We start from the raw sequence: 71,907 nt of genomic DNA on the forward strand, positions 1-71,907 counted from the left end.
CATCACTCATTGATTCTTGCCCGATCGGCTCATCTTGAACTTCTTCAAGATGCAATGTCTTTCCACTCTTTTCTCCTTTGAGAAACTTTTTCTCTAGGAAAACCCCATTCCGAGCGACAAACACTTTGCCCTCTGACCGGTTGTAGAAATAATATCCCAAAGTTTCCTTTGGATATCCCACGAAAATGCACTTATCCGACTTGGGTGTGATCTTGTCTGACTGAAGTCACTTGACAAATACTTCACATCCCCAAATCTTTAGAAAAGACAAACTGGGAACCTTTCCAGTCCACATCTCATATGGTGTCTTAACTACGGATTTAGATGGTACCCGATTAAGTGTGAAAGCTGCTGTTTCTAGAGCATATCCCCAAAATGACAGCGGTAGGTTTGACTGGCTCATCATTGATCAAACCATGTCTAACAAAGTTCGATTACGTCGCTCGGATACACCATTTCTTTGAGGTGTTCCAGGCGATGTAAGTTGTGGAACAATTCCGCAACTCTTTAGATGATTGCTAAACTCGTGGCTCAAATATTCGCCTCCACGATCAGATTGTAAGGTCTTAATTTTCTTGCCACACTGATTTTCAACTTCATTCTGAAATTCCTTAAACTTTTCAAAGGTTTCAGACTTGTGCCTCATCAAGTAGACATAGCCATATCTACTAAAATCATCAGTGAAAGTTATGAAGTATTGGAATCCTCTCTAGCCGTCGTGCTCATTGGTCCGCATACATCACTATGTACGAGTTCCAACAAGTCTACTGCTCTCTCAGAAATCCTATGAAAGGCGTCTTGGTCATCTTGCCTAGCAAGCAAGCCTCACATGTCTCGTATGATTCAAAATCAAATGAAGTTAGAATTCCATCAGAATGGAGCTTCTTCATGTGCTTTTCACTTATATGACCCAAACGACAATGCCACAAATAGGTAGGACTCAAATTATTAGGCCGAGACCTTTTAGCACTTACGTTACAGACAGGTGAACCATCAAGATTTAAAACAAATAATCCATTCACAATGGGTGCAAAAGCCATAAACATATCATTCTTAGAGATCACACAACCATTGTTTTCACTCGCAAATGAATAACCATCCTTCATCAAGCATGAAGGAGACAAAATGTTTCGACTTAAACTAGGAACGAAATAACAATTATTCAACTCAATAATAAATCCTGACGGGAGGTGGAGTTGCATCGTCCCGACGGTCAACGCAGCAACTCTTGCATTATTGCCCACGCGGAAATCAACTTCTGCTCTTTCCACGCTTCTACTTCTTATCATTCCCTCCATCAAAATGCAAATATGAGCAACCGATCCGGTATCAAATACCCAAGAATTAATAATTGTATCAGCGAGAAAAATGTTGTCTATAACATTAATAACAAGCGTACCTGAAGTAGAAGTACTCTTACTTCCGCCATTATTCAACGAAGCTAGGTACTGCTTGCAGTTTCTCTTCCAGTGACCAGGTTCGTGACAATAAAAGCACTCTTTATCTGGAGCTGGTCCAGCTTTAGCCTTGGGCGCTGGGTTTGGCTTGGACACTCCAGCCTTACCCTTCTTCTTCCAAGAATTGCCCTTCTTCTTGAAGGTAGGCTTGTTTTGTACAGCCATCACATGGCTTGTACTAACGCTTTTCTTAATGTCTACCTCTGCTGTCTTGAGCATACCACACAGTTCATTCAGACCCTTCTCCGTCCCATGCATATGGTAGTTCGAGATGAAGTTCCCATAGCTAGGCGGAAGAGATGAAAGAATGAAGTCAGTGCCCAACTCTTTGCCCATTGGGAAGCCCAGCTTCTCCAATCGCTGAGTGTAACCAACCATCTTGATTGCATGTGGTTCTACTGCTGCGCCTTCAGCTAGCTTGCACTCCAGAAAGGCTTTGGACACATTGAACCTTTCAGTCCTAGCCTGTGTCTTGAACATGTCCTTGAGCGCCACGATCATATCGTTTGCCTCATGATTTGTTTCGAACTGCATCTGCAGCTCGGATTCCATGCAAGTAAGCATAAGGCAGCTTACCTCAAGATTAGCATCAAATGCCTTCTTATAAGTAGCCTTAACGGCAGCAGATGCATCATCAGCAGATACTGGTGGTAGTGGGGTGTCTAGAACATCTTCCTTTTTATCGGCCCTGAGAATAATTCTCAGGTTACGGATCTAATTCGAGTAGTTTGTTCCATTCAACTTGTCCTTCTCAAGGACGGAACGCAAAGCAAACGGTGTGGTGTTGCTAGGTGCCATTTAACCTACAATAAAAGTAATGCAAAATACACTAAGACAAACGTATCCATGATAGAGCAAATCACATTAAACTATTTTAACAGAATCTACTCCCACTAAAATCAATATCCCTCTATTGATACTTAGTGATTCAGGATCCACAACTAACAAGTCTACTAGTGAGCTTTAGCATCACCGCTAGCAAACAAGGTAGATCGGTAGGCAACTTTTGCTAATCATATCATATATGACTCCTGTTGTTGGGTGACATCTCCATGTCTCGGCGCCGAACCTTTATGCCCCAAGGTCCTTAACCGTTAAGATAACCTTGTTAAGCAAACCAACCCTTATGCGTGTAAGTGTCCGACACAAACCCGTCTAATCAAGGAAAACTAGTGGCACCCTAATTTCATAGACCCACCACTAATTGTACAAGACATGGGACGAGCAAGTTTAGTTGGGAGGGCATACTAACTTAAACTTTGTGAGGGATCGTTCTACTTCTAACATCACAGCATGTAGAAAGTAAAACATAAACAGAATAGCATTCACACAGTTGCGACACAGTATGACCCATTTTCATATGGTGATCTCCATCTTCATAGAACCTGTTCACCATGGTGATCTCCATCTCCATGTTCCATGTGCGCCATCCTCCTGGTGATGAGTCCTCCAAGAACTAGAACATGCTATTACGCCTAATAGCTAGTAAAGAAGCTAGTAATGAAGATTACATAGTTGCTTGGATCATCACAGATTGGTACGCAGACCATTAAATACATTAAGGTGACAACACATAGGCTCCTGCCGTGTTGCCGTACGCGTGACACGCAGGTCATGAATGAGTTACACACATGTATCACATACACAAAGGGGCCATACTGATCACAAGATACATACATCCTGCAAAACAGAGTTAAGCGTCCTAACGTTCCAAACTTCGGAGGCCCGAAACTCCATCTTCCAAGCCGAATTTGGGAAATCTAATTTCGCCGAAAACGGCAAATCCGTTGAATTTCATGTGTAACTTTTTCTGTAGATCAATTTTCATATAAAATTCGCCCCGATCCGAGATCGTGCCGAAAAGTTACGGCTGATTTACCGAAGCATACGCACACGGTAAAATCCCGACCCCGGTAGTAGATCACATCTACTATTGCACATCTCATGCGCCTGACGTATGAACCTGGATTTCGATTCGACCAATCACATTGATCTTCGCTCACTGCAACTGGAATTACGTGTATCACTTAACTCCGATGGCGGAAACCGATCGGTAGGAGTATGTCGTTACACTACCATTGCAGCAAGAACACGAAACCAGGACATAGATCAAATTGAAAACTCGCATATCTCCATATGCACACATCCCGAATCCAAAACTAAATAGCTACGGCTCTGATACCACTGTTGGGATACGAGGTAGGCTACACTAGCGTAAAAAAAAAATTCTACCACGTAAACCAGGAAAACTGCCGTATAAGGATCATGGGATTACCACTCGACGCACTACTGGTGCGGAAGATGTAGATTCGCGTCGATGCAGCGAAGTGGATCAGCGTAGTCTTACGTAGTCGATCACGTCGACATCCACTAGCTCCTCAGCAGCTCGTCCACGTGCAGCAAGATCTCCCTCGTGCCGCGGCTCGTCGGCGGCTCGTCGTGGCTCGTCGGCGGCTCGTCGTGGCTCGTCGGCGGCTCGTCCAAGTGCTGCAGGCGCAACACCTCCAAGGTATCCACACGTGCAGGGAGGAAGCGTCGCAAGCCGGACTGCTAGATCCGCGAGTTGCAACAGGCGTGGGCGTGGGAGGCGCGGCAGATGTGTTTCGCCAAAAAGGTGTAAACCCTAGGGTGCCCCACCCCTCTATTTATAGAGGTTCCTAACAGGCCTCTGGGTCCGAGGCCCATTAGTACTTCTAAACCTAATCCAACTCGGATCACATCCGAATTGGGCTTCCAGCCCCTTAAGTGTGTGACCCTATGGGTTCGAATACGTATAGACATGGCCCGAGTACTCCTACTCGGCCCAATAGTCGGTAGTGGCCTCTAGCAAGACGTGCCAACTCCTATACGCAGACAAAGATCATATCAGACGAACCATCACAACATAATATTCATGTTATTCCCTTTGTCTCATGATATTTGGTCTAGCTTCAAGCCGACCACTCTTTCTCGATCCTGTGATTCGAAACCCCTTTGTAGGTTAACTCTTAACCGTACGTAGCATGGCCATGCATTTTTGGATCCGATCACTCGAGGGGCCCAGAGATATCACTCTCAATCAGAGAGGGGCAAATCCCATCTTGATTGACCATGTCTCATAGCATGCTTCTTGACAAACCCAAAAGCTACCTTTATAACTACCCTGTTACGGCGTAGCGTTTGATAGCCCCTAAGTAGGTCGATCCACATCTTGAATACATGCGACAATCTCAGGTCTAAGGACAAAGCGTATATGTTGTTTAAAGAGAGAACTACTTCTCGTGTTGGGTCAGTCCTAGCACATGTCTCCACATGTGCCCACATTATTAGTTCAACATCTCCATGTCCATGACTTGTGAAACATAGTCATCAACTAATACATGTGCTAGTCTAATATTCATGTGTGTCCTCACATGAACTCCGACTAGGGACAACTTGAGAATAACCATACAAGTAAAGAGTTTCACACACAATTCACATAATTGCAAATCAATTCAAGTAGCCTTTAATGGATATTCAAGGAACACAATATAAATCATGGATACAAATGGAATATCATCATCTCTATGATTGCTTGTAGGGCATACCTCCAACATCGGGACCCCCCTCGAATCAACCCGTCAGTAGCTCAATAAGCACCACGGTTCATCCGGTGAGGATAGCGTGGCACAGCTCACCCCCTCCGTCTCAGCGAACGGACGCTTCAGGGGTAATGTACAAAAGTCGACCTAGCCTCCCGACCGGTCCCCTGCAACGCGCGGGGGCTCGGGGGCTAGCCTCGCAACAAATGACCACGCGGATGGTCACGACTTGAGGCTCTCAGACAGAAGGGAACAACAAGAAATCCTCCCGCGTCGAGTCACCCACAGGACGCTTCACCTGATCAACCTCCTCGGCCAAGCCGCACAAACAACACTTCTCGTCCCTAATTAACTGCAGCTTGCACGATGAATAAGGATCTCCGACGAACGGCGATAGCAGCCTCTGGAGGAGCGTCCCCGCTCCACCATAGGCTCAGGGGCTACTGTTGGGGGGAAATATTAACGACCTCCTAAAGCCCATGAAAATAACAATCATAGAGGCTCAGGCCCACCTAAGGTAATAAAGACTGCCGTCGGCCCAACACAGGAGGCGAGAGCCCCGCTCCGCCTCGCCCGACCCGGTGCCCCGGGGTCGGATGCCCCCGACCCCTTGATGACCAGACTCCACCTCGCCCGACCCACGGGCCTAGGGTCGGGAGCGCCCGACCCCCGCCACAAGACTCCACCTCGCCCGACCCCCCGCCGCAAGACTCCGCCTCGCCCGACCCAGGGCGCAGGGGGTCGGACTCATCCGGGCCCACAAGACAAATGCCCGCCGCGGGTGCAGACTGGAAGATCAGGGTGCGGATCTCGTGGGTTCCCTGTTGACCTCGCCATAAATGCGCCGTGGCTCTGGCGCGCAGAAAGGCGCTCGCACCCCCGACGCGACCCGTCGCAAGTACCCATGCACGACCGCACAGCACGGGCTACAGTGGTCGCGGCTCTCCCCAATTCGCTGCAGGGCACTCATGGCCTGCGCCGCCCAGCATAGGAGGAAGCCCCACCCATTCTCGCGCCCCGCGCATCCGGCGAAAGAGACGTGACGTCCGCGTCCCACGGGCCATCAGCAAGACAACAGGACCAGCCGCCACGGGCACAGATGCCACGACCAAACATCATCATCATGCCTGGCGGCAACGGCGACCAGGGAGATCGTCGACAGGATCCGAAGGTAGCCGCCCTTTTCCAGCGGACGCGCTGACAGGAGCCGAAGGCCAGAGAGGGGGGCGGCGGCCCTGGAACTTGGTGCTTCCCCTTGTATTATTTTGTTCTTGAATTAGCTTATCTCTTTTACTTCTCCTCACACCCGGTCTCACCTGTAACCCCGGTGGCCTCCTTGCGCTATAAAAGGAGAACCGGGGGCCCTAAGACGGGGGACTCTCTCAAGCCAACAGAACACACTCACACTCTCCTTTAGAGCATCAGTGCACACCCAAGAGACTTGGGACCAGCTCCCTCTCTCGCCCTCCTGTAACCCCTATTACAGACCCCGCATGGGCAACACGAGCAGCTCCCGATACTGGATGTAGGGCTCTTCCTTGCCCGAACCAGTCTAAACCCCGTGTCTCCCACGCCACCATCCGAAGCCTTACGCGCATAAAAGAAATTTACTAGTCTTAGTCTTGATCCGCTAATCTCGACAACGATAGGTAGCACCGCCAAAGGCCTTGGTATAGGCTATCCGATCATATGGGTAAAGTGTACAAACTCTGCAGAGGTATGAATCTATTCGAATAATCAAGGTTGTCGGTCATGAATCCACGTGGTTAAAGCTCTCTCTGATTAGTTTCACTTTTTCTAAAGGAATAGAATGTAGGAAAATGGATGCCTTAAAGAGGACCCTGACGGTCGCTGCAAGTAAAACTTGGGAACTGGTAGGGGCGGTCCGCACAGTAGAGTCTTGAGGTCCGGATTCCTCCTTCAGGGCTAAAACAACAAATATACCTAAAAACTTATTTTCTTTCAAAAACATTCCACACATTGTAACACTTTGCATAAAACCCGCAAATAAACCCTAGCACTCCCCTTGAACTCCCTTGCATATCATTAAGTTGCAACGTTAAGATAATTGCTGAGTACTTCCAGCAAAAATACTCAACCTTACTTGTTTTGGCAGATCTACTAGGGGCTCAGTGTACCATCTGTGATTGCAGCTTGTTTATTTCTTAAAAAGGTGAGTTAGCACCACTTTAATACCCTCAATTTCTATTCCCTTCTTACTAATTATTCCAATTAATGCTAGTGCTAGTTACGGATCCAGGGAATGGCACTAAGATATGTTAAGTGTGGACGAATGAGGGATCGTCCCACAGAATGGAGTCTTTCCGAGTTTAGAAAAGTTAGAGTATGTTAATTGAGCTCTTTCGTTAAAAAGATAATAGCGTTACTACATGTAACTAGCTCATAAGGTCCGTTTATCATAAACATCAATTCTAGTTAACAATGCTATTAATCTACGATTACTAATCATGCATATTAAGTGCACAATTTTCTTTAAAATGACGAGTAATTTTAAAAAAGAATAAAATATCATTGGATTTATCTTCTCTGTTAATTCTTAACTCATATTTCAAGACGGCCTCCTATTTCTTTAAAATGACAAGCAATTAATTTAAATATAGTCCAAATAAAAAAATGTGATCACAACAAACTGGCATGACGTTTTAGTTTTATTTGAATATTTAATTTAAATAATAGTTCTAAATCACACGAAATGGCTTCCTAGGGCCCTTCTAACTCAAATGAATTCATAATATTGCTAAATTTTGTCAAAAAATATAAGGAAGGGTGAAGAACAAATCGGGATAGGGAAAAAAAAAACCAGGGAGACAACAGCATGGGTACTTTGCTGGCTCCCTCTGTTCTCCCCTTCCTCGAGGCGCCAGATCTGACATCCCACCCAAGCTCGCCTTCGCTGCCGCGCTTCCTAGATCCCGATCTCCCCATGACTCCTCCCATCCGCTGACGCCACCACCGCAACCGCCACCGCCGCCGCCGCGATGGCGTCGCGCCCGCCCCTCCGCACCACCTCCGTCGCCTCCGTCTCCTCCTCCACCGACTCCCCCACCTTCGCCGGGCCTCCCGGCGGCGTCCCGCAGTCCATCACCGCGCTCCTCAACAACCCGCTTCCCTCCGCCGCCGCCTCATCCTACTCCTGGCTACCCTGGCCGCCCCCAACCATCGCTCTCCCCGAGGCGGCTCCCACGCCACCGTCGCACCCCTGCGAGGTCACCCGCGCCGACTTCGCGCCCTACCTCGCCGCCGTCTCCGACCCCTATGCTCGCTTCGCTGACATTCGCCTCCACGCCACCGCCGAGCTCGCCGCCTCCTCGGACGCTGAGGGTGCCCCTGCTGCCTCCTCCGGCCTTGCCGCCTGCCTCCGCGAGGTGCCCGCGCTCTTCTTCAAGGAGGACTTCGCGCTCGAGGACGGACCCACGTTCCAGGCCGCCTGCCCGCTCGACGACGACGGGCTGCAGGAGCGCCTCGGCCAGCACCTCGATGTCGTCGAGGCGCACCTCGTGCGGGAGATCGCGCTCCGGTCCGAGTCCTTCTACGAGGCGCAGGGCCGGTTGCGGGGGCTCGACGGGGAGATTGTTACTGCAGTAGGGAGGATCCGCGAGCTCAGGGAAGTGGTGCGGGTGCTCACGGGGGACCTCGTCGGGTCAGCAAGGCAGGTGCAGGAGCTCAATGCCACGCGGGGCAACCTTGTGGCACTGCAGCAGAAGCTTACTGTCATCCTCTACGTCAGCCAGGCACTTGCTGCACTCAAGTTGGTAAGTTTATTTACCAGGAAATGTTTTCTTGCCTTGCATCTCGCTCATTGATCAGTAATGTAGCTGTCTGGAATGGTTGGGGTCATCTTATATTCCTATGTCAATTGCAAATGTGAAACGACAAATGTAGCTTGACATGCAAATACAATACGGTAACCCGTTTGAGTGTTATATGAGAAAAATGTGGAGATGAAATAAACTGTTATTGATGGAGATGGACCATTGTGACACTTCCCAACTGATAAAGAAATGGAAAGAATAATTCCATTCCATCAGTTGTTGTTGCTTATTGAAAGGTTATGATGGTTCTGTTTTGTGGGAGTTGATCTTGCGCATATGCTAAGTTATAAGCCCAAGATTTGGGGTTTGTTGAATTATTAATACAAAGGGGCCTAAACGAGTAAACGTCAAGGCTGTTTGCATGGCCACCATGAAACACTGTAAGTAGCGGCCGACACGTGGGATTCCTGACACTGCTGCAAAAAAGGCGTTATATCTTGCTAGTGAACTGAACATCATCATTTTCATCCATGATTCTATGTCAGCCAGATCACCTGTATGTGAATGAGATATTATATATATTTTCTGTTGGCAGTCCCATCATTCATGGCCATAATTGTTTAGACTTGGGGTGACTGCAAGGGAAGTTGTACTAAATCTTGCAACTGCTGCGACAAACCTATTTCAAATTTTTCATTGGGTAGTGCATTTTTCTCTGCTTGCATTCATTAATCTTGTTGCACATTTGCAGCTTGTTGCAGCAGCAGATTGTGCTGGTGCCCTTGATGTCATCGATGACTTGCAAAATTTACTAGTAAGTTACTGAACTTTTTAGCTTGATCTGATTCGATGCACTATTGATACATCAACTGGATTTTCAATGAGACAATGAATCAAATTACCAGATTATTTTGATTTCCATATGCCTAAAAAATCAGTTCTTTTACTGCAGCTACCTTTAGAAATATGCTAAGTATGCCACTTATATACTATGACATTCCATAAACATTTCTTCTTATCAATCAGGATACTGATGAACTTGCTGGGCTTTACTGCTTTCGCCATATTCGGGATCAGCTGGGAACATCACTAGATTCAGTGAACAGGTGTGCTCTGATGAAGTATCATATATTCAAATACTCAACAGGATGCACACTTTTAACATAGAGACTAGATCTTTAGATTGCATGAATGTTGGCAAGCTACTGCTAACATGGTTTGCTTTGAGCCTTCAACATACATTGTGAATTCTGATTTAGAAGTTAAGAATAATGTCTAAGCTATGTAGATAAACTGACTTGTTTTAGAAAGAGCAAATAAGTATTACTTTTTTTTGCATTTTATTCCAATGTGAAAAAAATGTACCCCATCCTTTCCTACTGTCGTGATTTATTTGGGTGATTTTTTTATGTTGGACCATTAAATAGACTTAGCATTGTTAATATTATCAGTTCACTGCTGTTTAACTTGGTAATATTCATCCTTGTAGCATTCTTTCAGCAGAATTCGTGCACGCTGCTGTTCCTGATGGAAAAGCTGTAGATGCTATGATTTCATCAAATGTAAAAAGAAAGGCTTCCAGCCCATTGAATGGGACAGAACATGAGGTGTGTGCATTTTGAATCTTGCATTTTTATATAGCTCTTAATTGGCCTAAGGCTGCCTGTTTTTAGTGGAATGCAGATGTACTGATATCTTGTATTTGCCACAATAATTTGTACCAATATGCATTCTGTACCTTCGACACCTCTTTTCAAAACAAAGGATTCATGCTGTATCATGTTTTGACTGTCCCATGACGTTTGTAAAAAAAAGGAAACTGGATTAACCAAAAATGAATCAAGGGGAGTAATGATGCTGCCAAATTAGAAATTGGGCTAACAAAAATCTTTCTTGCAAGTAGTTTTAATCTTTTCCAAATTTTGCAATGATCTCTCAATAATTGTTTTTATTAAAAATAATGGTCTGGATTGTTTCATCAATTGACTAATTATCCTCTAGATTATTACTTCGTGTTTAATCTACTGCGCTATTTAAGTAACATATTTTCAGCACCCTTTGTTCTCTTCTTTCAATGTTCACCATCTTATTGCAGGGTAACATAGATGAGGAGGAAAGTTTTATTCTCAGAGATCGACTCCTCCCCCTCATTATTTGCCTGCTGAGAACGGTTAGTTTTGCCAATCTCTTGCATTAATAACCTTCTGTTACCAGCTGGGCTTGGTTGCACTTGCAGATGAATTCTTGTCAAATATTTTACTCAACTTCAATGTTCCTTTCCTTCTTGTTTGGCATGTTGCTACTTCTTTTGAATTTATTTACTCTGGTTTGCATAATTTCTTTTCCTTGTTATATGGCGAACTTATCTTTTTCCAAGAGCTAATAACATATTGTTTTAGGAAAGAACATCTTTCCTATGATCGAGAAAGTTATGCCAACATTTTTGTAAGATACATTATAAAAGGAGTTGCAATCAAGTTTTAACTGCTCATTCCAGTAGAAGATAAAGCTGTAGAAAAAGTACAAATCTTGTGGAAAATATTTAGGAAGCAAAGTATTCAAATGTAACAAACGGCAGTCGGTAATACTTGCTTTTCATTACAATACTCTGTTGATTTTGAGAAACTTCTGTATCGATTTAGAGATTCAGATGGAGGCTTGTTGTGAACAAAGTGGGTGTTAATACACCTCCATTTGGTCCAACACTTCAAAACCTAAATATGTGGGTTGTAGAGTCAGCACAATATACAAATTTCAATCTTTGCCAATCAATGTTTGGACTTGTTTGGATCACTATCATAATTTGCCATAATGTTATCTAGTTGTAGGAACCACAGTTTTTGTGGACAACACCAACAACAACTGTTGCAAAGTTTTGCATGAAAACGATTCAATCACAGCTAGGGCCCATGAAGAGCCTGCCAGAAGTGTGGCATCAAACCAAACACTTACTATAACTGTTGAGTTTTTTCTTGCCTTATGTTTGCCAAACTGCAGGTGACAAATGAGCATGCCTGATTTTATTATTTTTAACTTGTGAGAGACTAAGTCCTGCCATGTAAATAGGAATTGTCCCAGTAATAAACCCTCAAAGAATTATTTGGGTAGAAAATGAACCTCACTCTCTTGAAAAGTTTATGTTTTACATTGTAATTAGCAGAAAGTAGTTAGTGCATGGCTACCCCTCCTTGTAGTGTTGTTGTAGTATACATTGCTGAATGTGCTTTATCAGTTACAAAAATTATATAATAAGCTCAGTATAAATTATAGAAAATCACACAACTGAACAATCCAGTTGCTAATATACCATATATAGTTTAATATTAGGACTATTGGTAGAGTTCAGCCATTACTATTTACTAGTCTGCTCTTCAAAGAAAGGAAGGAATCTACATGGAAGCCACATGAAAGAAGCTTTTTTCTTTTTGGTTTGGCCATATAGGACTTGGAGCATTGCAAGGTGTACTAAATGCTAAATTGGCTTGCTAAACCTTGAATTGAACTGCTGTGAATGTATCTCAAGGTAGACCTACTGCACCTGTAAGGCCATGAAGATTGCTATAGTGTGCGGTGATAGCCTAAACGGCCGTTTAAACAGCATCTAAACGGTAAACGGAGGTCAACTGTGTTGTTTAGGAACGGTTGGCCGTTTAAATGTTCAAAAAAGGGGAATACATGGCCTAAACAGCATGGAATTAAATGTTACTTCGCAGGCTAAATTGCGTTTGACACAGTGCTTAGGCGAAACGTCACTTCCACTTGAATTCTTACATCCATAAGTTTGTATACTTAATTTTTTTCCTTGGGTAATATGTATACTTGATTTGTCACATGCACAAATATGTATATTTGACTTTTTACATGCATAAATATGTAGACTTGCAAGAATATTTGATTTTTAACAGGCATAATTATGTATATTTTGGTGATATAGTACAAACCCGTTATAAACCATTAACTCCATTTAAATGCTGTTCAAACGGTCTAAACTCTAAACAAAGACTGACTGTTTTACAGTGTAGCGTTTAGGATAAAACTGTAGTCTGTTTTGAAAATAAACTGCTACACTCACTCCATTCCAAATTATAAGTCATTCTAGCTTTGTCCTAAGTCAAACTTCTCTATCTTTGACCAATTTATAGAAAAATGCACAAATATCTATAACATGAAACTACTTTCATTAGATAAACCATGTAATATATATTGCTTGTGCATTTGTTTGATATTGTCTTGTAGATTTTAATATATTTTTCTATAACTTTCGTCAAAGCTAGATAAGTTTGACTTAGGACAAAGCTAAAACGACTCGTAATTTGGAATGGATGGAGTAGTCAATATTTATGTGGAAACAAAATGATATTCTTTTCTTGTATTTTCAGGACAAACTTCCTGCAGTTCTCAGAATCTACCGAGATACACTTATTACTGTGATGAAAGCTTCAATCAAAGCCACAGTTGCAGAGTTGCTTCCAGTTTTAACTGCCAGACCAATAGATTCTGATTCAGTAACTGGAGACAGGGCTGCTGATGCTGACGGTATTATTTCCATCCATTCATTATCTCTTAACAGAGTTATCTATTTCTTAAGTCAACTTTTCCACGATCTTTTGACATTAACATTTAACTGCAGCTGGAGGCCAGTCCTTAGCAAATAAGTTGCGAAGTCTATCATCTGAAGGGTTTGTTCAACTTTTGTCTGCCATTTTCAGGATAGTACAGGTAAATAACCCTTAATAAGAATTTCATTTTCCTATTTTCAGGATGAAGATCCTGGGTAAAATTTAGTTTTAATGACTTTACCCACTTATTGTGGTCTGTAAGTCTATAGTAGCCATACACTGTCGTAGCATTTATTCATGCCTACTTGGTTCCTGAAAACAATCTCTATGTTGGCCTCTATATCTTATGTACTGCTGTTTAATTTGCTTCTATGACATGACAGTTATATACTTATATTAAATGAGGAGGGGGGGGGGGGGGAGTATCCGATGCAAACTCCCTGCTAGATAGCATCATATGTTTGTAAAAAGAAAACAAATAATCATGGGATTAACATCTTTACAATTTCAGGTACATTTACAGCAAGCAGCTGAGGTGAAAAGAATTGTTGAGTGGATCATGGGAAACCTTGATGGAACCTTAAGTATTGATGCTAGCAATCCTACAGTACAACATGGTGGTTCAGTTGTTTCTGATATTTCCCAAGAGAATGACTACAGTGTTTCTTCACGGGTCTCTAATACTCTCACACGGAGTACTTCCAAAATCCCATTTGTCCAAGCAAAAGCAAATGATTTGTCCATCATAAATTCAATAAAGAATGTCCGGTAAGTTTTACTTAAGTTGCAATGCGCCCTCTATTGTCTATTCCATACAAAGATGCAAACTAAGTTTATTTCTGGTGTCATGGTACGTCCGTGGTCAGTGACTCAGTTCTCCTGACATAACAGCACATAGTCACTCTCAAGCTTTTGTTCATTGTATATGTGAACTACTTATATCGTACCATACAAAGTAAAAGTGTGTAACCATTTACATTGTCACAGGGCTGATGTATTAAGAGAAAACACTGAAGCAGTTTTCGCTGCATGTGATGCTGCCCATGGGCGATGGGCTAAGCTCCTAGGTGTCCGTGCTGCTCTACATCCCAGGTTAAGGCTTCAGGAATTCTTGATCATCTACAATATAACAGAAGAATTTATAGCTGCTACTGAAAAGGTTATTTCTTTTCCTGTTTGAAAGACACAAAACTGTTCATATTAAATGCATAAAAGCTTTTTTTTAATTTTATCTTAGCCTCTTATTCTTGTAGGTTGGAGGCAGGTTGGGTTACAACATTCGTGGAATCCTACAGCAACAGTCGAAGCAGTTTGTTGATTATCAGCATAGCGTTCGGGTGAGTACTATAATGTTGCAATTTGACAATTGAAATTTAAACCCTATTCTTCAAATTTCATCTATTTCATTAGATAATTATAATGATCATTAGGTCTGAAACTCGAATCAACTCTATTGGAAGGATCATGAACACACTTTCTCTCTCACTTATTGCTTGATTGGTTGTCCATCAAATTAAAAACAGCACATACACTTAGTTCCTCTTTAATGCTTTTTGTAACAAATAGTTGGTTTTGCTGTCAAATACTTTTGAAAGTGGAATGCTGGTGGAATAAAAGATACTAAGACTTAATGAAGTTCATTATCTCTAGCCATTCAAATAATGTGGGTTTTGAATTATCTAAAAAGTTTGATGGTTAAAGCTAGTGAAACTAAATTGTATTTCATCTGCTTTTGTAAACTAATCACTTCCATTGTTTTTTTGAAGATGACAAAAATCAAGGCAGTTCTTGACCAAGAGACGTGGGTTGCTGTTGATGTTCCTGAAGAGTTCCAAGCAATTGTTCTATCACTTTCATCCACTTATTCTTCTGTTAATGGCATGGATATGCCTGGTGCAGAAGATAACTCAAAGTTCAGTGATCCTACGAGTCAAGAACCAACATATTCAGGTGAAAATAATGCTGATAATGGCAAATTAACATCTGCGATAGGTGAAAGCAAGGTTGAGTCCACTTCTCCTCAGACTGAAAATAATGCCACTGGGAATCAGAGGTCAACCTTGCAAACTATTGTACATGGAGGTGTTGGCTATCATATGGTAAACTGGTTAGTCATCTGTATCTGCCTTTTAATTTGTTCAATCCATATTCTGTCTCTACTTTTGAACTTTGGACTGCTCAAATGAAACAAAAGCCATAATTTCTCCTTTTGCTGTTCAAAAAAAAATATATAATGTGGGCAATAGCCATCAATTGTTAAAATTAGTTTAGACGGTATTTCATACAGTTGCTCATCTTGTATTTTTTGTTGTGGTTATTTTCATTCTTGTGAGATATATCTTTGTAGCATATTTTCTCTTCTAAATCCCCGCAGCTCGATAACAATACTTTATTGTTTGTGCAGTGGCTTGATATTGCTGAAGATGTTATCAGAATATGTTGACATCAGTAAATGTTTGCCATCATTATCTTTTGAGGTGGTCCAACGTGTTGTGGAAATATTAAAGCTTTTCAACAACAGGACTTGCCAACTTGTCCTCGGTGCAGGCGCCATGCAGGTACTATAGTATGGACATTCCAGTTATATAACAATGCCTCTCATCATTGACAGCAGTATGCCAATATGTACTGTGATTTTCACTTGGTGTGAGTAATGTCTTTATTTTCAAACAATATGTGGTGTGTATACTGAATGAACCACATGCTTCACTGCATGGGGCAAAACCACTTGTAAAATACTCCCACCAGTCACAGAAAAGTAGTTCCTATAGACACTATTTTACTCAATTTTTTATTTGTTTTGTTATAACAGTCAATACTAGCAGCTCAACTTTCTTCGTTGCAATAATTCTAATGCGTTGACTTATTTGTCTATTTTTCTTTTCAGGTGTCTGGCCTTAAATCAATTACGTCTAAGCATTTAGCTTTGGCAAGTCAAATAATTAGTTTTATACATTCTCTAATTCCAGGTAAAAGTTTCTCAAATCTTCTACAGATTATCATTTCTAATTTCTTGAAGTGCCTTAAGATGTTACTGGGCTTTTGAAGACTAAGTGTATATTCATAATAGTCTACAGCCAAACCAATTAAAATTTAGCACATGTCTAAGTTGATACCATAAATGTTGGATACAACAAAAATTACCCCATGAGCATTTCATGGTTTTGCTACACCCAAATGGTCATGCTTGGGAACCAATTGTGCACAATATTGGCATGCTCTTTTAGGATCGCGCTTCCGTTCTGTTTCACAATGTCCATCATTGGCCCTACACAGACCATGGAATACTTAGTCTACCAAAAAATTTAATGAAAAATGGCAACACATGCCCATGTTAAATCACATGCTATAATTGCTTAACTTAGTGGAAACATTGTAATAACTAACAACTACAATCTTATTCTGTACTGCTGACACCCCAACTCTTGAGTGATGGGTTATACATTGTGAAACTTAGGGAGCATGTGGTATTCTGGCTTTCCGATGTTTCAATTTGTTCCTTGAAACTGCAGATATCAGGCGAGTACTTTTCCTGAAAATACCTGAGGCACGCAAACAGCTGTTAATGTCCGAATTGGATAGAGTCACTCAGGTGTGATTCTAATTTGTGTATTGAATTTTCATGTGTTAAGGTGACTCATGAGTCCTAAGTGGAACTATCTTTTACTTGTGCTTTTATGAATGCCCTTTCTTACAAGTGCATAAAAAATGACAGGACTACAAGGTTCATCGGGATGAAATTCACAGCAAGCTTGTCCAGATAATGAGGGAGAGATTGCTTGCAAATCTTAGAAAACTACCCCAAATTGTTGAAGGCTGGAATGGCCCAGAGGATAATGATTTGCAGCCTAGTCAATTTGCTAAAGCTGTTACAAAGGTATTACAATTTAGCTGATTATCATTGGAAATATCTCTTGTTATAATTTTGTTGCAAGTTTCTATCTATGTGTCTATATGAAGTTATAAAAACTAGTCTGTTGTTTTAACATGAGTATTTCTTAAGTACAAAAAGTTGCAGTGGTCATTTCTCTCAGAACTCGAGCAATGGATATGTTTTCACTGGTTCAGGTGTTTATTTTCTTGAGTTAATTTGCTAAGATTTTGTACGCAATATATTTTGCAGGAAGTAAACTATTTGCATCGCATCCTTTCTCAAACATTGCTTGAAGTCGATGTGCAAACAATATTCAGGTAAAAGTTTCATTTCTGACCGTTCCTTCCCATTTGTATGTCAGACCTATGCGTACTGCCTTGTAATTACTTGGCTGGAAATTGTTATCCACAACATGTTTTCCTTGATACCTTTCCAAGTTTCCATATACTTGTGTAAAATGGTTTATTATTAGTTGTTTCCAGGCTGCTGATTCATTTTTATATTTGTGCAATCCAGGCAAGTAGTTCAAATATTCCATTCTCACATTACAGAAGCGTTTAGAAAATTGGAGGTCAGCACTCCTCAGGCGAAGAACAGGTATAGTGCTAATCTTGTGTCATTCCTTTCTACAACAACATAGCCTTTCAGTCCCAAGCAAGTTAAGGTAGGCTAGAGTTGAAACCCAACAAGAGCCACAAATCAGGGTTCGAGCACATGAATATTTGTTTTCCAAGCACTCCTATCCAGGGCTAAATCTTTGGGTATATTCCATCCCTTCAAATCTCCTTTTATTGCCTCTTCCCATGTTAATTTTGGTCTTCCTCAGCCTCTCTTCACATTACTGTCACGTCTTAGGGTTCCACTACGCACCGGTGCCTCCGGAGGCCTTCGTTGGACATGTCCAAACCATCTCAACCGGTGTTGGATAAGCTTTTCTTCAATTGGTGCTACTCCTAACCTATCACGTATATCCGCATTCCAGACTTGATCCCTTCTCGTATAACCACAAATCCAACGCAATATGCATTTCCGCAACACTTATCTGCTGGACATGTCGTCTTTTTGTAGGTCAACATTCTGCACCATACAACATTGTAGGTCTAACCGCCGTCTTGTAAAACTTACCTTTTAGCTTCAATGGTACCCTCTTATCATATAAAATTCCTGATGCTTGGCGCCACTTCATCCACCCCGCTTTGATTCTATGGCTAACATCCTCATCAATATCCCCATCTCGTTGTAGCATTGATCCCAAATATCGAAATGTATCCTTCCTGGGTTTTTCAAACTGACATCTCCCTCCTCATGTGTAGTAATGCTAAAGTCATATCTCATATATTCAGTTTTAGTTCTGCTAAGTGTAAAACCAAGACTTTAAGGTAGTTTCCTATTTACTTCTACCCGACTTTCATCAACTAGCACTACATCATCCGCGAAGAGCATACACCAAGGGATGTCCCCTTGAATGTCCCTTATTACCTCATCCATCACCAAGGCAAATAGATAAGAGCTCAAAGCAGACCCTTGATGCAGTCCTATTACAATCAGAAAGTCATTTGTGTCGCTATCACTTGTTCGGACTCTAGTTACCACATTGTTGTAGATGTCCTTAATAAGTTCAACGTACTTCGTTGGGACTTTCTGTTTGTCCAAAGCCCACCACATAATGTTCCTTGGTATTTTGTCATACGCCTTCTCCAAGTCAATGAAAACCATGTGTAGGTCCTTCTTCTTCTCCCTATACCGCTACATAACTTGTCTTATTAAGAAAATAGCTTCCATAGTTGAACTTCCAGGCGCGAAACCAAATTGGTTCATAGAGACCTATGTTATCCTTCTCAAACGATACTCGATAACTCTCTCCCATAGCTTCATAGTATGGCTCATCAACTTAATTCCTCGGTAATTAGTACAACTTTGAATATCTCCCTTATTCTTGTATATTGGTACCAATATACTTCTCCACTCTTCCGGCATCTTGTTCGACAAAAAAATATGGTTGAACAACTTGGTTAGCCATACTATGGCTATACCCCCGAGGCATCTCCACACCTTAATTGGGATACCATCTGGGTCCTTCGCCTTACCACTTTTCATCCTTTTTAATGCCTCTCTGACCTCAGATTCTTGGATTCTCCGCACAAAGTGCCTGCTGGTGTCATCAAAAGAGTCATCCAATTCCAAGGTTGTGTTCTCATTCTCACCATTGAACAATTTGTCATAATACTCTTGCCATCTATGTTTGATCTCATCCTCCTTTACCAAGATGTTCTCCATTTCATCCTTAATGCACTTAACTTGGTTGGAGTCCCTCGTCTTTCTCTCACAAACCTTAGCCATCCTATAGATGTCCTGCTCTCCTTCCTTGGTACCTTATCGTTGGTAAAGATCCTCATACATCCTACCCTTTGCCACACTTACAGCTCGCTTTGCGATCTTCTTTGCCTCCTTGTACTTCTCTATATTGTCCACACTCCTGTCATGGAATAAGCGTCTATAGCATTCTTTCTTCTTTCTTCTCCTTAATAGTTCTTTGGACTTCCTCATTCCAGCACCAAGTATCTTTATCTACACCTCTACCCCCCTTAGTCACTCCAAGCACCTCTAAGGCCACCTTCCGAATGCAGTTTGCCATCTTCTCCCACATGTTGTTTGCGTCCTCTCCTTCCTTCTAAGGGTCCTCTTTGATTACCCTTTCCTTGAAGACCTGACGTCTCCTCTTTCAGTTTCCACCATTTTGTTCTTGCAATCTTGGCTTGTTTATCCCTGCGTGCACGCATCTGAAAACGAAAGTCCACCACCACAAGCTTATGTTGAGAAACAACACATTCCCCTGGTATCACCTTGAATTCCAAGCATGCCCGTTTATCCTCTCTTCTTGTGAGGATAAAGTCAATCTGGCATTAGTGTTGGCCACTACTAAAAGTCACTAAATGGGACCATCTCTTCCTAAAGAAAGTGTTCGCTATCATCAAGTCAAAAGCTACTGCAAAGTCCAAGACTTCCTCTCCCTCCTGATTCCTACTACCATACCCAAAACCTCATGAACCGCCTCGAAGCCTGCACTTGTTGTACCTACATGCCCATTAAGATTTCTTCCTATGAAAAGCTTCTCGCTAGAAGGTACAGTTCTAACTAGGCTATCTAAATCTTATCAGTAAAGCCTCTTAGCACTCTCATCGTGGCCTACTTGGGGGGCGTACGCACTAATTACATTCAGGACCATATCACCATCCTTGAGACTCTTGTCAATCAAAACTCCCTACTTCATTTCTATTTGCAGCTGTCCCTGTGTATCAAAGCTTGAAATCGGTATTGTCCACCTCCTTCGCCTTCTGGCTCTTCCATTTAGTCTCTTGAACGCATAAGATATTTACACGCCTCCTAGTCGCTACATCAACTAACTCAACTTACCTGCAAGAGACCCTACATTCCAACTACCTACATGAATCCGTGTTGGTTTGACTAGCTTCGTTGCCCTTCGCACCCGTCAAGAGAGATGTGAAGACCCTTGCTCATTTTTCACTACACCCGAGTGCTGATGTAGCGCGCCACTAAGGAAATGACGACTCAATCCTTGCTCACTTGACACTATGCCCAGATCGCGACACGGCGCGTCACCAAGGGGGAGACGACCCGGCCCTTGCCCATTTAACACCATACCCGGGTTTCGATGTGGCGCGTCGCTAAGAGGGTTATGCCCCAACAGATTTCTCTTGGGTTTCATCTCCATTAGAATGGCTAGGTTTACGTTGGCTCGCCAAGCCTATCACAACCCTCCTCCTTTACTAGGGCTTGGGACCTGCTATGTTGAGACAACATAGGCGGAGTTAAACATAGGCGGAGTTACAACATACGCGGAGTTAAAATAGAAGGGATCCAAATATGTTCCATTTTTAGCATCTATTGTTCACTACACATCTCTCTCTCTCCCTCTCTAAACTATGTATTTTTATTGCAACCTAGATTATGCCGAGATGTTCAGCATATTCTTACATGTATCCGGAAGTTACCAGCTGAGAACTTCAGTGCAGAAACTACTCCAAATTATGGTCTTCTTGATGAATTCTTGGCTGAGAACTTTGGGACAAAAGTTGGTGAGTGATTGACTGTACATTAGGAACTGACTTATGTCTTCACAAATGTTCAATGTTGGAAAATATGTTAAATGGGAAGTGCTCCAAGACATTGCCATGTTTGGCCTAAATTCCGTGCAGGTACTGTTTTTGGCTTATTCCTTATGATTGTTGCCTTCTGTCTTTGTAGGCAATTTTAAATTTGCTTTTGTCACTGATGTCAATATTTCCAATTATTTTTTGTGCATCCTGATTTTTCATAGTTGGGCCTTGATAGGGTGATTTCAGAAATTGTGAGTCTGACTTTTCGTCTCCATATTTGGCAGCAATAGCCAACTAATCCCTAGCGCTAATTGGTTTAAAAGTGGCAAAGAGTGTGTATTCTGTTGTTATATCAAAGTGGCAGCAATTTATTGCACCCTGCTCAGTATAGCAGTGTGGGTTTGATGAGTCAGTCCAACTGCATGTTCAACTGAGTGATGCTATGGAAATGGATTGACATATTAGTTATGGTTTTTGGTTGAGTTGATGACCATATAGGTAGAGAAGTGGGGGTTTACGTTCTAATGCATTGTCCGAAGGACATGGAAAACTAGTAGTGGTTGAGTAGCTAAACAATTGGTGGTCCAGGCAGCTGTTCTTAAGACAGCTAGTAAGTAGAAGGAAAAAGTCCATTTTACTCCCCTCACCTATCCACTTTGTCCACTTAACCCCCTGAACAAAATTTAGGCTCACCCTGATCCCCTGAACTATTTCATTTGGTCCAATCATCCCTAATTAGATTTCTCTTTTTTGTTTCTCCGTGTATGACTTGAATTTTCAGTTCAAATTTTGTGAGCAGATACAAAACATGATGTCTTATGTTAAAAAATTATACTACAATTTTTTCATGGTTATTTTCATAGGTTAGGAATATTTAATACGAAATTGATCTTAGATATACAAAACTGTACAAAAAGTAATAACGAAAAATTGCCAATGTATTTTTCCAACGCAGAGCATCATGTTATAAGTCAACTGAAAAAATTTGAAATTAAAACTCAACTTGTACGTGAGGAAACAAAAAAGTGAAATCTAATTAGGGGGTAGATTGGACCAAATGAAATAGTTCGGGGGAGTAAAGTGAGCCTAAATTTTGCTTAGGGGGTAAGTGGACAAAGTAAATAGGTGAGGGGAGTAAAATGAACTTTTTCCTAAGTAGAATGGTGATAACTTAAGTTTTGCTTCCTGCAATTTTAACTGTTAATTGCATCAGTCAGACAAAGAGCCCTAATTCATAGTCAAAACATCTTTGAATTCGAAATCATGGGAATGTGACAATGGTCGGTGTTTCCACTAAAAAAGCATGTTTTTATAGAACATCTGTCTATAGGCATCTTGTACAAGATTGCCTACTCTTTAGAGTATCTTGGTGGCTTGATGTTATGTAGATAAGTGTCTTTTCCAGAAGTGTCTCGCTAAGAATTACCTATGTTGTTTTTTTTGGAAAACATATAACTACTAATATAGGGCAATGAGCTATTGATTATCATGGAATGTAGCAAATTGATGCTGAACGTGTTATTTACTTGAGAAATTCTGCCATCTGGGTGTAGTATCTAACATACAGGCATCAACAACCATGCAGGTATTGCTGTGCAGGATAGTGAAGGAAGAGCTCCCAGATGACATAATTGCTGATTTTCTCGACCTTCCCAAAGATTAAATTTTTGGGTCCATAGCTTTACCATGTCAGGCCATATTTGTTTTTTTTTTCCAATAGTATTTTGATTCCCGTTTGGGAAGCTGATATCTGTTAGATGCTGGTATAGAGGAAACCTGAGAGTTTTGGCACCACGGCCTAGCTTCATGCAGTTAGGTCCATTGTATTGAATAGGCCTCGAGATGGCAGCCCATGTATTTTATCCCTGCAAGGTTTGTAATTATTATTCTTGGTGCAAAAAATAATCAGTTGCTATAAGTTAGTCTAGGCAATGCGTCAAGTTTCATTGCTATATGCAGGAAATCTGCGCTTTATAGGCTTCTTTCAGCTCTATCTGCTTGAACGGGGAAGAAGAAAATCAGAGGTTACTGTGTTTATCAGATCGGGCGACTGATAATCGTATCCTAACTCCCGTTTAACTCCAATTTGAGTCTGCACTTTGTTGTGGGGGTCTATATTCAACTATATCAATATTTGTCTGAATGCTCACGGTTCTACATGGGCACCCTGAAAGACAACGTAAATTTGGAATACATATGTGCAACTGTTTTGTACATGAGTGATCTGATTGTTTTCATTCATAAGAGAGCATCCACCCAAGTGATCTGAGTTTTGGTTTACTGGTTGAAGATCTAAGAGAAACAGGGTAGTGAGCAACCATGACTGAATGACTGGTTAGGTCTGTAACCATGACTGAATGACCGGTTAATTTCACCTGCTATTAATTTCAAAATTTCAAAAACTAAGGACGACAGGTTACTCATCTATATTGCTACAAAATATTTCCTGAACTACTGAGATTTTCAAGATTGATGAAGCATGCGGACATATCGTCTACCACTAAAAAAATTAATTAGATTAAAATGCCAACATCAATACTTAGAGACTCAGACCACAATAGTACCACAAGGAACATAAAAAATAATTAAGCTATGCACATGCAATTTTCTACTTGCATCAATTGGGAAAAATTTAGAATGTTGCCAACTAATTACCTATTTAAAGTGCTCGCATTCAATTTTTTAAAGTTGAAACTATTCAAAAGATTTCTATGTGACTAATTACTATTAATATTGTTACATTAATACTAATTTACGCTAACTTTAATATGACTAATGATATATAATTTAAAATTTGAATAGCCCACATTCAAGTTCTAAAGGATATGTATGACTAATGACTATTTTTTAGAAACTGTTCTAAAGTTCTCTATGAACAATGATAACTATTTAACTTTTTAAATTATTTATTTTAAATTGTATAAACACGTCCTGTCTGTTTATGACTAATGATGTATTTATAATTAATATGATCAACGCTGTATAGTTTTCTATATATAATAATTTTGATCTCTACATGTATTATTTGATTTTCAAAAGGATGTATTCTTGTAGACGAGCATATCACCCAAATATCCGAATGCAGATTCAAATTTGAATCACCCCATTCTTATTTACGCTCAAAATTATTAGTATTTGCATCCGAATTAAAATGTTGTTACTCTATTGGTGTGTGGATGCTTCCATCCCGTGCGGTGATGAGAATCATGAAGGTAACGACATGATTTAAATTATTTTTAAAACCAAGTTTGAGGCAAAAATATTTTTAGTAATTTTTTAGTAATAAAAGGAAAAAAAAGATCTGCTAGTCTCTACCTCTTTGGCTTCAAAAGAAAATGCAAAAGCAAAACAAAGCGAGAAAAAAGCATGGCTCTTCTCCTCCCACCCGTTCGCCTTCTTCCACTGACCCCCTCGAGAGCAACAGCGCCAACCTCGTCGCCATTATCCATTCGCCGCACACAGCCAAGAGCCCTTCCGCTCCCTCCCGTCCGCTGCTGCGCCAGTCGGACCTCGCACCCCGCCGCCTCTGCTAGGGAGGCTGCCGCTTCCTGGGCCAGCGAGTTCGCCGGCGTTGTGCCATGGAAGGCCGCAGTCTCCGGCGCGCTCGCCCTTGCCGTCTGCTTCACTTGCTGTAAGCTCGCTTAGTCTTTCTTTTAGTCTCAAGTTTGCCATGCTTGGTGGAACATTCCTAAGTGAAGGATGGTGGGAGGGTATTGGTTCCGAATCGCTGTATTCGTCGCCTAAATATTTTATTGTTGTACCTGCCTACTCGACAAATATGAACTGGGGAAAGCTTGGGACGTGGACATGGGAGGCTCTTGAAATAAGATGTAGAGATATGACAGATTTTGTACTCTTAAGTAATTTATTACTGGGGCATCCATAGTACTATCATTGTATGGTAATCAATACAATTTTTACTCCAGAAAAAAAGAATACAAAGTTTAAAAGAATCTTTGTGGGATTCCTAAACTAGGGTGAGCGGTGAAAAAGAGAAATGGAGTACCCAAATATTTGTGAGATTAAACTCTAACTCGAGTAAGCTACCCCCTGGTTGAGTTGCAGCTTCATATTGACTCCATATGCTGCCATGCAGTGCTTGTAATGTTTTTTTTAATGCACTCTGCAATTTGTTGTCCTTATATTTTCTTACTAGCATGTCTAGTGAAAGAAGAAGCATACATGTATTTTGTTTTCAGTAAACATGTTTTTTTCCTCACCAGAAAGTGTCGGGTAACATATGGTACTTGCAGTTGTTGGTTTGGCAAGTGCCAGGACTGGGGTCTGCAATTTGTTGTCCTTATCTTTTCTTACTAGCATGTCTAGTGAAAAAAGAAGCATGCATGCATTTTTTTAGTAAAAATGTTTTTTCTTCACCAGAAAAGTGTCGGGTAACATATGGTACTTGCAGTTGTTGGTTCGGCCAACGCCAGGACTGGGGTAAACAAACCAGAATTGCTTCCTAAAGAATTTACTACCGTCATTGATGTCGCTGGTTTTCTTTCCTCTGGTCAGGTAATTTCAGTCCATGCCATTGCACATTGCACTCCTTTGTTTCTTCACAGGCACTTCAAAAATTTAGTGTCCAGACTCCACAGGAACAATATGGATAACTAAATGATGGAAAACTAATTCTGAGAGCATGGGATGATCAAAATTTGACACATGCTGAGGATGCTGATACTATTTATTTGTCTAGGATTAGATATCCTTAGTGGCCCGCGTATTTTTTCACAGGAACAAGGGAAAACTGAACATTTGTATAGGATATAGTTGTCTGGTGGAGGCACTTTACATTCTACTGTTTGAATTTCCTTATGATCCGTTAGTTTAATCATGCCATATATGTATTTGCTGAAAAGTGATGTTAACTCGTATACTAATATGAAGAGGAATGCTTGCATGGGTTGCTTTTTTCTTGTACCTGAAAATTTTACTGTCTTGTTATGTGCACATCAATTATAGAGGTGGGTTATTTGTTCTAGGAAAACCGTTTGCGCCAAGAGATAGAAGACCTGGAGAAGGATACAGGGTACAAACTGCGAGTTCTTGCACAAAATTATCCTGATACACCTGGTGAGTTTTTTACCCTATATGTGGTAGGGTCTTTGACTTGCTTTCCATTCTTTCATCTCACTGCCTCTATTCAAAAATACTTGTAATCATGGTGTGCTTGGTCACAGTTTCCTAACTTGGATAGTTGATTTGTTTTACAGTGGTTTGATTAACCACATGAGCATGATCAAATATGTTTCACATACCTTCATGAAGTATGGTTTTGTTGTTTTTGCTATGATTTACAACAAAAGAAACATACTTAAACTACCCTTTTGGAGATGGTTTCATGTTTGAACTATATGGTTTGTATCCTTGAGATGTGTTGGCTTGTAGATGTTTGTTGTTCCTAAGGTAAAGTTCCAATAGAACATTCTGCAATATCATTGCCAACTCCCAATAACAACAGCACAATGCTGTTCCTAATTGTTTTTTTGTTGTCTTCTTATGGTTTCCCTTTATTTTACAGTTCCAATATTTAGTTTACCATATCAGCTCAATAGGCATCCTGTATTTCAATTAAATTTCTTAACATATATTTGTGTAATGTTTCTAATACTTAATATGGCCCTTCTTTTTGCTTAAGGGAAAACACTTGATTGGACCATAAGTCCATGACCTAACTGGATAGCAGGATGCAAATCCCTATCTTGTCATGACTCTGAATGTGACATCATGTTTATATAATTTATTTTCACGCTATATTTTTCAGGATTGGCCATCAAAGATTATTGGCAGGTTGATGAGCGAACTATTGTTTTTGTTGCTGATCCAACCTTTGGTAAGATGCTTATTTGCAGCATATGTTTCTTATTTTTCTAAATGTTGTAAGTATTTTGCCACTTGTTAATCCAAATCACACATGATGTTACTAGTAGCAATATTATAGCTGTCTATTTGAAAATGTCAATAAATTGAATTTCAGCACCCATTGTTGTGGCATCTTGTGTGTACTACAAAAACACCTGAAATTTACTTGCTATGATATTTGTTGGTGGGACATATGTACTGAATCTGGGAATCTTTTGGCAGGTAACATAATAAATTTCAACATTGGCCCATTAGTTGATTTAGATATCCCTCGGAGCTTTTGGAGTCAGGTTTCAGGGAAGTATGGGAACATGTTCTACTGGAAAGAAAAGGTGACATTCTATCTATCATTTGATCTATTTAGTTATCATGATATATTCATATGGCATTGCAGTACCTATTCCTTGCATCTTTGGTAGTTCCGATTCAGTAATTGACAGAATATGGTTTGAACGTGACAATTAGTTTTGAAAGTCATACCATAGTTTGTAAAGTCTTTTGAACACTTTCCTGAGTTGATTTACTAGTGAAATTTAAAAATCCCTATAGAAAAGGATTGATTAAAAGACCCAAGTTTCTACTTTTTTGCTCTGTATTTGTGGTTTACATGTATGGATGGATTTGCGATAAATTTACTGACGGCATCTTTGTTCATCTTGAACATGGTCAGGGAGAGGATGCATCAATTGAAGCTGCTGTGACGGCAATATCACGCTGTCTAAGAGACCCCAGCGGGACAAATAATTGTTCGGAAGTACTATAGGAAGCAAGAGCTTATCGCCCAAAGAAGCATGGAAAGTCATCTGAACAAGATATAGTACTCCCTCTGGCCAGAATTAGATGACGAATAATTCAATCTGCAATTAGTTACTTGTTGCAACATCCGGAGCATGTTTTAACCGGAGGTACTATTTACAGATTACTTTTTGTAAATAATAAAGTTAAAGTTATGGCGCAATGACAAAGATGACTTCAAATCACTAAATAAATAAAAAGAATGAAAAGATGTCAACTAATTAATATTCGTTTATAACCAACAAAAAACTTATATGATGTCCGTACAAAGAATGTGGATTTTTTCCCTAGTTGCCTCTACAATAAATCTCAAAAAAATAAAAAAGAAAAAGAAAAAGCAAGAACATGTCGATCTACGCTAACTCGAGACCCTTGTTCGCCCGTCGCCGTCACGGCGCGAAGCAGCGGCCAGCGAAGCCATAGCGCCGGAACCACAGCTTCTGGAGCGCCTCCTCTGCGGTGAGCCTGCTCTCCGGGTTGGTGTCCAGCAGCCCGGCGAGAACCTCGAAGCCGCGCTCCGAAATCACCCCTTCCGGGAACACCTCCCGCAGGCAGCCGGCGTACGTGGCCAAGCCCTTCTCCCGCAGCCGGGCCGCCCGATCGCGCCCGGCGACGCGCTCCAGCCCCGCCCACTTCACCATGCCCCTCGTCCCGGCCACGTGCTGCACCTTCTCGAACACCTCGGCATACGACTTGCCGAAGAACGGCCCGCCGGCGCCGGCGACGAGCTCGGCCATGATGCAGCCCAGCCCCCACGTGTCGACCCGCTCGTTGTAGTCCTCGGAGCCGAGGAAGAGCTCCGGCGCGCGGTACGGGCTCGCCGACGCCAGCGCCGCGACGCCGTCCTTCCCCGCCACCCGCGACGCAGACATGCCGAAGCCGCAGATCCTGTAGACCATCCTGCCCTTCTTCGTCCGGTCGACGACCACGTTCTCCGGCGCCATGTCCCTGTGCAGGACGCCGGCCTTGTGCACGTGCTTGGCGCCGGAGAGGAGCTGCCGCATGGCGTCGCGCACCTCGGCCTCCGTGAACGGCCGCTCCTGCTCGAACCGGAGCGCCAGGTACCGGTGCAGGTTCAGGGGCCCCGCGTACCGGGTGACGAGGAAGCAGTCGCCGTCGCGGCGGCCGCTGTCGGCGTGGGTGGCCACGAGCTTGACGACGGACGGGTGGCCGCGGCAGGCGGCGAGGGACATGGCCTCCCGGGCCAAGTCGTGGAGGGCCGTCTGGACGAAGCGGTCGTCGGTCCGGCCACTGAGGCGCTTCACGGCCACGAGGCGATTGCCGGCGCGGTCCCAGGCCTTGTACACGTCGCCGAACATGCTGTCGCCGAGCTTGTCGAGGCGCTCGTAGCGCGCCGCCACGGCGGCCGGCCAGGGCGCCGGCTCCTCCTCCTCCAGCTCTTCTACCTTCTTCGCCTCGGGCGGCTCCTCCTCCTCCTCGGTGGAGACGGCGGCCATTGATCCGGTCGTTGGAGAAGGCAGTGCGACGACGATGGGCACGACGCGACACGTCTAGAGCTGCACGGTGTGCTGCTTGTTGGGGGAAAGGGAAGAGGTGGGGTGCTCGGGACTCGGGAGTTATATGGAGCCGTGGCCGTGCCTGGGCTCCGACTCGGAACACCGTACCGACGCGTTGTGATTGGTGGCGGATCGGAATTGATCCGAGCCCGACCCAGCACCGCTGCCTGTCTCGTTTCTGTGCGTTTTGCATCGCTCCGATCCTACTACGCCTGACGCTTCCGTTCCTGCTCGCAAGGCATGGGCTGGTCTTCATGCATAAGTGGAAGTTGGGTAAGAAAATAAACTTCCGGAAACCTTCCCAGTTGGAACGCGTGCAGGAGTCCGGGACTGGGGTTTTAGTTAGGGTTCAGATCGAGTCGTTTTGGGCCTCCATGGGCTCGAAATTGGAGTCACTGGCTGCCAGGCTGGTTCATATTTTTGGCTCGCCAGCAGAAATTGGAATAACGACGCTAAATGAACGCTAAAGCTATGCTGTTAGTGCCGCTAAATCGCGCTTTCGCACCTATATAGCTGCTGTAGCACCACAAATGGCAATATCCTAGCGTCTATCCTTTTAAAACGCCATAGCGAGGCTATAGCTCGCTATTTAAAACATGCCGCATTGCTACTACGGTAGCTTCCACTCTTAAGATTCGTGCAGCCAAGTTAGGTCGCATGATTCTCATCTTCTTCCTCGCCACTGCATCCTTGGTCAGGGGAAGCTTCATTCGCTCGGTCCGTGCCACCGCGAGCTCGTGTCGGAGAAGCTGCAACCGAAGGGGTGGGAGATGGGTAGGGGCGGGTTGGCGGCGAAGTCACCGCCGAATGTGGTTAGTGATCAATGCCGGCAGTAGTTAGGATTAGGGGTTCAGGTTTTGGTGGCTACAATGGCCACCGCCCATGAGGAGAAGGTTGGTGCCAGTGGAAGCCCAGCGGAGGTTGGGGATTGACCAGCGACGGAGGCAGGTGTGGGAGTGCAGCCGGCCGACCAGGGCCGGAAGTTCAGTGGCCGATGACCGATGGCGGGGGGTGAGGAGGGGTGCCAGATTGGGAAGGGTGCGGTGGAAGGATTACCGATGGGCGCCGCAGTAGCCACCATTGGGGGTGGGGGTGGAGGCTCGCTAGGGAAGAAGGGATGGTGCTCATGATCCTTAACGGGTTCCAAGTTATGGCTCCTGTCGACAAACCTATATAACTTTCGGAATTTTTTTCTTATACAACTTCCACTTTGAGATCTGTACTAACATATGCATCGAACGTTCACAAAACTCACCCAGTAAGTGTCCAAGCATACGAGCGCACGCTGTACGCAAGAGGAAAAAAGATTATGCCATCTCCGTTGTCGCCGCAGATGAGGAGGACGTCGCTCGCCCTGCGGCCCCTGCGATCGCTGCCGCTCAGCGGTCGGAGCCGCCGCTCTCCGATCACTGCGTTGCGAGCCGAGCAGAGGCGGGTCGATCGCACGCTGCCCAGGTGCGGCGGCGATCACCGTCACCTCCCCTAGGGACGTCTCTCTGACTGCACACCTGCCTGTGATCCAAACCCAAGTCCAGCAGACACTGCAGTCGACTCCTTAGGCCGCCCAGGGGCTGGAGCTCCACCACCGAAGTGCCGCAGCGAGTCTGCCGTGAGCGTCCAGACGTGACCGCGCGACCACCATCTACGCCTGTGATCCACGCTCAGGACGGGAGCCGCTCCGGATCAACGTGTGAGTGCCTGACCACGCAGCGCCCTCTTTGTTTGCATGACTGAATATATCTTTGAATGGAAAGTTATCTCTTATTGCTTATTAGGATTGTGCCCGTGTGTTGCTACGGGTAATAAAATATTTATATTGCAATACACATTGAACAAATATGATAATAATAATGTGAAAACAAGTACAATTATAGAACAATCAGGAGACACTACTAGAGAAAACGTCTGTAATACCGGTTGGGAACCCCCCTCTAGTACCGATTGTGTAACCGGTATTAACAATTCGGTACTAGAGGAGTCCCTCTAGTACCGGTTGAAGGGTGTTAAAAAATTAAAAAAATGAAATCCCCCAGCCCTCGCCCATCCCGCTGCCCCCTACCACCGATGCCCGCCCGCCTCCCTCCCCCGCCGCCAACATTAAAAAATTAAAAAAATGAAATCCCCCAGCCCTCACCTGTCCCGCCGCCCCCTCCCACTGATGCCCGCCTGCCTCCCTCCCGCGCTGCCGGCCCCCACTGGCCCCGTCCCCGCCGCTCCCGCCGCCCGCGCTCCCGCTGCCCCGGCCCTTCCACCCGCTGCCCCTCTAGCCGCCCCTCCGCCTCCGCCCGCCGCACCTCCGCTCGTCGCTAGCCCTCCGCCCACCGCCCCTCCGGCTGCCCCTCTGCCTCCACCCGCCGCCCCTCTGCCTCCACCCCCACCGTCTTTCCGCCCGCCCCTCTGCCTCCGACTGCCACCCCTCTGCCTCCATCCGCTGCCCCACCGCTCCGCCTCCACCCCACCATTCTGCCCTGCCGCTCCGCCTTCGCCTCGCCATGCCGCCGCCTGCCGTCGCCGCCGCCACCTCACCTCGCCCCGCCCCGCCGCCGCTCCTCACCGTTGGTGAGGGGCGAGCGGAGGGGGAGGGAAGGCACAAATCGAGGAGCGTGGAGGGAGAGAGATAGAGGATAGAGGAGGGAGAGAGATAGAGACAGGAGACAGTGTAGAGGAGGAAAGGAGGAGGAAGGGATAAGGACCAGAGCAGCACGTGGGGTGTCCGGACGGTAGATTTAGTAATGGTGGAGGCTCCACCCGGTATTAAAGGGGGTCACGGGAGCCTCCTCGGGGACTATCCCTTAGACCCGGTACTAATGCTCACATTAGTACCGGGTAAAAAAGTGACTGGTACTAAGCCTCAGGACGGAAGGTCATTTTCTAGTAGTGAGAATTCATATTGGCAGGTAAGCAATATATATATCTTGATGAGCATTCAATCTTGTTCAAAACATCATTGGCAGGCAAGTAGTATATACCATATACCTTTATGAGATATTCTGTTTTGATAGAATACTTTTGCAAGAACCTAAGCACTCTTTCTTCCCCTGCATTACATATCTAGAGATTATTACATAGTAAAAGTTCAATGCTGTGTGCAAACAAGTATTACTACTGCAAATTTGGTGTCTCATCTGCCTTTTCAGCTCTGAATTTCTTTGCAGCAATGCTTCTGGGTTTGCCACTTCTTCTGTCATTGTTTTTCAGTGTGAATTGTACATGTCGTTTGGAGTTTGTAGTTGTAGCCTGCTATATCTGTGTATGAAACCCTGTTAATATGTGAACCTGTTAACATGTGTATCACTTTTGACATGTGTGTCATCCTGTTTAAATATGGTTCTTCGACAGATTGGCAAATGGCAACTTCAATAGGTTAAGTGATTAAGATGGGAGAAGTGTTAAATTGGTGATTAATCTTCTGTGTGCAGGCTAACATAAATGAATTTGAGAGACACTGGTAGAACACCGTTTGGAGACCTCTCAAACATCACCAACCGAGGTACAAATTGTATGCCCAAAGAGATTTTATAAGGTCGCTTGCAGTACAGATTTCCGTGTGCTATGTTTGTTCTTGCCTATGTAGGTTCCAAATTTACGTTTTCAGTTTACTGTGAATATGGTGCCAAATCAATTAGCTGGATCAGATGATTACATTACTTGTTTGATAATAGTCTACCAAAGTCCAGATTGATAGCTTTTAGTTTATATAGAGATAGAGCAAGAGGTCCTCAATTGATTTGCATGACAGCATTTTCTTCTTCTCATTTCATTTAACCATGAGGACTCTACTCTCAAAATTACACGTAGGTACTCAAAATGCACCCAGATGCCAGCCAGAGGATGTTGATCATATAGAACTTAAGAGGCAGAGAGAGGGAAAGAAGAGAGAGAGAGAAGGGGGGGGGGGGGGCGGTACGGATCAATGCTAATCTATTTCATAACGAGCGACAACTTTGTAGGTGGAGATATCACAGTAAACAGGGACAATGTGGATGCTGATGAAAATAGCCATGGGCTTCATAGGAACAATTTGTACCAATCAGGAGGTAATGTTGTCATGCTTACTTGGTAGAGGCCATGTAATGTGATACAATTTTCTAAACTGCTGACTTTTAATAATAGGGATGTGTACAGATATCTCTACATATGAGGGCGACATTATAGGCCTCACCGATATCAACCCAGCCTCGAATCCAGGTAATTTACAACTATATTCACATCTTATGGACAGCTATATATATCGTACTATCTGTAGGAGTCATAACAAAGTGCAAATCAGTACTATCCATGTGTTATGATTGAGACTATGTAAAAGCTTATGCTTGATTTAAATCAGACCTTTTATTTAACACAATAATTTCTTGAAAACATTACACTACTAAAAAATAGTTTTCAGGGAAGGTCGAAACAACATTTTCAGGGGCGGGCGCGCTACTCGCTCCTGGCTTTCGCAGCTACAAATAGCTGTTTGCAGGAGCAGATAACAGATCCGCTGTCAGGTGCGTCGTTTGTCGGGGACAACCGGCGTAGATTGTAGTCCAATGAGGTGCAAGAGCGAGGGGAGAAGAGCCACCGTCGACCCATGGTCCCCGGTGACTTTGCTGCTCGCCGATCTGCAGGGAGAAGTTGGGGTGTACGGGTACTGTTTGTTAGAGATTTAGGCATTTTACGGCATATTTTAATTTTGAATATTAAGTAAATCATGGTTATTGTGAGTGACACAGAGCATGTGCAAGCGTTTATGTTTAAAACAGATTTGAACATAAACAAAACTGAAAGAAAGAACCAAAGAAGGTTCAGTATGTACCCAGGGGCAGGACCATTGCCGGAGACAATAGATGCGCCGTTACCAGAACTGGACGTATCAGACATTATGCTTGAAATGTCAGTTCAGGCTGTTCGATGTAGTTGATCAGAGTCGATGCAGTGACGAGTTGGTGCAGAGCAGTCCCTCGAACGGCCTCCAGGAAGTAGTAGGACGTAGTCATTCGCAGTGAGCAGTTGCGATGAAGATGCGCTCCCCAAAAACTTGATCGCCTGCCTACTCATGCAAGTGTCGCAGCAGGACGAAGTTTCGGAGGCATACTCTCACAAGCTCTATGCGCGCAGAGGCTCGCGATGGGAATGCCAATGATAGCAATTAATCATCCATTCAACAGTGTCAGTTACCAGTAACCTCCAGCCGTTACTAGTCATTGTTGTTAGCCTTTTAATCCACGTTAGTTACTAGTCACTAAACACACCGTCAATTACTAATCATCAACTCGTGATTAAAAACTGCAAAACCAGACTAAGCCCAGCCCACACATCACGTCGCCGCGCCGTGCCTCGCCTCGGCACGGCTTAGCGAGCGAGCGAGCGCGCGTGGCACCCTTTCTCTTTTTCTCAACTTCTCAATTAGCACACACGTAGTCCACCTATTTAAGTTGGTTAAGATACTCCTTAACTACCCAGGTGGGATTACCACCTAGCATTAAACGTGGGCATTAAGATTAAATGAATTAAATAGGTCTAGCCCAAATATTCCAAAACTGTTCACATGAACAATAATGGGGGAGGGGGGGAAGTGGAGGCACAGGAAGAGGTGGAGAGGCACGGGGCAGGTAGGGTTTAAACTTTTCCTTACTTATCTAAAATAGATTGCACCTTTTTAGTTACAACTCAATCTCTAATTATTACCTAGTTAAACAAAAGGACTTCCACTAGAGAGATGGCGTCGCTAACTGTGTCTCATGAATGCAGGAGTTTGTCCGCCCTCCTATTATTTCTGCAATGCGTGATGAGGAAAGGGGACGTGATGCGCGGATTTTTTGGAGGACGTGGTGTGTGATTTTTCTGGTCAGCGGTCTCATAGGTCGTCTCATGCAGTGTCACGTAGGATTTTTGATGATGTGGAGGAGAGAGAGCGAGGAGAGAGAAAGAGGTCGTTGCTTCGTGAAACAACCACCTCATGAGCTAAATTGTAGGACTACGAGACAACTTAACAACCATTGTATGAGTTATTGTTGCCATGCAACTCATAATATTTTATTTTTCTTATGCACAAATTAAGAAATTATATACCACTACAAGACAACTTATAGGACAACCTATTGTACAGGTTGCCTGTTAAATCGTCTCAAGATTACGTGTCAATGCATGAGACTGCCTATTAGACGACACCAATGTACTTGCTCTAAGAGAGCGACGAGCGGTGGGTGGAGTAAAATCAGACAGCTCGGATGGTGCAGCGGTAGGACGACAAAAATCGGAGGGTGCGGATAGAGTATTCGCGGGACGACGATTTCCACAGGGGGAGGTGTCTGTCACGAAGTTTTACAGTACCATAAGCGTGAAGATTAAGAAAAAAAATAGATGGAGCTAGACGATTTTTTATCTGTAAAATCCCCTTTTTTTTCCTCTAGAAAAACTGCTGAAATTCAGTATTGTAATCTTTTTGGCTGGCCTAAAAGCCCATCAATGAAAATCAGGTGGGGACGCTCCCCCACCCCCTCCTGATCGTTAATAAAAGAAGAAGAAATATGCATCCAAATTCGAGCTAGAGGGAACTCGAATCTAGGTGGTTAAAGTGCACGATCACACCTCCCACCCTATAGAGCTAGGCTCACTTCCTAAGCGTCAAGATTAAGATTAGTCATTTTAGTAATATATATACTAGCAAAATGCATGTGCATCGCTACGGTAAAATCCTAATTGTATTTTTGAAACTTATGGATTTTTTTATTTGTGCCACTATATTTTTATTATATTAAGTGGATCTCTGTACATTTGCTAGGAAAAATAGATTTTTCACTTAACATATATCCTTATACTTAAATAATCATTCATTTCTATTTTTTATGCAAGAGATTTGCTAGAGATAAAAAAAATAGGTACATCGATATTGCACCATATAATATGACCACATCTCTAATTGTACTCTCTTATCCAATTGATGAAACATGTTCTGTTTGCTGAGAAATATTCTTAAAGTTTGAAAACTAAACATTTGGCTAGAATTTTTTTAAAAAAATTAACGTTATATGTGGATGCATGTACATCATTTGTAAGTTAAGAATATTTTATAGCAGATAATAAAAAGGAATACCACATATCATAGATTTTAGTGGGGTGGTTCACTTGAACCTAATCCTGAATCTTGATTCAGGTATGTTGAAATGTGCGCTTACAAAATGAATGAAATGCATTCCAAGTGGTTGGCCTCCTTTCGGGGTTAATGAGGGAGATTGGAGGAGATTGAGGGGTATTTTGACATGTAGCAGATTTAACAATCCCTCTCAATCCCCTGTAACTCTCTCCCATCCCCTTCAAACCGAACAAGGCCTTCCTCGGGAGGTGGAGACCACCATTTTATTGTTGGTTTTTTAGTCCCGTGCGCACTGGATTTTTTAGGAAGCTGGGGTTCCGGTTCACGAGGTGAACGGGGTTTATCTCGGTTTATACCCAAGGGCCCGGTTGACACGTTTTTGGTGCCGGTTCATGCTTTTTTGCACAATTTTGGTACCCAGTGCTTCGGTTCACGTGGTTTTCTAAGTTTACTGTTGACATACGAAATTACGGGGTGGAAGCGTTGTTTGCTTTAATATTATATATATATATATATATATATATATATATATATATATATATATAGGTAGAGAATAGAGAAATAAAGATAGAGATAGCAGCCGCCCCATAGCCCTTCTCTTTGCTAAAAAAACATAGACCCCTTCTGTTTCTATTTGGATCACTATATTTTTAATGCATTAAGTGGATCTCTACACATTTGCTAGGACAAATAGATTTTTCACTTAACATATATCCTTATAATCAAATAATCATTAATATCTATTTTTTATGCAAGAGATTTGCTAGAGATAAATTCCATCACATCTCTAATTGTACTCTCTTATCCTAGTTGATGAGGACTATTGACTTATGATCCATTCTATTGTCTTGTAACTTTTCTACGCTAGTATATTAGATTCCTCAAACATGTTCTGTTGGCTGACAAATATTCTTACAGTTTGAAAACTAAACATTTGTCTAGAATTCTTTTTAAAAAAGTTAACGTTATATGTGGATGCATGTACATCATTTGTGAGTTAGGAATATTTTATAACATATAATAAACAAGAATGCCACATATCGTGTTAGAAATCTAGGCATATTTCCGTATATTTTAATTCTAAAATTAAACATAAATATTATCATGAATATGTCGAGTGATTTAATGATAAAATAATATGTGGCAGTGTTCAAGTTTAAACATCTAATGAACAAGAATAAATATGTGCCAATGTTCAAGTTTAAACATCTAATAAACAAGAACAAATGTAGGCACAGATGAATTAGAATGTACCCTAGGGCGGAACCAGTGCCGGAGGCACCGGATACGTCGTTACCATTTGGATTAGTCATACTAATCGTGGGTCGTTACCATTTGGATTAGTCATACTAATCATGGGATGGTCTCAGTCGATGTAGTCGTACAAACAAGATGCAGGATGAGGTCGATGCAGTGCAGTCCCTCGAGTGTCCTCCTCGAAGTAGCCGAAGAAGAGGACGTAGTCGATCGACGCGACCACCAGGAAGTAGACAATGCAGACGAACAGGTCCTCGGCCACCAGGAAATAGGCGTTGCAGCAGTTGGCCCACTAGGAAGTAGGCGTTGCAGCGATCGGCCATAGATGTTGCAGACGAACAGGGAGGAAGCGAGCAGTCGCGTTGAATGCTCCCAAAAACCTTATCGCTCGCCTATCCTGAGCATGATCTCCAGCAGAAGGTGAGGTTCCGGAGGCTCTGCTCTCGCCAAAACTTGTGCGCGCAGTGGCTGGCGATGGAAATGCAAGAGTGCAGCAAAAGACAGAGGAAGAAGGAGGAGTACTCAGTGCACCTTAGGAAGGAAGAGGAGAGCGCCTTATATAGGTGAGCAGTGAGGGAGGGGGGATGAACCTGGACGCCTCGTATTTAGTCCCATCATCAAACGCAATCAATTCGTGGCAATCAAACCTGTAACCGTTGGAATATTCCGTAGTTTATTCATTAGCCGTTACTGGAATGAATTCTCTCAATTGATGACTTTGATGATTGGCAAAAGGTTCACCGCAGCACATCACGTCGCGTCGCTTTGCTTCGCTCGCTCGCTTGGCTCAGCTTGTCACGACACGCCCACGCCCCGGCTCGGCGAGGCGAGCGAGCGCATGCGCGTGTGGCACGCCAATCTCTTTTATTGACTTCGCAATAGGTGTACTCAGAGTCCACCATTTAAGTCAGTTAAGATCCTCTTCAAATCCCCCATATGGGACTAAGCACTTATCTCTCTAGCATTTATTAGTGAGCTTTTAATTCTTTAATTGAATAAATAAATGGGCTAAGCCCATATATTCCAACAATCCCCACCAAGAATTTCAAGCCAACCCTCACTAGAAATGCTCTCAGATCCACTGTAATCTTTGATATACCAGTATTTGATGGAGACTGTTAAGTAGAACTTCCATCTAGAACTAAGGCTACACTTATTCACAACTGTACAGTAGATTATGCCTTGAATTGACAGTCTTGTGCAAACAAGTTTGACCAGAGCGCTTCACTGATACTAGGCTGCGAAATCATCTCCGCGGTTTGGAGCTTATAAGTCATACTCCAGGCCTTTCATGAGTTTCTATAGATTACCCACATCTCATAGACTATGCCCAGTAGTCAAACTCATATAGGTGCATTCCTCAAAAGATGTTCTGTAGGACAACATCTTTGCTTCAAAGAAACAACTCCCTTGTTTCAAAGAGGCCACTCGAAATGCATTAAGGTATAAACCAACCTGCCATACAGGATTGAAGAGAAATGCATCTTTCACTGGAATGAGCCTATTCAAAGGTTCTTTTCTCTCAGTTAAACTATAGCTTGTTTCACCATCCTACTTCACAGGATCTCCGATCACATAGAACACGTTACCACTATAGAGTAACTCGCGTGGGTCTCAATCCCAATTCCATAGATGCATTGTTTATCATATTTTGTGAAAGACCCTTTGTAAATTGATCTGCCAAATTCTTAGCTGTTTGAACATAGTCCAAAGCTATAACTCCGAAGTTTCTCAATTTTCTGATAGATTTCAACCGCCTCTTGACATGCCTTGATAACTTCATGTTATCCTTTGAACTTTTCACCTTGATAATCACAGTTGGTTGTCACAGTTCATTAGAATTGCCGGTATCGATTTTTCAACTATCGGCAAGTCCATTAGGAGTTCACGAAGCCACTCAGCCTCAACAGTGGCGGTGTCTAATGCTGTGAGTTTTGCTTCCATTGTTGACCTCGTTAAGATGGTCTGCTTGCAAGACTTCTAGGAAACAGTGCCACCTCCAAGTGTGAATACATATCCACTTGTGGCTTTTATCTCATCAGCATCAGAGATCCAATTTGAGTCACTAAACCCTTCAACTACCCTTGGGTGACCAGTACAGTGAATCTCGTAGTTCACAGTGCCTTTTAGGTAGCGCATCACTCTCTCTAGAGCATGCCAATTATCATCTCTCGTATTTGAAACAAACCAGTTTAGTTTGGTCACAGCAAACGAGATGTCAAGCCTCATAACACTAGCTAATTACATAAGTGAACCAATAATTTGAGAGTATGTCAGCTGATCTCTCATTATCCTTTTATTTTTCCTTAAAATTACACTAGCATCATAAGATGTTGGAACAGGTTTACAATCACTATAACCAAAGCGACTTACAACATTTTCCACATAATGGGATTGCAAGAGTGTAACCCCACCATCACCTTCTCTTACAAGTTTTATATTAAGGATAACATCAGCCTCTCCCAGATCTTTCATCTCAAAGTTTTGACACAAAAAGTCCTTGACTTCCTTAATCACATTAAGGCTTGTCCCAAAAATCAGTATGTCATCGACATACAAGCACAATATCACTCCTTCACCCCCACTAAAGCGATAGTACACACATTTGTCAGCTTCGGTCACAACAAAGCTCTCAGCAGACGTAAGAGTTTTATCAAACTTCTCATGCCACTGCTTAGCAGCCTGTTTGAGCCCATACAAAGATTTTAATAGCTTACACACCATTCCTTCTTGAACTTTTGCTACAAACCCTTCTGGCTGATCCATATAGATCTCCTCTTCCAACTCTCCATTTAGGAAAGCTGTCTTAACATCCATTTGATGGACGAGAAGACCATAAGAGGTTGCTAGGGAAAGTAGCACTCGAATTGTGGTCAATCGAGCAACAAGTGAATAAGTGTCAAAGAAGTCTTCTCCTTCTTTCTAAGTATAGCCCTTAGCCAAAAGCCTTGTCTTATACTTTTCAATAGTACCATCAGGCCTAAGCTTATTCTTGAACACCCACTTGTTGTTGGAGGTATGCCCTAGAGGCAATCATAGAGATGATGATATTCCATTTGTATCCCTGATTTGTATATTGTATTCATTGAATATCCATTAAAGGCTACTTGAATTGATTTGCAATTATGTGAATTGTATGTGAAACTCTTTACTTGTATGGTTATTCTAAAGTTGTCCCTAGTCGGAGTTCATGTGAGGACACACATGAATATTAGACTAGCACATGTATTAGTTGATGATTATGTTTCACAAGTCATGGACATGGAGATGTTGAACTAATAATGTGGACACATGTGGAGACATGTGCTAGGACTGACCCAACACGAGAAGTAGTTCTCTCTTTAAACAACATATACGCTTTGTCCTTAGACCTGAGATTGTCGCATGTATTCAAGATGTGGATCGACCTACTTAGGGGCTATCAAACGCTACGCCGTAACAGGGTAGTTATAAAGGTAGCTTTCGGGTTTGTCAAGAAAGCATGCTATGAGACATGGTCAATCAAGATGGGATTTGCCCCTCTCTGATTGAGAGTGATATCTCTGGGCCCCTCGAGTGATCGGATCCGAAAATGCATGGCCATGCTACGTACGGTTAAGAGTTAACCTACAAAGGGATTCCGAATCACAGGATCGAGAAAGAGCGGTCAGCTTGAAGCTAGACCAAATATCGTGAGGCAAAGGGAATAGCATGTATATTATGTTGTGATGGTTCGTCTGATATGATCTTCGTGTGCGTATAGGAGTTGTCACGTCTTGCTAGAGGCCGCTACCGACTATTGGGCCGAGTAGGAGTACTCGGGCCATGTCTATATGTATCCGAACCTATAGGGTCACACACTTAAGGGGCTGGAAGCCCAATTCGGATCTGATCCGAGTTGGATTAGGTTTAGAAGTACTAATGGGCCTCGGACCTAGAGGCCCGTTAGGAACCTCTATAAATAGAGGGGTGGGGGCGTCCTAGGGTATACACCTTTTTGGCGAAACACATCTGCCGCGCCTCCCACGCCCTCGCCTGTTGCAACTCGCGGATCTAGCAGTCCGGTTTGCGACGCTTCCTCCCTGCATGTGTGGATACCTTGGAGGTGTTGCGCCTGCAGCACTTGGACGAGCCGCCGACGAGCCATGACGAGCCGATGACGAGCCGTGGCACGAGGGCGATCTTGCTGCACGTGGACGAGCTGCTGAGGAGCTGCTGGACGTTGACGTGATCGACTACGTACGACTACGTTGATCGACTACGTACGACTACGTTGATCATCTTCACTGCATCGACGCAAATCTACATCTTCCGCACCAGTAGTGCGTCGAGTGGTAATCCCGTGATCCTTATATGGCAGTTCTTCCTGGTTTTACGCGGTAGAAATTTTGATTTGCACTAGTGTGGCCTACCTCGTATCCCTACACTTGTATCCTACAGGTTTGCATCCATAAGGACGTTCAATGATTTCCCAAGTTCCATTAGACATAATAGAATCCATTTCACTCCTTACTGGTTCCCTTCAATAGTTAGCATTAGGAGATGAATATGCCTCTTCAATGGTTCTAGGGGTGTCACCCACGAGGTATACAATGAAATCATCACCGAAGGACTTTTCAGTCCTTTGTCTCTTGCTCTTTCTGGGAGCTTCATTGTTATCCTCCTCAGGATTTTCTAGAAATGTAGGTTCACTGTGTTTCATCACATCAGTCGAGATATCCTTCTCAATAAACTCTTACCTAGATGAACTTGTTTCATCTCTCATAGGAAAAATGTTCTCAAAAAATGTAGCATTTCTGGACTCCATTATAGTACCAACATACAAGTTAGGTACTTCAGATTTTACTACTAAAAATCTATAGCCAACGCTGTAAATAGCATAACCCAAAAAGACACAATTCACAGTTTTAGGTCCAAGCTTACGTTTCTTAGTTATTGGCACACTAACTTTTGCCAAACAACCCCAAGTACGTAAGTAAGAAAGTGTTAGCCTCTTCTTCTCCCATTCCTCATATGGCGTTATTTCTTTATTCTTTGTAGGAACACGATTTAGGACATGACAAGCAGTTAATATGCCTCACCCAATCATTCCTTGGAAAGTCCCGCTATATCTAACATGGCGTTAACCAAATCAGTTAGAGTGCGGTTCTTCCTTTCGGCAACCCCATTTGACTAGGTGAGTAGGGAGGCGTCCTGTGACGACCGGCCCCAATTTCTCCTAGGTTAATCTTAATCCTAGCCCCTGATCATTTGTCTAGTTTGCCGCGCCTGAAAGTTCAACCTTCCGACCGGTCCCGACCCCTGAGACCCGACCCCTCCCCGCTTTGCTTTGGTTCCGACCCCGCTAAGACCAGCCCACCGTCGGATCTTCTAAGTCTTTTCCCAAACATCCATTCTATCTGACCAGTGGACCCGCGAGATCTTTTTCCCCCAGATCTTCCGCGACAGGCGCACTCGAGTTGCATGCCCGCTTCAGAGTCTCCCCGCCGCGTGGCTCCTCTTCTCCGACGCCCGCCGCTCAGCCTCGTCTCTGACCGCGACCGAATGGATTCTCGCGCCCCCTTCCCCTATGGCAGCGGAAGCCCCTCTGCAACCTTTCTGCAGCACCTCGCCTCCCGCGCCCATCATCACACCGCCAGATCCCGACCGCAGAGCCCGATGTCGCCTGTCTTTTCCGTCTCTTCGAACACAGTCGCGCCGCCTGGTCTTCGCTACCCGACGATTCCTCCTTCGCCAACCCCGACCACGGCAGTGACAGCTCCTTTCCCCGCCCGGTCAGACGCCGCCCGACAATCTGTTGCTCCGCGCTCGCCCGCGCGCTCGCGGCTGCCTGTCTTCTCACCTGTGCGCCCTCGATTCTAGCGCTGTTAACCCGGTCGCGTCCATCAAATCCACCGCACGGCGACACCCGCCTCCGCCAAATCTCAACCACCGGCATGATCGCTCCTGCGCGGCCCTGACGCCAGAACCCAGTGACCGCTGGCGTCATCCCCGAAGTCCTGCACCACCGCCCTCGTCGCTCAATCGCCACCCCGGCAGAGCACTCCATTACTTCTCCCCGGCCTTCGTGCCACTCCCCTTCTCGCTCCTGCACCGCTTCCCTTTCCCCGTCCCAGCCGCTATAAAAAGGGAATGCGCGAGCCCACTGGAGTTCCCTCCGCCATTGCTGCCTTCCGCCATTTCTCTTGCTCCCTGCTCAAGCTCCTAGCGCCACACCTAAGTTCCTGAGGAACTCTCCTCTCAGCTCCCCTTCGTTTTCCCCAAGCCACCCCAGCCGCTTGCTCCTCCGTGCCGCGTAAGAGCTCACTTATGATCCACAAGAAGCACCGCCGCCACCGGAGCACTGCGGGACCTTGCCGCTGTTCAAAGCCTTAGTCCCTCCGCCCAAGTCTGCCTCTTCCCGATCCCAAGCTTTCCTCGTAGGAAGAAGAAGGTAAGCTGCCGACCCCAGTCTGCTTCGCCCGACCCCTCTTATCCGCCCGACCCCGGTTCCGTCTCGCCCGACCCCATTTGTTCCGCCGACCCCTCTCCGCCTCGCCCAAGGGCTCGGCTGTGATCTTTTTCTTCAACCTGAGAGTGTATGTGTAAAACATAGGAACTCTTCAGCGCTTGCGTCTGAGGATCCCTCGTATACCACATCCTCTAGTTCAAGGATCAGATCATAAGTTCCTTTGCAACCCTTACCTTTTGATCTCCACCAAGCTCCTTGGAACCTCCCCACCCTCCTGCTCTTTGTCGCGAGTTTCTGGGCTCAGGCGAGCAAGTGTTGCTGTTGAAATAACCGTCTATGCTAACTCTTGCATTGCATTCGTGTAGAGCTGCGCCTCGCCGACGGCTTCTACGAGCTACACCCGGTGCCAGAAGGCGAAGCTGTAGCTGAGCTCCTGCTCCCAGAAGTCGAAGCCACCCCCGAAGTCGAGCAGTTCTCCTCCTCTTTGCTCGAAGGCAAGCCCCGGTTGCATTAAAACCCTGTGTTGTCTTTTCCAAACTTGCGCATGCCTTCCTTAAAACATGCTTGTGCATTTATGTATAGGAGTTGTTTGAAACCCTAGTTGCATGACCTAGTTTCCTATGCTCTGAACACTAGCTGTTGGACCGAGTAGTTGCCTTGCTTAACTAGGAGACGGTAAAAGCCGAGTGATTCCCTGTCACTCGCGAGTTGTAGGAGTTGGATGTCTACCCTTCTGTTACAACTATAAGGACGATGGACGGGGCAGGGTTTTGGGTAAATCTTTGGTGGTCGGATGGTTGCCCCGTCTGTCTATGAAAACCTGCTAAGGCCCGACAGTGGTGGTGTTCGTGATCAAGTGTTTGAAAGTACTAACCTCATACTAAGTATGGGATGAGGAAGCCTAGTACCGGATTGAACCTAGACGTGAGCGGTCGCCCCATTGTTCTTGGAACGGAGTTTCCCCTGCTGGTTGTCGCACGTGGTGGTAAGCGTGTTCACAGGACGGCAGAGGCCGGGTCTGTGGAACCTTGCACCAAAGGAAATGGGCACAACACGGGTTAGGGGATTGATGGGGAAGGCCGACACAGGAAGCGACCTCCGGGTGCGCGGATGTCGTGAGGTTAGGTTCACCATGCATGGTTTAAAGAACTCGAATCGATTCGTCTGCCTCTCACAGTTTGAGACTGCTTGATCGCTATGTCACCCTGAGTAAATGAGGAATCTGATGATGATATGGTTTTGTTGATATATACATACCTTGTTTTGGTTCTATGATTGCTTAGAATAGGTTGCAGAACCTAGACCGGTTAATGAACTTAGAACCGGAGCTAAAACTTGAAAATCAGGGTTAACTTAGCGCTTTTGGCAAACAAACCCTCAGCCAAAAGGCCCTGCATGTCTAGAAGTGTGGAGTAGTTTCTCCCGTCGGTTAAGTCTTATTGAGCTTAGTAGCTCAGCCTTGTTGTGGCTCCTGTTTTTCAGGTGAAGTTGCTGCTCCCGACCCTTCTCCTGCTGGCACTTGGCCGCCCCAGCTCCCTCCGGGTTGGACGGTCGAGTGGGATCCCTCCTCGGACGGCGAGGAAAGGGATCAGTGATGTCCCGGCTGGCCTCACTAGGACGTCCGACCCCCGACGATTGCTTCCGCTAGTGTTTTACCTTCTGTTGTTTTTCTAAAATCCTGTAAAACTCTGATGTTCTTTCGCAACTAAATTAAGTGGTTAACGGTTAACTCGTGGACTCGTTGTACTCTCTGGAACCGCTCACCTTCGTGTGAGTCTGCTAAAATAGTCCTGTTCAAGTGGTTAAATCGGAGGAAAATCCGACGGCACTTCATATTTACTCGGCTTAGGCATGAGTGTCGCGTATTAGGCAGCTAAATCATGTTTAACTAAGTAGATCCGAAGTGGATCCGCCACACGTCCTCTCATGAATAATACCATGTTCCTCGCAGAATAAAGTAAAAACATTTGAGAAGTACTCGCCACCACGATCCGACCTAATTCATTTTATCTTTATTTCAAGTTGGTTTTCTACTTCAGCATTATAGATTTTAAAGTAATGCAATGCTTCATATTTTGACTTCAACAAATAGATGTAACAAAATCTAGTGCAATCATCTATCAAAGTCATGAAATATTTTTTACCACCTTTTGTCAACACACCATTCATTAATTCTAAAGCTGCCAAGTTCCTCGCCTCTGCAACCTTGTGAGGCTTGTGAGTTTGTTTTGATTCAACACAATCATGACACTTAGAATTTTTTAGGGAGGTAAATTTTGGAATTAAACTCAAATTAGCTAAGCGTGTCATATAACTAAAATTAATGTGACAAAGCCTCGAATGCCAAACATTTGATTCATCAACATTAACAACATTGTTCACAACTTTATTAAAACAAAGAAAAGCAGAACAAGCCTCCGCTATCATAACCTTTTCCAATAAAAGTACCAAACTTAGACAGAATGCATTTATTGGACTCAAAGACTAACTTATAACCATCCCTACATAGTAGAGATCCGCTGACTAGATTCTTCTTGATAGTGGGAACATGCTGGACGTTCATCAATAGCACAGTCTTTCCCGAAGTAAGCTTCAGATTTACCGTACCAGCACCAATAACACGCACATGTGATCCGTTTCCCACTAACAAGGAGCCAATCCGTCCAACCTGGTAAGAGGAAAACAAGGAGATATCAGCACACACATGGATATTAACCCGGTGTGAATCCATCACTCGGGTGAGTAACATACTAAAAGAACTATAGGTAATAAATTACCATACCCCGATATTCCTCCAACCTCGCTTATAACCATGTTGGCAGACTTCCTGCCTTCGTGATTCGGACACTATGAAGCAAAGTGATCCGGACTATCGCACACAAAGCAGACTCCCTTCTTCTTCTTCTTCTTCTTCTTCTTCTTCTTCTTAGCCGGTGTAGTTGTTTATTTAGTCTTTCCTTGGTTCTGCGGTGGCTTCTTTCTCTTCTTTTAGGAATTGGAATTATTCTTCTGAACAAAGTTGGCACTTGAAGCTCCAACAATTCCTTTTCCATGTGTGTCTTTTGCTTTCGCCTTCTCTTCAACATCAAGGGTACCAATGAGATCAGAGATACTGAACTCTTTCCTCTTGTGTTTCAGAGAAGTGGCAAAATTCCTCCAAGAAGGTGGCAGCTTAGAGATAATAGCTCCGGTTACAAACTTGTTAGGAAACACAAAAGGAATCTCTTTGCTATAGTCTTTGAGATCTTTTGATAGTGCCTGAATCTCATAAGCTTGTTCTACTATGGACGGTCTTCAACCATCTTGTAGTCAAGGAACTGCTCCATGAGATACAGCTCATTGCCAGCATCAGAAACTTCAAATTGAGCCTCAAGAGTTTCCCACATCTCTTTGTCAGTTGGCAGCAAAGGTACGTGTCAATAAGGTTTTTAGCTAGAACACTTATGATGGCGCCACAGAAAAAGTTGTCAGCACGATCAAAGGCATTTGGATCCTCTGAGGTACTGCCCTCGGGCTTTTCGGCTACGACATGCATAACATTCATGGTTGTCAACCACAACGTAAGCCTCTCACGCCAACACTTGTAATTTGAACCATCGAATACTTTTAGTTTAATAGATGCAGCAAAACTAGATATCGAAAGCTTATCAACAATATAAGGTTTTTGGATTGTTAGAAATCTAGGCATATTTCGGTATATTTTAATTCCAAAATTAAACATAAATATTACCATGAATATGTTGAGTGATTTAATGACAAAATAATATGTGGTAGTGTTCAAGTTTAAACATCTAATAAACAAGAACAAATATCTGCCAGTGATCAAGTTTAAACATCTAATAAACAAGAACAAATGTAGGCACAGATGAATTAGAATGTACCCTGGGGTAGGGCTAGTGCTGGAGGCACTGGATGCGCCGTTACTATTTGGATTATTCATACTAATCGTGGATGACCTCAGTCGATGTAGTCGTACAAATGAGATGCAGGAAGAGGTCGATGTAGTGCAATCACTCGAGCGTCCTCCTAGAAGTAACCGAAGAGGAGGACGTAGTCGATTGGCGCGACCACCAGGAAGTAGATGATACACGGCCCTCAGCGAGCGAGCGTGTGCATGTGTGACACGCCAATCTTTTTTATTGACTTCGCAATAGGTGTACTCAGAGTCGACCATTTAAGTCAGTTAAGATCCTCTTCAAATCCCCATGTGGGACTAAGAACTTATCTCTCTAGCATTTATTAGTGGGCTTTTAATTCTTTAATTGAATAAATAAATGGGCTAAGCCCATATATTCCATTCCAACATATCGTACTCCTCCCTCCATTCCAAATTGTAGGTCATTTTATCTTTTCTACGTTATAGATATTATTTTGCATTTAGACATACATAATATCTAGGTGCATAGAAAAAATTATGCACCTAGAAAAGTCAAAATGACATACGGTTTGGAACGGAGGGAGTAGCTTTTAGTGGGGACGGTTTGCGGGTTGTCCTTGAAAAATTCAAATATATTGAAATGTGCTGTTACAACATAAATGAAATGCACTCCACGTAGTTGGCCTCCCTTACTGAAAGGTGGAGACCAGGGTTGGTTCACGGGGTGAAGGGGTTTTTTTTGTCGGTTTTATACCCGTGCGTCCGGTTGATGCATTTTTGGCACGGTTTTGGTACCCCGTACGCCGGTTTGGTTTTGGTAAACGTGCGCGGGTTCACGTGGTTTTTTCTTGCTTTGCTTTACTGTTGACGGATGAAATTACGGTCCAGAAGCGTTTGTTTGCTTTAATATTACTAGCAAGATGCCCGTGCGTTACTACGGCGACACGATGTTGCTTAGCGCGCGATGTTTTTTATCGTGTCGTGTAGCGCACCATATTTTTTATTATGTTGTGTAAATTTTTTATTTTAGTAGTATTGGACTTTTCATACATACTTTATTCTTTTTCAAACCAATAAATGATCCCAAATGTTTGAAAGTTAGATATACAAAGGGAAGAACTTTTTATTATACAGTAAATACTAAAATGTAATAATAATAAAATGTAGGCGTCTATATATATTGTATGATGACATATGATAGTGGGGATTTTGTGGGGTGTCCCCTAAATCCGATCAAATATAACAAAATGTGTCCCTAAAACACAGACAAAACACAGACGAATCGTATCCTAGATAGTAGGATCTCTTCCAGCAGAACCTTAGGTTGTGGCTTCGAGCCTTGCCTAAGCCTATGTTTTTGGGGATTTTAATGGGCTGTTTTTTTTCACGTGGTGTGCCGGTTCGGTGGGAGGGTGTGTGGGGGGGGGGGGGTTTCCTCAGGTGTACCGGTTCAACAGGGAGGGAGGCCGGTTTTTAACCCTGTGAGACGGTTCAAGGGGAGGGTGCGCCGATTTAGGGGAAGGGAGGTTGGTTTTTTTTATCGATTTTCTTCCGATTTTGCTGATGGACAAAAATTGAGGGCAGAAACCTTACTTGCTAATGCAAAAGTCCAAGCCCAGCCAAAAAGGCCTGAAACTATACACCGCTTGAGCCCATCTAAAGGCCTGACCCAACCCAATACAGTTAAACACTTCAACCCCTACCACCCTACCCCCACGAGTCAGTCACCCCCGTGCAAAATCCCCTCCGAAGTCTCCATGCTCCGCTGTATTGCCACCCTCCGAGGCCGCCGTCACCGCCGCGTGCGGCTGCTCTGGTGGGGGCAGGGGCGGCCCCCTTTTCCCCCAAGTCCACGTCCATCCCTCAGAAGCAACAGCGCGTCCACGACCACGCCTTCGACGGCATCATGGAGGTCCAGAAGAGCGTCCGCCATTTCCACGCCCTCTACTCCCTCATCCTCTACGCCACCGCCCCGACTGCGCCCTCCTGCGGCAGTGGTAGCGGTGTCGTGTCTGTCCCCTTCACCCGCCTCGGCACCCTCGCATGGCGCTAGCTCTGCCTCGCGCCCCTTGATGTCGGCCACTTCCTCCTGCGCCACGCGCACGCCTTCCACCTCTTCCTGCACCCCGTCCACTGCATGCTCCACGCCCGCCTCACCCCACGTGCCCCGCGGGACGCTCCACGCCGAGGCGAGGTTGTCTCTGCCGCCCTCCCTTTCGCCTCTATCATCCGCCTCCACAAGCTCCTCCTCGTCGTGCCCCCGCACCACCGCCTCCGCCTCAAGCACGTCCGCCTTCTCTGCCACGACCTCGGCTTCCCCAACGATTTTGCCGAATCCATCATTCAGTCCAACCCCTCCCTCTCCACCTCACCCTCGACAGCTTCGTCGAGTTCCTACCCTCCCCCACCCTTTGCCTCTCTATTTTGAAGAAAGAGGAAGCTTTTTCCCCTTTAACATCCTCCCTTCCCTCCTTTTTTCACCCGAGCCCCCTCTCTTTAGAATTTTGACTGTGGTTGATTCCATTAAAGTTGAGAGACTTTTTTGCAAAATGACCATGACGTACGAAAACCTTAGGCAGAAACTTTACTGGGTAGAGATATAGGTGGAGATTGGAGAATAGAGAAATAGAGATGGAGATACCAGCCGGCCTGTAGCCCTACTTCTCTTTGCTAAAAAGAAAATGTACATACCTACCGGCTACCCCCTTCTATTTCTTTTTCCGGAGGAGTTTGGGCTGGGCCTTTGATGGACCTCGCTCCGCTGCAGCACTTTTAATCCTCTCGCTCGGGGGATGCGCTGCAGCCGGTTGAACCCAACCCAGTTACCTGAGAGCCTGAGCTGCCTCCCGGGATCCGCCGCCGCCGCCGCCGCCGCCGTCGATGGCGGACCTAGTGGAGCTCACGGACGACGTCCTGGCGGAGATCCTCCTCCGCGTGTCTTCGATGCAGGACCTCGCGCGCGCCTCCGCGGCGTGCGCCTCCTTCCGCCGGGTCGCCTCCTCCCCGAGCTTCCTCCGCCGCTTCCGCCCCCTCCACGTGCCGCCCCGGCTTGGCGTCTTCTGCTGCCACCCTGCCGGTCGCGGCGGCACCGCTGTATCCCAGTTCCACGCAGCCCTGCCGCCTCATCCCTCGGCGCCCCTCGCCCGCGCGGTCGCCCGTTCAGCCGACTTCTCCTTCTCCTTCCTCCCGCCGCCCGCCGCCGACTGGCTCGTCCGCGACTGCCGTGACGGACGCTTCCTCCTGGACCGCGCGCGGGACGGCTCCACCGCCTTCACCGAGGTTTCCATCTGTGACCCCCTGTTCCGGAGGTACCGTCTGCTACCGCCCATCCCCGACGACCTCGCCGCCTCCGTGGAAAATCCCTACGTCCAGTGCGGCGGCGATGGCGACTTGCAATCACGCAGTAGCGAGATCTTCCTGGCTTCTCGTAGTGATGACAGTGCCAGTGAGGAGGACCCGGCATTCACCGTGATCTGGATGGCGTGCTGTCGAGGTAAGCTGGTCTCATTCTTCTACTCGTCAGAGTCACAGCAATGGCGTGTGCTTTCACCTCCAGAACACTACGCTTTGAGCACCAGAAGAGTAATGGGCGTTCGACTAGGACAGCGCAACCATGCTCATGGTTGCTTCTACTGGATGGTAGCTCTCACACATAGGTGGCTTGTGTTGGACACCCGCAAAATGGAGTTCTCCATAGTAGACATCTCGCCTGTACTGTCAGGCCGTGCAATGATGTTCAGTAATCAGATTATTACTCTGGAGTCAAGTGATGGCAGGACTACTGTTGTGGTCTCTGATGTGTTCCGGCCAGATAAAAGATGTGTGCTGTACTTTTATGCATTCATGTATTTTAGCGACCGGTGGCAGCTTCTGAACAGAGTCACCTTGCCTGAGGAATGGGGATATCGATTTAGAGGCATCATAGGTGCAGCTGAGGGATACTTATTTATAAAACTAGATCACCCTAAGGAGAACCTGAATGACCACAGTGAGCAACATATTGAATACCATTCGCTTGATGTCAAGACCATGCAGCTTGGGAGTTTCTGTCGGACTACTCTTCTCACTGTCACCGAAGCCTACCTATATTGTGGTTTCCCCCCATCACTATCGCTGCCTTCTATATGAATTGGTATGTTGCATTCGTAACTTACTAGTATCATTTATACAGCTTTTGTGTTATATCACTATATCAGGTGCTGTTTGGTAGTATGCTTATGTTGTTTAAATTGTTGTTTTTATTCAATTATCAGAATCAATATATATATTCTTTGGGGCCTTGCATCACTACACTTTTGCTGAAATTGATAAATGAGCCTAATAACCCAGTTATTATTTGTTAGTAATGCAAGGATTTTTCTTGTTCTGCATGTATGTTATCAGAATCAACATATATATTCTTTGAGGCCTTGCATCACTACACTTTTGCTGAAATTGATAAATGTCCAATAACCCAGTTATTATTTGTTAGTATTCCAAGGATTTTTTCCTCCTTCTGCGTGCATTTTCCAATGATTGTTCTTGTCTATTACTAGCATGAAGGAATCGATTATACTTAGAGGCTTGTCTTTTTTTATGCAAGTTTTTTTCTTATCTCGTATTTCCTTGTAGGTTCATGTTAGGTTTGATCTCTAGCAAACCAGGCAACCACAACTTGTTTGGGACTAAAATGGCTTCTTTGTTTTTGTTGTTGTTGTTCCTGTTCCATCACCACACTCTGTTTGTTAAGATATAATGAGCAAAGAAAAAGGGAGATAAAAGTGCAAAAAATCCTACCAATTACAAATACTTAAGACATAATGTGGAAATTTCCAAATATATTGGAGCAGCAGCTGATGCACATATGGTTTCAGTTTACATTTGACTTCTCTCTTTTAAGAAAAATGGTTTTCAAATGAGACCACTTTACCATGGAACTTTCAGTCGTAGCTAGTGTCGAGCCACATGTACCACAGGTGGCTCAGGGCTGTGGCAACTATGGAAATAACCCAGGATAGAGATATGATAGAGATCAATTGGTTGAGTTTGTGAGGGAGAGACAAAGCTCTATATAAAGAGCATTTAGCTGCTGTTTGAATTAAACAATCTATCTATTATCCCAGTCGGCCTCTGCCCTGCCTTGCTGATACGGTCGCTGACCACTGTTCTTATGCCCCTCATAAAATCCACCCACAAACAGATCTGCATGTGATGTTCATGGACCTAGCTGAACTGAAAAGCATTCCTTTCGGCATGTCCTATTCTATATGCTAATTGTAATTAAGTTCAACAGCAGCAAGATAAAGTGCTTGAGGGAAACCCCTTTAAAACTCAATGGGTGTGAGCTTAAAAGCCTTTAGCATAATTATGAACCCTTGGTTAGGCTGGAGCATCCCACTGCTACTTTTCACCATGAAGAACTTATTTACTTCTTCAAAGGTGAACTTATCAATGTGAATCTTTGCGACACTGAAATCTACCAGGTGATAACTTGGTTTAACATTACAGTGTACTACTGAAACATCACCATTGTGGAGGTATTATCACTTCAGTTGCAATGTGAATCCTTTAGAGGAGATTCCAAGCATTCTGTATTTATGATCTCAGTATTGTATCCTCAATGCAGCTACTCTTTTACACTTCCAATTTGCCTTCAGTTTTAAGATAAACTCAATATGTCAGAAGTCACCCCCCTTAAAACCAAGGCTTGCAGCAGTTGCAATTATCATTGAAAAGGTTCTGATGGCCCAATTTGTGCATGACCTCACATTTTGCTGCAAAGCTATTGAGGGCACCATTATTTGAAGATATATCACCTTTATGTATACAAAACTAGAATGTCTGTTATAGTTCTGACATTCTTTTCCTTTGTAGATAGATCAATAGCTTTTTGTTCCAATTGAAGTGTTCATTGCAAAACCATCTGTTACTCTTGCTAACCTGAGTTGTCATTTAGAAGTTCGTTGGTGACAAATGTGGATATTCTTGCTCTTGCTAATGTCCTTGCTCTTGAATCTTGAACAGGTTACTGTTGATAGAGGAATTTCAATGACAGAGGCATGTTTACGGTCTTCTCTGTCCGGACTTGAAGGGAAAAAGGTGGGCAAATGAAGTTGGCAGACCAAGATTACTTTGATTGGCAGACCAACGATGCTGTTAGAAGAGATATCGAAACGATATAGGACATGCTGTTCCTTCAGAAATGCAGGTCTGCTATGGACCCATGTAATTAAATTCACTATCTTGACTGGGGGCTCTACTACAGAAACTATTAGGTTGATATCAGACTATATAGTGGCGAAGGTTGATATGATGAACCAGTAAAGCTAACTGAGCTGAACTTGATCGGGAGATGTTATTCCTCTGTTTGCCGTTACAAGATGTTTAGTCTGTGTCTTTGCTGCATATGTTTCCTTTTGTCCCTAGAAACAACCTATTGTTGTAGCAATAGGATAGTTCCTCGAAAACATGTTCAAGCTTTTGCTTTCATGATGTGCTTCTACTGTTTTGTTTATTATCTATCGGTTCATTTTTACAAGTTATATTTGGTTTCGTTAGGCATTTAACTTGATAATTACCCGATTAAAACATGACTTTTGTGGCATAAATTGATGTTACTATATTTGTATTGAAAGATACTTAGTACTATAATTTTAATCACATGAATTGGTATCCTGGATATGAAATAATTAGTTATTCCGTACCTGAGCCCCCTCCGACCCAGGCGCTTCCCTTCCCGTGAGATGGTATCCCAAATCGACATGTAATTAAATAAGCAGCTATAGGTTCGAATTCTTTACTTTCAGTGCATTTTTAAAAAAAATCTGTCTCACAGCAACCCAGACATACAGAGATGCCTTGTGAAAAATTTGCCATCTCAAAGCAACTTGTAAAATGCTGCCTAGTTTAGCACTACAGCTACCTGGATTAGTCACAACTTGTGGATTTATCTTCCATGCACGCTTTCAGCCAGCATTCACTTCCTATAGATCGTCAGCTGCGAGAACAAATATTGCTCAGCAAAGAACTAGGTCTTTATAAAAGAAATTGACCACAAGAATTTGCCAAGCCATAAGCATTTGAGATAAAAACAAGGCATATTAATCAGACAAACTAGTATAATGAACCACAATATTTTCAAGTTCAAAGCTTCAGAACATCTGTAACGAAGCAGAGTACATTGGTCCAAAACATATTGTCTCACATATATGGAGATCAGGGAATCAAACCAAATCAAGTATCCTCCTTGCATCAAACTCGGATTCCTCTGGTGAGCCTATCGTGAACAACCGTGCATCTCAGTTAGTGGCAGAAATAAATTATCACTATTATTCTAATACAAGCATATGCACACATTTATCTGTACAAATTATCACCAATATGATTTGAAAAGTTAGTAATGGTTATGCATCTCATGAAGGAAATCTTATCAGATATATGTTTGCAGGAATAACATAAATCTGAACATGTTTACATATCTTGACAGAAACACCTTACATATCTGAACAGATATTCTTATTTACAAATAAAATTATCAACTCGCTCAACAAATAGTAAGACATAAATATCTAGTTATCTAAACAGGTATCCCTCAGCTAACAAATCGATGACACGATAGCTCCATCCCTATCTAAATGGATCAGAAATTCACTACCTTCATCGATCAACAGATTGATGCACAAATCAAATTCCAAGGCCTAAGGGCTGGGCTAACCTCTCGTGTAGGAGGCCAAACTGCAGGACCGGGAATAAAGGGGCGATGGCCTTTGGAATACTTGAATAAGCACTCCAAAAAATCAGCAAGACAGCAAAGCTTAATCTAAACCCAGGTTATGTATCCTGTCAATACTTGCTCAAGATTGAATCAGTTTTGCGCAATCATATTTCTTAAAAATTGAATTGGTGATACTGCCACTGGGTAGCATCATTTAGCAATGCATCGAACTGTATGGGAAAGAAAGATCATGCCTGAAAGGAACATATTGCAAAGTCTTCTGTTGAAATATCACAGCACTCCCACCCCTGCATTCTGTCAAACACTTCACAGGCATGGTGGATGTGCTCCCTTGGACGAGCTGGTGCTGATCCTGCTGCAGCAGGAGAGCCATCAAATTCCGTGGCCGCAATGCCGCGGTCGTAAGCAGACAAGAACTACTGCTTGCTGCTGACCTGTCCCTACCCGAGCTCGTGGAAGCTGGTGCCCATGAGTACATCCACCATGCTCCTAATGAACCAGTGGAAATCAGCTACTGCATGTCGATGTGTATTCGATCTGCACGCCAGAGAAATTGACGGCCAGAACCTTGAACACCATATCAGCAATTCTGGCACAAAATAGGTTCTGCACAGAATGCCATCTTCTTTGTTAGTGTTTTAGTGTGAGTGTGTGACTTTAAGTCATCCCAAATAGCAGTTTTAGCCTCGTTTTAAAACATATATATGGACTGCAGATCTACAGGAAGAAACCAATTCAGTTTCTGAAAATTAAGAAGGTTCAGATAGATAATAAGTCTCCATTGTAGAAAGTTAAACTACCAGCTGGAAGCTAGTATTGCAGGATGATGACATAGTTTAGGTAAAACGATAAACAACTGTATATGTTTTTATTTTTGAAATCACATTACAAATTTGTTATTAGACTGCTGAAGTCATGTGAATCTAGCAATAACTGTTCCATCGAAGAAACATTTCATGCTGACACTAGTGTATAGAGCAATCCAATCTTAAGAGTGGTACCACTGTACCAGATATCTAAATCAAACAAAGCAACATAGATTACTGGATGCAATCTTACCTGCACGATCAAACCATTCAAAGTGTAACAAACAGAAACCTTGATTCTGTAATACCAGCGACTGCATATATAGACACACACATCAATACGAAAAGTTAAGTATGTGCAATTTAAGAAGAGGAGATAATAACAGGATTTGATAAAACTACCTAAAAAAGGCTAGCTAAGTCAGCAAACCATAGAATCAACACTCTACACATCCTACGGATTAATTGGAATTCTAGTGGCATGTTCTCTAATTGGACAAGCATAAGAACATACGGTAAAGGTTGAGATCATCCGCAAACTGAAACAATTTCATCTATTATATTCTACAAACCACATAAATAATTTGACTTGGCAAAAAATAATTATTGGAAAAGGTGAAAGATAAAGAGAATTTGCTGTAGCAGCAATTTTTCACTAACTCTCCCAATAGGATACAGCAGATCCGCATTCCCCAATCCATCTACAATATTGAAAGCCAAATAGCATGGAGAAGCAATCTAATAATTTCATCTATTATGTTTACAAACCATATAAATAATTTTACTTTGCACAAAACTAATTATTGGAAAAGGTGAAAGATAAAGGGGATCTGCTGAAGCAGTAATTTTTCACCAATTCTCCTAATAGGGTACAATAGATCCACATTCCCCAATCCAACTACAATATTGAAAGCCAAATAGTATGGGGAAGCAATTAAATAATTGAATTTAGCAATACGGGGAGGAGACCGCTCACCTGACGAACACAAAGAGAAGGAGGTGCCGAATGCCCACCTCGATGGAGCAACCCAGGCTTGCGCCGCTTCCTCGGTCTTCTCCACACCTACTCCAGCACGGTAGCCGCCGGTAGCAGCCTCGCGGAAAGCTGATGGAGCGATGGTCTTGAACCATCTCGTAGCTTCAAGCTCGTTGTTGAGGAAGCCCACCGCAAGTCGCCGAGGTAGCCCGTCGCCCGCCCAGCTTGATGGCGCTGCCGTGGTCGCGCTTGCTGCCGCCACTGTAGATCTACTAGGGGTATTCAACGGGAAGAGGGGTGGGGACTGATTTTGGAATTACCAAGCAGGATGTGGGAGGCTTGGATCCCCTTAGAGGAGCGGGGAATTGAAAAGTTTAGATCCCACCTTTGTGCTCGGTAGCGGGTGATGAACATCTTTGGAAACTACCACAACACCTAGGTCACTAGCACGTTGGACCGCTTGGGACTCGAACCCAAGCATCAGTGACCTTACGTAAACGAGTGGTCCAGAATGGAGTTTGGGAGAGCCCATGGCATCATGGCATTGATGAGCACTTCACAGATTATCCTCCTTTGTAGATTCATGTTTGCAGGATGATCTGACCGTTGCTTTCAAATGTGCTTCAGTTCAATAAATTAATGTACTATTTTGACTATTTACAGGATAAAATACACTTAAATAAAGCATTAAAACTACAATAGACCCTAGCGTCGGAAAGGCAATAAACATACTTGTGCCTCCTAATCTCTATTCGGCCTCCATAAAAGCAAGCAGGCGGATCTTCTTGATAACTTCAGGATGGTGGTGACATACGAACACAAAATCCTCTGTGAGCATTCCGTGCAGCAAGATTCTCGCTATGAGAGACATGCACTTCTCCTGCAATTGGGTGCAGTTAGTCTCAAATGCCCATCGTAGAAATGTGCTCATAGTATCCACGCATGCCATGTCTCACATCTTTGATGAATAATGGAGCTTCAACCGTTCGATGCAGTACATGTCGGTGAGTGAGAGTAACACGGGCCAGACATTGACAAGGGCGTCCCATAAATCAGCCTCCTATGGGAGTAATCCTTCGCAGTCATATTTGGTTAGTAGGGAGAAGTCATCAGGCTTAGTGTCTTTAATTGAAACAATTTCTGACTTTGACTCTACTCCACTGCCATAGAGCAATGCCTCCATCACACGAGATAGTGCCGCCACATCGGCCCGTCTCGCTCGAATCACCCAATCACCTATGTCAAAGACGACATCCACAGGGGCTTGGGCTTCAATTGTTGTGCATATGCTTCTGCCTACTAATGGATGTGGAACTTCAATGCAATCGTCCTTCACTACTGTAATAGTGCAGGATATGTTTACGCGACCGGAATCATCCCACACGAGCTCAATCGCATGATGTTCCATGAGGCACTAATAGCCTTGTTCTAGCATTCCATTCCTAAATTCAAGTTCCTTGAAACCTTGAACTCAAAACGAATCATTATAATCTGCTAGGTCTCCAGCCACCGCATGGAATAAGACGTGTACCTACATGCAAGCATTCACAAGGCTGAACATGCGAGTGTATATGTGAGCATGTGTATTCAATGAGACTCCTACCTTTTGCGCGCTATTCATCAGAACAAGGATGACGGAAATTCCTTATGGTCATGGGTACGACGCATAATGAATACTCGTAGGATAGCAACATATCCTCCATTGACAGCCTCTGATCATGAATGTACTGGATTCTTTATACTACCCAATAGTTCCTTCTGCTTTTGCTTACACGCTTGAGACTGAGAAGTCAACTTGCGACGCTTGAGACTGAGAAGTCAACTTGCGACAAAGGGAACATACTAGTTTGTAATGCCATAACTGTAAATGACAAAGATTGTCTCATGGATACATTGCCTCTTATATGTGGGAGTGTCATTCCAAAATGGCCACTCGTGAACGTCTGTTACCAGTCTTGAATCGAGATGTCCCTACAATGTGGATATGCACGTTGTTTCGATAGTGGCAGTCAGGAACGCCCGTTACAAGTCTTTAACGGACTATTCTAAAATGCCTTTTCATTCTTGATTCGGGGCCTTTGGCGGCATTTGGTTCGGCATATTCCACCTAGGCCTTGTCGCATTGACCAGTTCACATTTTTAGGCTCCGTTGCCCTGTGGGAATCATCTAGTGCGAATCCATACCCTTGGTAGAATTTTTAAGCCATGCACCACACATGAGGTGGACTAGTCATGACATCCTGCACCATGCATCTGACAATATAAGGACTATCCGACCTTATCAACTTGTTCAACAAGCCAACAATTATTCTCTTTCTCCATATGTAGTTGATGCTTATAACTGTCACAAATGAACGGTGGCAATATCTTTCTTACCTTAAACGCACCGTCAAAAGGGAACCTATCACTCATAATCTCGCATGTGTTGTTTTGTTGGAATGTCTTGTGTTGTATGTTGGATAGTCCAGCGAAAGGTACACATGCACATGCAGGCTTATCCCGTGACACCCTTCGTGCACACATGTAACCGATGTGCAAACCTAAAGATTTCAACCTAGATTTGTGGCAGGCTCAGGCCTGAATATTCTGAGCATCTCGTGTTTTTCATTGCAACTTTGGCCTGCCCACCGTAGTACTTAATAAATAGGTAGGTGCACAACACTCTTGCAAGGCAATGCCGACACTCATTGGTTCACTGTCTTCCATTGTTCGATTGGAGGTACGCGAGGTCATTTCCTGTCTATCTTGTTTACTATATGCATGGTATTAATATGGTCATTATTGTAAGCATATGGTGCCTTTGTTCTTCGTTTGTGTATGTAGTAGAGAATGACCGAACATGGAAGAGACGGAGCAGGAAACCTAGAGGAGTCGGAGAAGCAGGAGCAGCCTGCCCCCATGTCACCTCAGCAACAACCAGCTTTGGTGGCACCTCCACTTCAGCCGGTGGCAACGGCACCTCAGCAGTAACCAGTCCTCATGGCACCTCCGCCTCAACCGCTAGCAACAACACCTCAGGATCAGCTGAGCCTCATGGCACCCCCTTTTCAGTGGCGGACCATGCCACCACCTCTGCTACTGCCCGTGGAAATGCCACCTCTGCAGCCAGTCCTCATCGAACTAGATGAATCGCATGAGCTGAAATGGTCCGCATTGGCTTGGCTTCTGCAATCTGGGCTCAACCATGTTTGTCCCCATTGTATATTTGTTTGCCCTTTTTGCTAGATTGGTCACAGTCAATGGACCATTCATGACCTCGTGTTCCATGCGCATACCATCACCATTTCACCTATGTGGGTGTGGGATACTAGAGCGAGGCATCGTGCTTTAGAAGAGTATCTACGCCAGGATGCCCGTTTTAATGAGTTCCATGCTGCCGTGGGGTTGCCATGATGGTAGTAGTATGTCGATGCATCACTTGTATGCCTATGTTTGTCATGCTTTGCTCATTAGATTGTGTCATTGTACCGACAATGGATGTATGCCTATGCATCCTTGATTCCTTTGTTAGAATGTGTCATGTACTTGTGCCGATAGTGGATCTAGGCCTATGTATGCTGTGTCCTATGAATGTGGCGCTGGTAATAAGAACGATCATGTTTATGTTCTAAGACACATTGTTGCATTTGTGATTGGTACATTGACATGGCCTAGGATATCTTCTTCTAACAAGGGGAAAATATTTAGTGGGTGAAAGGATCGTGTGATGCCTAGAGGAGGGGGGAGGGGTGAATAGGCTCAATCTCAAATTCCTGAAAAATTCTTCACAGCAGTTAAATACGTCAGAACTTCCGACACGGTACCAGAACTTCCGACTGGGTTGGAACTTCCAGTACAGGGGCGGAACTTCCAACGGCAGCACATGAGCTATATGAAATTCAAAATTAAACTTGAAACTGTAGAAACTATTTGAATAAAAAGTTTAGCAATGATGTATAGAGACTACTGCAATTGATCTTTATAAGAGAAACTTCACAAGAATGTAGATTGGCACGAATCAAGCTCTAGGTCAACAAGAACTTGAAGAACACAACAAGCACACGAGACAAAGGATTGTTTTACTAAAGTTCACTCCCATAAAGGAAGCTACATCTCCATTGAGGAGCTCACAAAGAGTTGGGTCCTCACTAACCCTTTACCTCTCCCAATCAACCACAAAGGAAGATTAGGTCACCTACTATTAATCCTCCAAGAGGATGGGCAATACAAACTTCCCGGGCGCACCACACGAGAGGGCGCATAAATGGGCGATGCCGTACCGTCTAGAAGCAAGCTTCATGAGTAACAAACATGAATCAAAGACCGGAGATGCTTCAAGTGCTCTTCAGATGAACTTGGTTGACCTAACACTCAAAGCTAGAGTCACACACCTCAAATCTTCCTCTCATCCAAGCCATTGCTCAAAACTCTCAAAGATTTAGCTCAAGGAGGGAGTGGGGAGGAGTATAGAATGCTCTTGGAGGTATTTGTCTCAGGTTAGGTTAGCAGCAAATGAAGAGGAGGCTGAGGGGGTATAAATACCCATCCCCCAAAAACTAGTTGTTATGTGCTGGTTATGTGACTGTTGGAACTTCTAACGCTGAGTTGGAATTTCTGACACTATGAAAATAAAATCCGCTGAGCAACCCTGGTCGCAAGTTATTGAAAACTTTCGGCCACTGTCGGAACTTTTGACCCCATATCGGAACTTGCGACACTCACAGAAATTGTGAGAAATAGCATGTGCAAGATTGGAATTAAGGTGCCCCTCATGGGTAGTTAGCATCTCACTGTGCACTTTGACATCTTCAAGCCAACTAGCCGCGTCCCCATTTATACTATGGTGTTCCTATACTCAAATTCAAGAATAGAAAGTGATAAATCAATTTTCTTTTATGCTTGAACACCTTTCTTGAACTACTTTGGGGTCCCTCATTACACCTTTGCCCTTCTTTAATTTTAAGCCTGCCAATTTCTCGATAAAATCATTAGTCCCTTAATTATGCATGTCATCAACACCAAAATCCACTTAGGGGGCCAAAAGCACTTTGAATATCCCCCTTTTTGATGATTGATGACAACACAGTTAAGACTCATAAGAGAAATATATAATCATTTTGAATCCAATCATATAGGTGAGCTCCCCCTTAATATGTGCATCTTTCAAAATGAAATCAAGAATGGCTTCAAATGCCAATTGCACATATGAAGAGGGCTCCCCTATATCCTTGCATTCGTGGGGTGAAAAGTGTGACAAGAATATCAATGTAATGCATATGACATGATATGACACACTAATAAAGTGGAAATAAACAACACATCAAACCAGGATCATCACGCACAAGCATTAAGTTCTAGATCCACACTAACATAACAAAGCATGAAAAAAGTCTTACAAATTTAAAAGTCTCACTTGGCGCACCACACATCACACCACATAAAAGTCTTACATGTCCACAAGCCACCAAACTAAAGTTCCATACAAAGATAAAGTGGATAGATAGTAGCCGCTCATGCACCATGGCCTATGGTGAGCTCACTCCCTCTTTGGCATCAAGCTCCAAAAAGGGGAGGCCCTTCCATGGCCATCACTCATCATCATTGTTGTCATCCTCATTATCGTCTTCACCCTCATTGGTAGGAGTGTCGACATTGGGAACCTCCTCTTCTTCTTCTTCCGACTCCTCTCACCCGCCGAAGTCTTCATTATCACCATCACCCTCTTCTTGTGGAGCCCCAAAGATCATGGAGGGTTGTCCCATTTCCTCCCAAGGGTTATAGAAAACCGGTGGAGGAGGATAGTCCATAGGAGCACGAATGGGAGAATAAGGCATATCATTTTTAGCCACGAGGGCCTTTTCCCTTTCCTAAATCTTTAAAAGCTGCTCATCAACATGCTTCTTGTGAGCGTAAATCTCATCCACATTGTGGTGGCTCACATTGAAGCAAGCAAACAACCCTTGAGATAATAAGTTGAAAATCCCTTTCTTCTTAGGAGCAAGAGATGGTGGAGGGCATTGGGAGCTAGATGGTCCACGAGATGAGGAAGGCTCTAGAGATGAAGATGCACCATGAGAGGGTCCTTGAGGTGGAGAAGGAAGGGCATGAGCGCCAATCTTACAAAGACGTTCAATGTGACCTTTGTTGGTCTTATAAACCGGATGATCCTTATCCGCCAAGATCTCCAAGTTTGTCACCGCCTTGACCATAGCAAAGATGTAGAGAGCATAGTTGAAGGACCGGGAAGGCGACCAGAGGGGGGGTGAATGGGAGCACATTCTAATTTTCTCAAAGAAGCTCGGCTAAAGTCCCAAACCCAACCACAAACCTCTCTTCTAGCAAAATCAAATGCACTTAGCTATGCACGAGCTAATGAACCTAGGAATGATGCTTGGAGCCCGAATTGAGATTAGCGGAAGCAAGATAGAGTCCAAACACGTGTCAGAAGAAGAACTTTGAAAACCAACACCACAGTTCGGAAAAATCCGGACAAACCTTCGGAAAATTTTGGATTTTTGGATATTTCCGGAAAAACCTTCGGAAACTTTTGGAGGTTCGAAAATTTTCGGAATATTCCGGAATCCCAAAAATCAGCCTTCGTGAGGAGGGAAGAAAAATCTGAAACTCGATCAAACGACCTCCAAAAATCACAAAATTTAAACTATAGACTCACAAAAACATGCCAAAGGTATTCCGAAAATTTCAAGTCGAAAAGCTCATGAATTGATCACAAGATTCCATGTATTTGGAGAAGGGCACAAGAAGGAGATTTTCAAGAAATCTCAAAATCCAATGTGCTCGTGCATGGATTTGCTAGGGGATCATCCTAGATGTTCTTGCACATATCCTAACACCGATTTGCCTTAAGAAAAATACCCCAAAACGTTGCCAATCGCGAAATCCAAAAATTCACCCAAAAATGCTTCTAAATAGAAAAAAAGATAAATTTTAGATCTTGAGAAGGAGAAGCAATTGAGCACAAAATTGATTCTTGGATTACTTCACCATGTCCAGTTACAAGCCACTCCTAAGCACAATCCAAGCTAGGATGGCAAAAAGATCAACATAAAGATCCCTCATATCTCCCTCTCTCCCTCTACCAAAGGCTCTCACAAAAAAATGAGAAAACCCCTACCAAAACAACCAAAGGGATGGCTGCCCCAACCAGCCATCTCTCAAATATATAAACACTCGGCTATTTCCCAAGTTGCCCTTACATGAAGCATACAACTCCAAACCCGCTAGGGGCAAAACCGTCCAACTTTTTCTTCGTTCCTTGGACGGACCCGATGCCTTCACAACTTAGCTTCACCCAATGCAAGCTTCATGATGATGCCATGCATCCTTCGACTCGACACTTTCCAAGCCGCACCAGACTCGTCCCCTAGTTTTGAGGTCAAACCGGTCAAACCCTCTTGCACACCCTGCAGGCGTGACTCATCCCCAGTTTTGAGGCCAAACCGGTCAAACCATCTTGCACGCCGTGTACGACGTGACTCACCGATATCGACGCATGTCCAGCCTCTGCCAAGCCTTCGACGCCTCCAAGTCTTTCGCTCTCGGCTCCCGGGCCACCTACTTGACTCGCCTCCATCCCGCTTGACTTGATTGATGCCATCTTCATCCCGTTCGTGTACTCTTGCTCTTCCGTGCACCATGTGGATCGCCCATGACTCCATCCAAACTCCTCGGGTCCCTCGGTCCAAGCCTACTCGTGTCCACCCTTCACAGCTCTAGTACATCGGCATGAACCTGTCGCTTGACCTTCACCTTATGCCATCGACCACCATGTCGCATCCTATACTTGCACATCCCAAGCCAAGAGACACAACACACAACATATAGTTTACACAAACACCACAACACAATGCACACAACACAACACATCCAGTTAGCCGTTAGTATAATCATGCACATATGAAATATTGACTCAACTGGAAAAGCCTCAAATCATCTAGTCAATCACTCATCACAAATAGACCAAGGCACATCTCAACTTGGTCTCTCAATAGTGACAACTCTTCTTGGGTAAGTAGAAGAAAATGATAATTTCTTCCCAAATGAGATCAAACACACTAAACTCACCCTTCCCGAGGGCCATCCTTACTAGTAAATTCTTGGACATATTGGAGATATTATCCGAATCACCACCTTTAGGACAAAGAGTGTATCAGAAGAGTTGATTGAGGAGTTTATAATAAGGAATCAGCCCCTTTGTGGTGCCAAACTCAATGTTCCCATAAGTATGATCATATATGAAAGCCATCTCATTATCTTCAATAACGCTCTCCATCTCATGAATCTTGTATATAGCATGATCATCTTCTTCATAGGATATGCCACTGATAGTGGTTTCCCTTGGATGGTCGAATGCAATGTTTTATTGGAACAGTCAATGTAGAGAGTGGCACAGAATTGAGCAACTACTTCCTCATTGCAATCATAGTTGAAAGACATAATGGGAACTATATTCTTCTCGCTACAAGCCTCCCAAACTTCATCAATTACCAGCAGCTCAATTGCATTCACATATGGCCAATGAATAGATTTCATCTCAGTAGTAGGATGAGACTTGCATAAGATAACGGACTCATACCAATCAGCATGAAAGAGCATCCAAAAATGAATATCACCTTTGAACTCCTTTTGATATTGAGAAGGCCTATCATAGTAGGGTGCTTTGGTGTCATGCTTGCCCTTCTAATAATCAACCATACGAACTCCATTGTATCCCGACTTACCCTCACGAGTAGGTTTAGCCATACAGAAGAGGATTTGTTCAAGATAAGCCAATGAGCCCTCATCATGTTCTTGTTTGGCACCCGGAACAGACGCATGCTTCATGCGTGGTCTACCAACTTGACTAGAGGTTCCACCAGGAATAGGCTTGCCTCTCCCTCGAGCACGCTTGGGAACCTTGGGGGCTGCCTTCCTCTCCCCTTTGCATTGAGCAATTGGGACCTCTTCTTTGGAATCGGACTCGATCTCGAGAGTCTCCGCACGCTACTTGCCTCTATTTTCATGACCCATCTAACAAGATATGTAATAGGATTAGGATGGAGTTGAGAGATGATACAAATGAATCATAACTGAGTTAACAGGCACCTGTCAGAACTTACCAGGTGTCAAAACTTTCGACATAGCCCGAACCCGACCAATGATTCATGGAACGAGAGATTTAGCCCACCAAACTTGACAAGATCATAGGTATGAGTTCTATGGCATATCTAGAGTCTGTCCCCCAAAGGAAATCACTTAACTCCAATTGAGAGATCGAGTGACGGGATTTTTGAATGAATTACCTTGAAGATTTTGCACGCGAATCGAAGGAGTGCCGATGGGGATCGAAACATCCGATGAGTGGGGAATCCAAGGAGAGAAAAAACAACAAAATCCCTCGGTCAAATCTTGAGAACCCCTCAAGAGATTGAGAGTAGAGGAAGGGGGACACCAGTGTGGAGTGAAGAAAAGAGTTAGGGTTTGAAGGGGTATGCACCGGCTATTTATAGGGTTGAGTAGTCTGTCAGAAGTTCTGACGCAAGTAAAAACATTTTCCTGAGCACCTTTGGTCGGAGGTTAGTGGATAGTTCCAATGGTCATCAGAAGTTCCGACCTTTTGTCAGAAGTTTCGATGGATTAATTTCCAATCTCCTAAGCACCCTCTGTTGGATCTTTCCTGATACATCCGATGATTATTAGAATTTTTGGTGGGGAACCAAAAGTTCTAATAGGTAGTTGACAGCTCGAAAAAGATAGATTTTAAGATGGATAAACTTTGATATTTTGAGAGATATGACATTTTGGACATACCGGACAACTTGACACAAAGTGATCAATCAACAAACAACATTACATAACAATGATCACATGAGTCAAGTATCGATCCCAAGATCAAAAACCAAGTTTTGAAAGACACTTAACACAAAGAAATCCGCTTTTTCCTATCTAGTCAACAAACAAGTATGTGCACTAAGTCAAGCCAAGTTACAAGAATCCAAGATATTTGGCTCGTTCCTAAAAGCACAAAACCTTTGGTCATCTAGAGGCTTAGTGAAGATATCAGCAAGATGCCTTTCGGTGCTCACATGACGTAAAGCAATATCTCCCTTAGCCTCATGATTCCTTAAGAAGTGATGTCTTATATCTATGTGCTTTGTTCGGGAGTGTTGCACCGGATTGTTAGGTAGCTTGATGGCACTCTCATTGTCACACAAGAGTAGAATCTTGCTAAACCCACAACCGAAGTCACTCAAGGTTTGTTTCATCCACAAGAGTTGAGCACAATAATTACTGGCTGCCACATATTCAGCTTCAGCGGTGGATAAAGCAACCAAATTTTGCTTCTTAGAGCTCCAAGACACCAAGGATCTACCAAGAAATTGGCATGTCCCCGTTGTACTCATTCGATCTACCTTGCAACCGGCATAATCCGAATCTGAATAGCCAAGTAGATCAAAAGTGGAGCCCTTGGGATACCACAAGCCAAGGTTAGGAGTGTATACTAAATATCTCAAAATTCTCTTAATATCCATCAAATGACATTTCTTAGGATTGGCTTGAAATCTTGCACATATGCACAAACTAAACATAATATCCGGCCTAGATGCACAAAGGTAAAGTAGAGAGACAATCATGAAGTGATATACCTTTTGATCAACCGACTTTCCTTCTTCATTGAGATTTAGATGTCCATTCAGTGCCATGGGTGTCTGTTGATAGCTCTTATGTACCAAAGGCGGTGGTGGGGGTTCAGCCGAACCCTTCTTACCTTTTCTTGTCTCCAGTTGACGCGTGGCGATGGTTGACGGTGTCCCTAACACGGTTGTGGAAGATTCCCTAAATATTCCCTTTAGGAACCAACTTCAAGAGCCTATAAATATGAGGGGAGGGGTCTCATTTCAAGACAACAATCACCAACACCTTCTAACTCCACTTCCACTCCTATCAAGAGAAGAGCTCCATGGTGAAGCCTTACTTAGGCTAGTGTGTAGGATGGGGGGGGGGAGAGAGAGGAAGTTGCTCGGAGGAGTGCTGAGTTCCTCAGCACTCTACCCCGACCATGTACCTCTACGGATGCTAGCTCCCTTCTAGTTAAGTAAGTAAGTATTCGTGATTCCTTCTTTGGTTTAATAAAAGCTAGTTAATTCCCCTGTTATCATTTGAAAAGTTAGTTAATTCCCCTGTTATCCCTAAATTCCATTTAAAAATGTGCGTGGATTGAATTGGATCTTCTTGGATTTTATTTGCATCTTATGTTTGAGTGTGAGTTGGAAATTCAAGATTTAAACTAAATCTAAATCTAAACTTAAAACAAAATAAAAACCTAAATAACCAGGCTGGCCCACTAACGTACCTAACCTTCGGCCTGCTAACCTTTGCAACGCTCACGCGCACCTCGCCTGCGCGTGGCCCAGCTGGCCCGCTTGCCCGTGCTTTGCCTCGACCTAGCTGGCCACCATTTCCTAGGCCGCTGCCGGGCCAAGCTCCCGCACGTGCTCGCCTCGCACCCAGCCAGTAGGCTACCAGCCCAGCAGCTGGCCCAGCTCGCTCGCTCACCGCTCGGTCACGCCTGCGCTCTGCCCACTCCCTTCTCTCTTGCTGCCAGCCAACCTCATCAGTCAGCGCGCCACTGTGCTTCTTCTTCCTCGCGCCATACCGCATGCACTCGGCGCATGCACGCTCACGAGCAAGCAAAGGCGCTGCACTGGCATGCACTCTCGGGCGAGGCGCCTCCGTGTCCACCTTCCAAGAGGTTCCACTGGTGGAAATAGATGCCCATACCCCTAACCGTGCCACCAAACCCTAGGCCCTAGTCGTCGGATGCTTGCCATGCCGCCTCACAGCACGGACTTCGGGGATGGACGGCTGGTGCCTTCTTTCCCCCTCCACCACATCTCCGTGCCCATAAATAGGACCCTGACACCCCTCCTTTGAACCATCCCTCTAGCACCGGGCTTCGCCTGTCTGCCGCTGTCTACCCGAGAGAAGAGGAGGAACGGGAGGGGAAGGAGGAGAAGGAGAAATAGAAGGGGTAGGAGAAGAAGAAGGGCAGGAGGAAGAGGCCGTCCGGGGAGCTCGAAGCCGCCCGAGCGCCACTGACTGAAGCCATCCGAGCGCCACTACCTAGAGCTGCTTGAGCGCCGCCGCCGTTTTCGCCAAGCCCTCGCCATGAGCTCACCCCTATTCTCTCCCTCGCCCCCTTGTTCTCTAGCCGTAGTCACCATAGAGTAGGACACCGCCCCTTGCCTAGCCGCCGACCGCCAGGGGCTCGGACTAGCTGAGCCGAAGTGCGTCGTCCTGCCGGGCCGCGGCCTGGGGCAACCCTGGGACTGCGCCCCAGCGTGCATGCTCGCGCCCACATCACGCCGTGTGCCTACGGGCACAAGGTCGGGGGCCACGTGCCGGCCAGGCCATCGCACGCCGCACCGCCCCCGCGCCCGCGCTGTGCGCGCTCGCTCGCCCGCTCGCACATGCATGCCACGCTATGCGCCGCCACGCCATGACATCGGGGGCGCAGTCACCGTGCGCCCACGACCGCCCGGGCGCGTGCACTGGCGTGCTACCCGAGCTGCCACCATGGCCTATGTGGCTACCATGTGGTGCTGACATGGCAAGTTGGGCCCACCTGTGGGGCCCGATAATATCTGACCCCGTGGGGCCCATTGACCCGTGACCGTTGACCAGGTCAACGTGATGTTATCAGGATACGTGGCACTCCCCGGGCTGCCACGTGGACCAATCACCCGTTGACACATGTCACCTTTTTAATAAATATTTCTAAAATTGATAAACAATTAAATAAATCCTTTAATCTTTAAAAAATCATAACTAATTCATTTTATCTCCGAAAAATATGTAACCAGTTGCATTAAATTCGTAAAATTGAGCCTGTGCTATTTCTAGCTATCTTGGTATTATTTGGATCTTCTAAATTTGGCTTTCTTTGAGTTTTTTTCTTGATGTAATGCTGTTTAATTTACGCTTCATCATATCTCATTCTGTTCAGACCCGTGCTACGACCAGAAAGATCTTCAAGACCCCAAGTATGCCAACGAGGACCCAATTGATTACGGACAAGGTGTCATGTCACTCCCAATCATATAGATCCTATGCATGCTTAGTTGATAGCACTTTACATATATTGCTTGATGATGATGGTTTGCATAGCCAATGATTTTAGCCATGCCTTGATAATTGTTTATCTTGTTTTCCTTGTTTACCTACTTTTGTGGACTAGCTACACACCCCTAACTAGTCCACCGCTCATTTATCGATATACATGCTTTTGAGTTATGGATGGGCATTTGCCATGGATTTGGTGATGGGATTCCTTGAACACTCTCGCGTGTGTTTTGGGTGAGTGTGACTCCTTGCTGTGTTCTTGGTGGAAGCGAGCCATGGATGGTACTGAGGAGTGCCATGCTAGGAGAGAGCTTTCTGGACTCTCTCTATACCCCGTACTAGTGGCAGGTACCTAGTTTGTTACTGAGGAGAAGGTGGCATACTTGTTCATTGTAGGTGCTTCGGCACAAACTTGTTGGTAGCATGCTTGCTCTCAGCCGCTTAAGGACTGAGTTAGTTTAACACCAGTCACAGTAGCTACTTTTCGTACTTACCGCTTGCTTACGTTATGGGTGGGGTTTAGTCCGGGACTAGTAGTGTATAGTGCTCTGCCTAAAGGCGGACTGGAGGATTGTGTAAGGTGTTCGTATAATGCTGGAAAGGTATGCAAGCTTCAGAGATCCATTTATAGATTGAAGCAAGCATCTAGGAGTTGGAATATTCATTTTGATGAAGTGGTCAAAGGGTTTGGCTTCACCAAGAACGAAGAAGAGTCTTGTGTTTACAAGAAGGTTAGTGGGAGATTTGTAGTATTTCGAATATTATATGTGGATGACATATTGCTGATTGGAAATAACATTTCTATGCTTGAGTCCGTAAAGACTTCACTGAAAAATAGTTTTTTGATGAAGGACTTAGGGGAAGCGACATATATTTTAGGCATTAAGATCTATAGAGATAGATCGAGAAGGCTTATAGGATTAAGCCAAGATACTTACATTGACAAAGTGTTGAAGCGGTTCAGCATGGAAGAGGCCAAGAAAGGGTTCTTGCCTATGTCACATGGCATACATCTAAGCAAGACTCAGTGTCCTTTGATTGCTGATGAGCGGGATCGCATGAGTAGAGTGCCATATGCTTCGGCTATCGGATCTATCATGTATGCAATGATAAGTAATTGCCCAGATGTTTCATATGCGCTAAGTATGAC

General features: G+C 44.1%; 4 protein-coding genes across 7 annotated transcripts; 3 read left to right on the top strand and 1 right to left on the bottom strand.

The window, feature by feature from the left end:
• The first annotated feature begins 7,884 nt into the window (after positions 1-7,884).
• Positions 7,885-23,268, top strand: LOC117862378 (vacuolar protein sorting-associated protein 54, chloroplastic). 4 transcript variants are annotated; one of them, XR_004641981.2, is made up of 19 exons: positions 7,886-8,790; positions 9,542-9,604; positions 9,817-9,896; positions 10,280-10,397; positions 10,886-10,960; positions 13,170-13,326; positions 13,421-13,509; positions 13,861-14,117; positions 14,337-14,508; positions 14,603-14,686; positions 15,116-15,456; positions 15,754-15,907; positions 16,237-16,318; positions 16,862-16,941; positions 17,065-17,226; positions 17,473-17,540; positions 17,740-17,820; positions 21,190-21,440; positions 22,927-23,268. XR_004641981.2 is itself a non-coding variant. In XM_034745836.2 (19 exons), exons 1-19 carry the CDS (start codon positions 8,017-8,019, stop codon positions 22,965-22,967), a joined length of 3,009 nt encoding a protein of 1,002 aa, XP_034601727.1. In that variant the 5' UTR covers positions 7,886-8,016; the 3' UTR covers positions 22,968-23,268. The 4 variants fall into 4 exon arrangements, 3 of the variants coding, with proteins under 3 accessions (XP_034601728.1, XP_034601727.1, XP_072151502.1); XM_034745836.2 differs by having other exon boundaries at positions 21,190-21,320; XM_072295401.1 differs by lacking the exons at positions 21,190-21,440; positions 22,927-23,268 and adding an exon at positions 18,079-21,151.
• A 1,411-nt stretch (positions 23,269-24,679) lies between these two features.
• On the top strand, positions 24,680-28,164 carry LOC117862379 (thylakoid lumenal 15.0 kDa protein 2, chloroplastic). Its single transcript, XM_034745838.2, has 6 exons — positions 24,680-24,972; positions 25,753-25,856; positions 26,327-26,417; positions 27,109-27,177; positions 27,429-27,538; positions 27,877-28,164. Exons 1-6 carry the CDS (start codon positions 24,708-24,710, stop codon positions 27,967-27,969), a joined length of 732 nt encoding a protein of 243 aa, XP_034601729.1. The 5' UTR covers positions 24,680-24,707; the 3' UTR covers positions 27,970-28,164.
• A 226-nt stretch (positions 28,165-28,390) lies between these two features.
• On the bottom strand, positions 28,391-29,320 carry LOC117864597 (putative cyclin-dependent kinase F-2). The gene has a single exon (XM_034748725.1). The coding sequence runs from the start codon at positions 29,318-29,320 to the stop codon at positions 28,391-28,393; it is 930 nt and encodes a 309-aa protein (XP_034604616.1).
• A 21,630-nt stretch (positions 29,321-50,950) lies between these two features.
• LOC117865994 (uncharacterized) lies at positions 50,951-54,681 on the top strand. The gene is made up of 2 exons (XM_034750278.2): positions 50,951-52,292; positions 54,164-54,681. Exon 1 carries the CDS (start codon positions 51,041-51,043, stop codon positions 52,286-52,288), a length of 1,248 nt encoding a protein of 415 aa, XP_034606169.1. The 5' UTR covers positions 50,951-51,040; the 3' UTR covers positions 52,289-52,292; positions 54,164-54,681.
• Positions 54,682-71,907: the final 17,226 nt, after the last annotated feature.

This window comes from Setaria viridis, chromosome 7, assembly GCF_005286985.2.
Source record: "Setaria viridis chromosome 7, Setaria_viridis_v4.0, whole genome shotgun sequence".
Classification (NCBI taxonomy): Eukaryota; Viridiplantae; Streptophyta; class Magnoliopsida; order Poales; family Poaceae; genus Setaria; species Setaria viridis.

Bases quoted from the DNA above. Each gene is read 5' to 3' on its own strand.
- LOC117862378 (XM_034745836.2), top strand. From the start codon at position 8,017: ATGGCGTCGCGCCCGCCCCTCCGCACCACCTCCGTCGCCTCCGTCTCC. The intron at 8,791-9,541 runs GTAAGTTTATTT...GCACATTTGCAG, and splicing joins CACTTGCTGCACTCAAGTTG to CTTGTTGCAGCAGCAGATTG. The intron at 17,227-17,472 runs GTATTACAATTT...TATATTTTGCAG, and splicing joins TTGCTAAAGCTGTTACAAAG to GAAGTAAACTATTTGCATCG.
- LOC117862379 (XM_034745838.2), top strand. From the start codon at position 24,708: ATGGCTCTTCTCCTCCCACCCGTTCGCCTTCTTCCACTGACCCCCTCG. The intron at 24,973-25,752 runs GTAAGCTCGCTT...TGGTACTTGCAG, and splicing joins TGCCGTCTGCTTCACTTGCT to TTGTTGGTTCGGCCAACGCC. The intron at 25,857-26,326 runs GTAATTTCAGTC...TATTTGTTCTAG, and splicing joins GTTTTCTTTCCTCTGGTCAG to GAAAACCGTTTGCGCCAAGA.
- LOC117864597 (XM_034748725.1), bottom strand. From the start codon at position 29,320: ATGTTCGGCGACGTGTACAAGGCCTGGGACCGCGCCGGCAATCGCCTC.
- LOC117865994 (XM_034750278.2), top strand. From the start codon at position 51,041: ATGGCGGACCTAGTGGAGCTCACGGACGACGTCCTGGCGGAGATCCTC.